The 71296-nt window shown below is 40.1% G+C and overlaps 1 protein-coding gene across 3 annotated transcripts; it reads right to left on the bottom strand.

Moving 5' to 3' along the window:
* Nucleotides 1-10622: 10622 nt before the first annotated feature.
* LOC133913404 (ABC transporter B family member 9-like) lies at nt 10623-30273 on the bottom strand. 3 transcript variants are annotated; one of them, XM_062356561.1, is made up of 13 exons: nt 29879-30273; nt 24274-24328; nt 23895-24070; nt 22941-23162; nt 22608-22846; nt 21779-22304; nt 21414-21687; nt 20290-20953; nt 19320-19548; nt 18975-19241; nt 18633-18896; nt 18468-18549; nt 10623-10994 (listed from the first exon to the last, which is right to left on the bottom strand). In XM_062356561.1, exons 1-13 carry the CDS (start codon nt 30149-30151, stop codon nt 10753-10755), a joined length of 3513 nt encoding a protein of 1170 aa, XP_062212545.1. In that variant the 5' UTR covers nt 30152-30273; the 3' UTR covers nt 10623-10752. The 3 variants fall into 3 exon arrangements, 2 of the variants coding, with proteins under 2 accessions (XP_062212545.1, XP_062212534.1); XR_009909025.1 differs by lacking the exon at nt 10623-10994 and adding an exon at nt 15974-16658 and having other exon boundaries at nt 16728-18549; XM_062356550.1 differs by lacking the exon at nt 10623-10994 and having other exon boundaries at nt 15972-18549.
* Between the last annotated feature and the right edge of the window lie 41023 nt (nt 30274-71296).

The following is a 71296-nucleotide window of genomic DNA, read 5'->3' as shown; positions in this document are numbered from 1 at the left end:
GAGAGAAGGAGAAGACGAGAGAGGCATGGGTTAGAGTTTGGCTTTTTTTTCCTTTTCTATTTCCTTTCTAAATTCTATTCTATTTCTAATTCTATGCTAAGGCAAAACCAAAACAACCAAAACCAAACAAATAAACCCTAAATGCCTAACTCCAGCATGAATGCATTCAAACAAGTAATAACCTAATTCAAATTTGAATTTGAATTTAGAAAATAGGATTTTTACTATTTTATTTTTTTAACCTATAATCTATTCTTGGAAAATTTAAGAAATTTAAGAAATCTGAAAATCATGGTGTGTCAGAATCTATGCTTTGCGTCTGTTGGTCACCCGCAATCCAACGGAGCGGTCAAGCTGATCAATGGAAGTGTGTCTGCCTCTTCGGCCAAATGGTTGGTTGGGCTACCAAAGAGTAAGTGGGTCGAAGAGCAACCGAAGGTCCTATGGTCTCTTCGCACAACTACCGCCTGATCAACAGGGTCCACTCCATTTCGCTTGTTGTTCAGGGACAAAGCTATTACTCCGGAGGAAGCAAAGACTCAATCTTTGCGAACACTTTCTACCACCCCAGGCAAAGAGTCCTTTTTGAAAGACTTAATGGAAGAAACCCATCTATTGGTAGTAGCAAACCTTGTGAAGTACAAGCATGACACCAAGTGATGGGCACATAAGAAAATCAGGAACAAGATATACCAACCCAAAGACCTTGTCCTTCATCAGAGGCTAAACCATGAGACAATTGGTGTTGAGACCAATCCTACAAAACGGACCCATCTCCTCTATGTGATGAGCCCAGAAAACAATCCTAACACATAGTGACTTCATTAATAATAATCATTACAATATCCATACCTTAATTGATAAATCGTCTTATAAAAAGAAACCTTCTAGGGTCGAAGCACCAAATAAAACTACAGTGGATCCTAAGTGTAATGTTCATCTTTGCTGATAGATCCACAGGCAATCGACAGAGAACACCTCCCTAGAGTACACCTCCTTCCATGATGTCTTCAAACTTTTCCCAACTGAGTGTTTGGTTATAGCAAGTCTGAGCACATATCATACTCAACAAGTTGTGAGGAAATAATATGCATATGAAGGCTTGACAATGATATGGCAATATGGTTCTTTTGCATAAAATAGCATTAAGTAAAAACATTTGAAAAGTAGTAATAATTAAGTAAATAACTGTAAATAACCAGTCACCTCAAGATTCCATCCATCTTGACTTAACCAACCTTCCAACATCTCAACCAAGGTTCCCACTACCGTGGTTGAACATGCCTCAATCATAGTTCCCACTACCATGATTGACCAAACCAACCAAAATATCAAGTTCTAATCATGCGAGGTTTTTCCATGTCACTCTTAACCGTGAGCACGGCTAAACATTTAATTTTAAACTCTGTAGAGGTTGTACACTTTACCTACAAGTCATGACTATCCATTATGCCCATGCTAATCAAAACTTACATACTTTCGAGGTGTGCAACCCGTTACAAAGCCTTTACAATGCCACTCTCAACATGTGTCTACTCGCTAAGGTTTCACCACCGTGTGAGTACACCCTCCACTCCGAAAGCCACCTCTTGTGCCAATGGAACACCCTGGAAGTACACCCTTCTGTTCCACACAACCGATGGTCTACACAATGCTGAGAGTATGCAAATTTATTACCTAGGCATGTCCCATACCGGGCTTGTGGTTGCACTGTTTATAGAAAAAGATCACTCCATGAACCGGTCCTTAGATTTGAGCAAGACTACCACATCCCAACTGTACAACCTATACCAGTCTCATCATACCATATTCTTAAATCACTATACCATATTACTACAAAAATTATACCATCATCTTTTATCATTATTCCATAATACCATTATCATATTCATTGAACCAATATCATGATCATCATCCCAAAGCAAGGCTAAGCATTATCTACCTTTTCATAACCCAAAACCATAACATGGTGACAAGGACAATAAGCAAAAACTAGGGTAAAGCCAAACTCTTGGGTTTCTTGACAAAATTATTAGCGTGCAAGTTTGTAAAACAAAGCATTTTAAAAATTAGGATAAATATGTTCAAGAACACAACTTATCTTCACTTGACTCAGTTGGGTCTTTGTCACACCCAGTTTTAACGGATAAAATCAGATACGACTTATGTGTGCCCAGGATGTTCAACATACATAAGGACATAACAGGTGAAGTAACAAAAGTATTACTTTTATTAAATAAATGTTAACTCTTACAACAATTGACATATATTGTTTTCTATATAGATATCTGCAGCGGAACAAAAGCAGTGCTACCTAACAATACCGTAGGTAACCGACCGGGGGACACGTGCCTAGAACGTCACAACCTCACCTTGATAGTCTTCAACATCTTGACTCACTGAACAACACCACACATGTCGTATGGCATAGGGAAAATAGCAAGCGTGAGCACATGACGCGCACAACAAGTGTGGGAAAGATAGTGCTATGCAGGCTTACAGTAAGAATAGGCTAACACATGGTATATTTGCGTAAATCCGAGTAATGAAAAGATTTTTGGACTCAAAAGCATTAAACAATTATTAATGTGAGTAACCCAATTATTCCAACCATTTACCAAAACCCGGGTTAGCTACCCTGCTAACCACAACCATCCAGTATCACCAAAACCATAACCAAACCCACATCTATAACCAACTAATCATGTGAGGATCCAAGTCTCCCATAATCGCGGGCACAGATGTTATAACAGTTTTTACACTCTGCAGAGGTTATTCATCTTTCCCCATGAGTCAGTGAATTCTATGTTGTCGTGTTCGTGAAACACTTAACACACACCAGTGATATGCCGCCAAGAAATCACTGAATGATATTTTACACTAACCAGAGTTTAATCCAGTATGCATCTGGCTACTAGGTTTCATTGTCAGGGTTTATGCGAGTCTAACTCCTACTCAGAAGCCCCTTTTATGCACACTGGATAGACTTTAACTAGTATGTCATGCCTTACCCATATCAGCCTCCGTTGGTACGTTACTTCTTATGTTGTCACTCCACAAACCGGTCATTACTCTGGTTACTTGAGCAAACACTAAACCAATAACATAACCTTGACAACCACCAAAACCACTTTGCTTAAGGCCTAAGGTTCCATGTTGCTAGACCATTAACACATTAATGACCATTATTGCATAAGTTCATTAATCAAGTATATGACACTTCCCAACGTCCTAAAAGCATGGCTAAGCAAATTTACCCAAGAGACTCATATCAACTACCCCTTAGGCTTCAAGGAATGTAATGGAAGAACTAGGTAAATCCTAACATAGGTGACTACCCATCAAGTTGATAGACATTGCATGCAGTATTGTAAAATAAAACGGTTCAAGATGATCAAGGAAACTTGCCTTTTACCCAATGCTGCTCAGTGTTTACGAAACCTTGGTCTTGAAGTCCCTCGAACTGCTCCAGAACGTTATCGACTAATCGCAAGAACTACCAACAAACAGCACAAAAGAAAACACTAAGAACAACATACCAAACATCATTAAAACACTTTAAAAATACTATGGTTGGATAGGTATGATTTTAGAAACATTTAGACGCAGGAATCGCCTAAATCAGAGTTAAGATGAAAAGAGAACAACTTTTGAGAGATGGATTAGACTGAAAAGGAAATGCTGATTTACTGAAACTATCTTCCTTTGAGAAAAGACTTTATTGTACAATCACTGTATCTGGCTTGACAAAATCATTGCGCAAGATTCAAGAAGTGTAGGGTAGACCAGAGTCCACTGACTAGGCTAAGGAGAATGATGTGGTGCTGACTTGGCTTGTTATGCAAGTACCGTCTTGGATTAAAGAAGGGGTACGCTGAGGTCTTGTCTCGACCACGTATCATGGATTAAAAAGGCTAGAGGTTGCGCTTCTAGGTTAAGGATACTACTGGTGACTCTGCGTAGTGGTGGTGACTTGGGTTTCGTCGGAGATGGCGATCGGGCACGTGGCCACTGGCATCGATGTTGGGCTTTAATGGTGTTTCAGTGAAACAAGGGAAGCATGGCGTAGAACACAGAAATACTAACTCAATAGTATGGTTGGTTTTGGAAGGGGTCATCCGAGGTAGCGGCAAAACAGCGATGACTGCTGCTAGGTTTAGTGGTGACCGCGAATTGTCGCAGCAACGAAGATGCTCACATTTCCTAAGATTTTCTATGAAATTTAAGAAACCATCTGAATAGATACGTTCATATATCCCAGGAACACAATACTACGATATGGGTTTCGGTAGATCATCTACTGAGAGGAAGAACGATCAGCGGAGATGAGATGGATGATGGTTGCGACATGCTGTGGTTGGCAATCGCGTTACGGTCGTGTCGCTGCACAAACGAGGATGGGCTCCTAGGGTCACGTAGAAGACTCGATGGGACACACCGTGACATAGTTGGTGCATCCATACGACTTTCGGATTGATGGGGAACGCGAATGCAAATCCGGTGCACACGCAGAACGCGTCCAGAAACCGGACAGCAGGCATTTTGACCTTGATTCCAGTGGTTTGGCTGCTATAGTGGCCGACTTGGTTGGTGAGGGCGTGAGAAACATCATGGGTCATGCACTGGTGAAAGGGCATGGTGAACAGTGCACTAGTTGGCTAGGAACATCGATGCCAATCAGTGATGGCGCGGCTGTCCGCGACGACGACTATTGTGGCGGTGTAGATCGAACTTTGGCTGGGACTAGGTCTTGGCTAGGGACTTATTATGATGGTAAAACAGTAATAAGGGAGGATAATAAGGGGGTCCTCACCTTGCTTCGATGGCCGAGGAAGGAGGATTCACGGAGAAGACGATGTAGCGCATCACGGGCGGTAGCGGCAGCGGCTCCAGCGAACAGTGGCGCACAAACATGGAAGCAGCGGTGTCTAGGGCTTGAGGGCATGGAATAGGGGTAGGAGAGGGCTTGCAACTCCTATTTATAGTGCTAGGGGCGGCTGGTTGAGGTGGAGTCTAAGTCGAACACGAATCGGATTCGAGTTTGAGTCGGTTAGCATTTTCTTTTTTGTAGCTTTCTATTCCAAGGATGATATCTCCATCGTCCTGACTCTAAATTGGACGTTTCTAGTACTCAAAATGATCTACAACTTTGGTATTCATTGGAACTTCTAAAAAAGCCATCTTGATTTTCAAAAATGCACCACAAGATAAACTATTTGAACTCAGACTTATCTGCGCAGTACTGATTTCGGGGGCCATAACTCTTAGCTCTATTATCCAAAAGGGCACTTCCATAGGTTCAAATCGAAACTCTCGACGATACCTACAACTTTGTTATTGTCAAGATTTGCATTTGAGACTGTTTTGAACTCCGAAACTTTATGGGAAGATGAGGCTGTCCAAGACTCCGTGAAAATTTGCAGATTTCGTAAATCCTTTTTGTTGGGCCTTCTAGATGACTTGTGTGCTGGCCAAGGGCTTGGACTTGGGTATAATTGAGTCTAATAGAACCTTAGGCATATCTAGGATTTTAGAAAAGAAACTTTTGTAGAGAAATTTGAATAGGATTTGAATTTAAATTGAGCTTGGAGTGAATTTAAGAGAAACGAAAAAATGAGGTTGAACAACAAAGGGAGCTGGTAAGGAATTTGAATTTAGATTTGGGTAGAATTTGAGAAAGATGAGAGATTGGCTTCAAACAAGGATTTGGATAAGATTTGGATTGAACTAGAGAATGATCAGGTATGATCAAGGATTGAATAGATGATGAATTCAAATATTTTGAATTTCAACTATTAAGATCCTTAACTAGTTTACTACAAAGTTTATAAAAACCTTTCCAAAATATTTTTCACTCAAAAAACCAAAGAGAAAGAAAAAGAAAAAGAACTCCAATGCATTTACCTGGCTCCTAACAAAACTCAGTATGCAATGCACATAAAATAATAACTTATATTGATTGATTGTTTATGAATATATGTTTTAAACCTATTCTACTGGTGAATCTATTCAATAATCTTGAAAAAATTTAGAAATTTGAGAAATCTGAAAATCAAGGTGTTACAGTCTTCAAACTATTCATCTTGAAGTCCTTATAGCTCCTCTGGCACGTTGGCGCCTACTTGCGAGCATAAACAAAAAGGCAATACATAAACACTAAGATCTAAAAAGAATCAAATAGCACACAACAAACATCACACACATAAGATCACGCTTTTTTGACACTTTGGCAAAAGAACAGGTCAAATCGTATTTACGATTGACAAGCTACGGCTTCTGAAGGATTAAAATAGGATAAAAAGATTATCTACATATGACATTTATGTTGCAAGGAATTTTCCAGGATTTTTCTGCATTTTTTGGAATTTATCTGAATTACAAAACTATATAAATCACTAAATAGAATTAAATAACATTATAAAAAACATGATTAATCATTATTAAAACTATTTTATAATTATTTTTATACTAGAAAAAATATTTATTGGAACTATTAATCTAAGGACAATATTAAAAAAACTTAAGAAACATTTATTCACTAAACAAAAATACTATATAAACTAGTAACTGTTTTTCCAAAATTATTAGAATTATTTCAACTAAAGAAAATATTTAGAATGTATAAGCTATTTCCTTTACTGAGGAAAACATTATAAATCGATTATCAACTATTTAATAATTAACAAAGTAATTACTATTCACAAAATATTAACTTAATTATTCTTCTACTAGAAAATCTATTTATTGCGTTGTTTTCATCAAATATGACGTCAACATTCTTTTCTAAATGCAAAGGAAAACAAATGTTCACTGGATATGAGACGTGGGCTGCCACATAGGCACGAATAACTGAGGTGGCATTGCCACGTGAGCACCAGAGGCTTGTATGGCTCTAAGGTTGCTGGTGAGGTGGCAGACGATGTGGCTAGTTTGATTGGGATGTCACATGGGCAACCCGGTTGACGTGTCGCTGAGGTGGAGGCTGAAGTGGCGAATGACTAGGATTAATATTGGCCATGGAATCAAGATCGAACAGAGGGTACCTATATATACTCAAAAGGCGGTGAGAGACTGGGGTCAGCACTCTGCTAGCTTTGGATAAAACTCGATCCCAAGTTTGAAAACCGAATTGGACACGATTTGATGGAATTTTGGTGGGGGAGATAGGGCTGAGTTTGTTTGAAGTTTGAAGATGATCTTTCCATTCTTATCTGACCTGAATTGGGCTTACCAATCTCGTAGGAGGTTCGGTCTCTGCTATTTTTGTAGCAGGATCGAGATGTTTGCTCGCTTTTTATTAGGTCTATTAGTAGAGTTCTAGTTTTTGATTCATCCTCGAACTAATTCTAATTCACCTTAGAAATGATTCTCTGGTGAATAAGAAGATCCTGTTGTAAAATCGTTTGGCTAGCCATTTATATTCTGGTTCCTGAAAAAAAGGATGGTGGTTGAAATAACCATTATACCCCTATCTATCTGTGCTCACTTGCATGTGATATGTATTTCAATCCTACTTGTTTTGTTTTAATTTTTTCGTACAGTAAAATCTGAAATCATATTGCAATAATAAACAACATTAGATTAGAAATCGCTTGCATATGAACTTCAAAACAGCAAGACAACAAACATTTCACTGCAGTATATATTAACAATGACATTAGGTACTTTATCTAACTCAATGCACCGCAGCTCAGGTATTAATTTGTACATAACCATTGCAATTATCAAATTAAATACACTAGTAGTAGTTAAAATAATAATAATTTTGGTACACTGACAATGTTTGCATCTATACACAGGCACCATTGCAAATATCACTAAAATCATCACAGACAACCATTGCACAATAGATTAGGGACAGTCTATTGCAATTAGCACTAAAATTGCAGCGATTATCACTTAAATCGTCACAGGCTCATCACGAAGAAAGGGAGCTTCTCTTCTCAATACCCTGTTGCAAAAATCATCACGGTTCATCACTTGTCTTCTCAAAAATCGAGCGGCAAGAGGCAGGCTGACATCAGCACGGGCGGAGGAGGGAGGAGTTGAGCTTTTTGAGGAGGGCGGCAAGATGTGATGGGATGCCAAGTGGAGGGCACCGGGATGGTGAGCGGAGGGCTTTCAGTGGTGGAGGGGTGGTGACCGGAGGAGGGAGTCGAGCACTGGCACAAAGGTGGCGAGCAGCGGTGAGGAACTGCGTGTCCCGAGAGCTGCCATTGAGGGGGTCAGAGCGACGCTTGCGGATGAGCAGTCATTTGGTGGGGGCACTGGTTTGGGTGGTTTTGGCCAATGGCAAAAGCGAGTAAATACCTACAACTTGGTGGGGAGGTATGAAAGAGAGAGGGTGGATTCACTGGGGGAGCATGGTTTTTGCAGATTCGCCGGCCCTTCACAAAAACGCAAACTGCTTCCCTCCGATACGCCCACAGAGCCCGTTGAAATTAACTGTTTGGATGTGATTCACTGGATTCGTTCATGAATCGAACGGGGCCTTAATGTAAAAGCAGTTTCCATAGAAGCTACACTCTTTTCCTTGCAGGGGAAACCCACTTCAAGGAACAAGGTTTTTAGCGAGGTAGTCTCCTTGTGTAATCCCATATGAATGAAGAAAACATATTCCCCCACATGCTGCATTACTTCACGCGAACGACAAAGCAACGACGACGTCTAAGGACTTCGCTGTGACCGAAATTTGAAGACTCCCCACCTCAAAAATGGGATAAAGTCCAATGACTCTCGAAGGCTAATGTCTAAGGACTAGCCTACGACGAAGCAAGGGCAATGTCTAAGGACTCCCATGTGGCCGAAGTCTGAGGACCCACCACCTCGGAAATGGGATAAAGTCCAAGGACTCCCGAAGGCCGATGTCTAAGGACTAACCTACGACGAAGCAAGGGTGACATCTAAGGACTCCCCTGTGGCCGAAGTCTGAGGACTCGCCTCCTCAGAAATGGGATAAAGTCCAAGGACTCCCAAAGGCTGATGTCTAAGGACTAAACTACGATGAAGTAAGGGCGATGTCTAAGGACTAGCCTACAATGAAGCAAGGGCGACATCTAAGGACTCCTCTATGGCTGAAGTTCGAGGACTCGCCACCTCGGAAACGAGATAAAGTCTAAGGACTCCTAAAGGCCGATGTGTAGGATTAATTACCCTCTAATAAGGCAATTAGAGGGAGTGAATGATTGCAGAAATCAAATTCAAGGATTAATTCACCCAAATTGAAAATCGATTTAAGCTTGGCATTCCACTCGAAACAGATTGTACATACTCTAGTAAAAAATAATATAGAGAAAGATCCGCTAGTCCGATTGCCCTAAAATTTGGATAGGTGAAACTAAATTAAAATACGAAACTAACCCAATAAAAATCAAGTCAATCTGATGTATGGATCAAGAATTATACCTAGTCAAATGAGATTGTATCAATCAGAATTGAGTAGATCGAAACCTAGTCAAGTTGACCAAAAAGCTACTCGAGATCAAACTAAAACCACACGAATTTTTCTCAAATCAAACACTAGATATTCTAGTAAGGTTTTGGATGGATTAAACCAAGATGAAACTTGATAGAAACATGAAATTAATAAAAAACCAAACCAAGTACGCATAATATAGAACAGAAAGAAAATTACGAATTAGCAACTCATCAACTTACGAAGCTAGATTTTCATTACATAGATGAGTTTACAAGATGCCTCTCCAAAGCATCCAACAAAGATTTCCATAAAATCTCAAACCCTAGATAGATCTACTCAATAGATAAAAAGTCTAAATCTGATCTCACTATTGGCGCACCTTACCTGACCGAGACCCTATCAATATATAGCCCTCCATGTTCATCAGGATCAAGCATCGTTGTTGCTCCAATAGGTGTCATGATTGGCTTGTTGTTTTTCATCTCAAAATATTGTAGTAGCTCTTGTGTATACTTACTTTGATGAAAAAAAAAACCTTCTTTGATTTGTTTGACTTGAAGACGCAAAAAGTATATTAGTTTCACTCATTATACTCATCTCAAATTTCCTACTCATCGTTTCTGAAAACTAGGACCAAAGCATAAGAAGAATAACCAAAGATGATATCATCTACATAAATCTGAACAAATAGTTGATCATTACCATGCTTGGGCACAAACAACGTCTTGTCCACTTTTTTCATTACAAAACCCTTTTCAAGCAATAAAGTTTTAAGCCTATCATACCTGCTCTAGAGGCTTGTTTTAAATCATACAAAGCTTTAGAAAACGTATATACATGATTTGGATATTTAGGATTTTTAAAACTAGGCGGTTGCTTAACAGAAATCTCTTCATTAATGTAGCCATTCAGAAAAGCACTATGACATCCATTTGATATAATCTAGAACATTTAGATGCAGGAAACGTTAAAACAATTCTAATGGCTTCTAGTCTAGTAACTGGAGCAAAAGTTTCCTCAAAATTTAGCCCTTCTACCTGTTTAAACCCTAAGCTACAAGTCTAGCTTTGTTTCTCACAACAACATTATCCTCTGTTTATTATTGAAAACCCATCTAGTTCTAATAAGGGTATGACCCGGACAAGGTGCGACTAGCTTCCAGACATTGTTGCATTTAAAATTTTCAAGTTCCTGATGCATGGTATTGATAAAAGATACGTCATTTAATGCATGTGAAATATCTTTGGGTTCAAAAGAAGCAACAAATGCCGAATGAGCATGAGAATTAGAATCAAGAAACCTAAACTGTGTGACACATTCATGCAAATATCCAATCATCCAATCAGGTGATGACTCCGCTGAATGTGCAAAGGAGCATTGACTCTAAAAGCAATCTCTTCTTCTCCTTCAAAATGCACAGATGATGTAGTAATTTGAGGATGTCCAACTATAGCCAAAGTAGTCGAAGGTACCAAATAATCTTCAACTGATTGTGCCATCAGAATTAAAATCTCTTCCTCATCCTCCTCATCATCATCCACAAAAATGCTCTCAGACTCCCCATGAATATATGTACCTGTACCTGCATCACTTGATCTAGTTCCAGGACTAGCCTCATCAAAAGTAACCTCACAGGTTTCAACAATTTTGTTAGTCTCTAGAATAAGCATACGATAGCCACAAGTATGAGCAGGATATCCAAGAAAAATACCATCAGTTGAACTAAACTCAAACTTATTCAAATTTCAAGATTTCATGTCCTAAAATGAGACACACAATGCCTATGCTCAAACCACAGCTTATATGAAGTTTTACCCAATTTAGCAATCAAGAAAACACAGTTTGAAACATAATACTTGGACTTCAAATGGTCGAAGAAGGTTATCTCGCTAACCTTGAGATCAAATCCACTCTCCTCAATGAAATTAAGGAAGCTCAACGGAACAACAAAGGAATGGCCCTAATTCATGATAAAATAAAAGAGGGCAAGGCCAAGTGTTTCTCGGTGGACGATCAAGGTGTGATGTGGTTTGGAAAGAGAATAGTAGTTCCTATGGTTGATGAATTGAGAAGAAAGATATTGGATGAAGCTCATAATGCATTGATATCCATCCATACTGGAAGCATGAAGATGTATCAAGATCTCAAGCAGAAGTTTTGGTGGATGTGTATGAAGCGCGAAATTACTCATTATGTGGCCGAGTGTAATTTCTGTCAAAGAGTGAAAGTCAAACATCTCAAACCGGTCGGTACACTTCAACCCTTGCCTATTCCCTCATGGAACTGGGAAGAAATTAGCATGGATTTTATCACCTGACTTCCCAACACTTCTCAAGGTTATGACACCATTTGGGTAATCGTAGACCGATTGACAAAATCGGCATATTTCCTTCTTGTCAAAACCAGATTTGCCATCAAACGATATGTAGAGCTATATCCCTCTCGAGTTATTTGCCTCCATGGTGTTCACAAAAAGATCATTTCGAATCAAGGCTCTCAATTTACCTCTCATTTTTAAAGAGTCTCCATGAAGCTATGGGAACCAAGCTCCTTCGCAGCACTACCTACCATCCTCACACCGAAGGACAGACCGAATGAGTGAATCAAATCCTAGATGATATGCTGAGGGCATGTGTCCTCACCTATGGGAAAAAGTGGGAGGTTTATTTCCTATTTGCGCAATTCTCCTACAACAATAGTTTTCAGTCAAGCATCTGAATGTCTCAATTTGAGGCACTGTATAGAAAAAGATGTCAAACACCTCTCAATTTGTCAGGATCCAGCGAACGAACTTTCTTTGGCCCAGACTTAGTCATGGACGTCTAAGAGCATGTGAGAATGATTTGCAAGAATTTACTTGCAACCCAATCAAGGCAAAAGAGCTATGCAAACTCAGAAGGCGTGAACTCAAGTTTGAGGTTGGAGATTTTCAAAGGCACTCAACATTTTCGAATGAAGGGTAAGCTAGCCCCCTTGCTTTGTTGGCCCTTTTCAAATCCTTGCAAGATGGGGGAACATGGCTTATCAGCTGGATTTGCAACCCTCTCTTTTGACCGTTCACAGTGTCTTTCATGTCTCACAATTGAAGAAATTCCTTCAAGTTCCAACCGAAGTGATTGAGTGGGCAAACCAAGACTTACAACATACCACAATACCCGAAGTCACTCCATCAAATTGGTAAAGGCACAATGGAGTAACCACAAGGAGAATGAAGTTACATGGGAGTGAGAAGACTGAATCCGCTCCGAATATCTCGACTTATTTACAAACTATGAGTGTGGTTCCATCTTTGCGTAGCTTAGACATCTCACATGATCGTAGTTGCATCATCTTAATATTTGAGAATCTTCCCAAAGGAACACGCTTAGAAAAATATCGGTCGGAGCAAAATACCCCTCCTTGTAGTCTCTGTTCAACTAGGGTAGTCTACCCGCTAAGCTCACGATCTGACCATGAGAGGCCACCAGAGCCAAATCATATCTATTTGAATAGCGGTCTAACCGCCATACCCGCGGTCCAACTGCCATTGTGCCACGGTTTGACCGGGCTTAGCCACGATCCAAACCGCCAGCACACAGAAAGTCCAATTTGGTGACTTTTTTTGCTTCTGATGTTCGAGGAACCTGACAAACCCTATTTTTCCACCTACGAAGAAATCACTCCCACTTCAAATCAATCCCTTAGGGCGTCTTCTTACCAAGTGGTGACCATTTCTCACTTGTGGCGATGTTTGACCCATCGCCCTCTCCCTTGAAGTTTGCCAAATCTTGGGTCAAGATTCTTTTTAAAGGGGGAGATTTGCCACACCCAAAAAACCCTAACCTAGTCATCGATCAGACATATGCATCATCACATCATGTTTCATGCTTTTGATTTTGTTTTAAGTATTCAAAACTTTTCAAAATGGTACATCGATAAGTGACTCACTTTTCCACCATAAACCTATGAGTGGGAATTACCTTTGGAATAGTTTAGATAGCCCAAAACCATCTAGGAAGGAAGGCAAAAAGAATTTGTAGAAAAAGGGAAATGAGGAAGCACTTTCTACATGTGGGCCCAGCCCACGGTCTGGCCGCCAGGGCTCAGAACATCACTTAAAGCCCCATCGACCACTTTCTTCTCTCTCTCTCTCTCCCTCATTTCCTTCTTCCACCCAAAACTGAGAGAGAGGGGGGACCACCACCTCGACCACCACGATGGCCGGAGATCGATGGAGACGACCTCCCCGAGCTTCACCAAGCCTCCCTGAGCTCCTCCCCACTATCATCTTCACCAGAGAAGCTTCTCACACGTCTTCTTCCACCTCAAGGCCAAGTTTCACCCCAAAGCCCGATCTCCAAATTGAAGACTCTCCGGAGCCAGCCAACCCTCTAGGAAGCTTCCCTACACCAAGGTGATACTTCTCCGACCATTTCCCCATCATCCCCAAGCTCAAATCGATCCCCATAAGCTCAGACTTGAGCTTCACTCTTAGCCATGGATGTCATCCATGGGATCCTAGAGTTTGGCCCCATGAATATCGCCCAAACAACCCAAAATAAACTCCCCTAGCCTTGTAGAGTGTTTTGGTACCACCCTTGGTTGAAGGCATCGCTGGGGCCTTCACCAGAGACCTTCTTGAGGTGCTATCGATTAGGCCCAGTGATCTGACAACCATATGGGACGGTCTAACTGCCAAGCTGGAACTTGGCCAGTTAGAATCAAGTTCAGACTTCATAGTTAGGAGTCAGACAACCATGGGTCTAGTATGACCACCGTAGCTACTCAGTACCGAATTCTTCTCTGTTTGACCCCCATGGTCTGATCGCCACCATACCCCAACCGGACCACCAGCTACTTAGAAGTCAGTAAGCTTAAGTTGTCTTATGCGATGTTAAACCTCTTCTAGTCCAATCGATCAAGCGTTCATTTACAAATGTTTTCATGACATGACACATTGCACCTCGTTCACGATCATGCATCATAAGCATATTTCTTAGCTTATTCTTTTATTTATTTGATGTGTTATTCCATTGCTTAGAGAGTGATGTCGACGGTTCCAGAGGTTGAGGTCGATACCGAATTGGAGGTGTACACGAGCGAAGCACCGAAAAACCAAGGCAAGCATCTATCATATTGCACCCTTATTTTACAATGGTCATCTGTATGAACTTTCTATTATTGTATGGGATAGTTGCATTAAGTAAGTTTCAAGTCATGAAGGTCAAATGGGTAGATCCTATTTTGTTGCATTACCTTCCTTGTGATTGATGTTACCATTTCCTTGTAACCATGGGTAATGATTAGACTCATGTCCAATGATCAATCAATGCTCATCTATGCTTTGCATATCTGTAGAAGTTGAGCGGTGGATGTCGCCATTGTTTGTGAGTTGTAGGGTTGTAATACAAACTCTATGATAAAAGTTAAGTCAATGTGGTAAGTGGTGTTGGTTTACGAGACTTGAGCAGGTGGTAGGGACAAATGAGAAAGGAGTCTCAGATGTTGTAGCCCCGCTTGAGTTGATTAAGGATTAACCAGATGTTTTCCTATGCCCAACACATACCATACTTACCACATATCCGTGTATGGGACAGATGTGTTGAATATCATATATGTGTGCATTGACTAACTGTGGCCCTACAGTGTATCAAGAAAAATGATGAGATGGAGAAGTTTATATTGGAATGGCGAGGACCCTAAGGGTGTCCAATAGGGAAGAGCCCCATCGAAAATTAGGTATCCTCGATAGCGTAGGAACAAGCCGATCTGATGTAGCACATATGAGAAAGGTTGTCACGAGGGCTGAGGGGATGGACTCGTGTCATGTGGGTAAAGTTATACCCGTTGTAAGGTGTAAGATCAATTTAAATTGCCGCGCTCTCGATCATGAGCATGCTTGGTGTCCTGACATTTTGTTGTAGAGTCACGTGATGATCTTGAGATGATGGTCAGGCTCATCGAGGATGAGTATGAGAGGGAAAGGTTGTTGTGATTCCATCAAGTTCATCACCCGTTTAAGTTTACTCATTAAGTTATGGGTAGTATTTGAGAAAGAATAGGGTCGTGTCAGTTGAGTCATGTAAGGCTTCATACTTAGGTGCATACACATTAAGATGATTTAAATTGCATTTGAGCAAATGTATCAGATTATAGCTTAGTTTCTTTGCCACCATCCAAAAGCATTATCCTTCAAGTCGGGAATATATATACACATATGTGTAAGTCTTGCAAGTAACTTCGTATTCATGGTGCTATTGTTGAGTTTTTGTTGTAGCTGAGTACGAGCTGGTGTTTGACTACTTTTACCCTGCAGATCCCGATGATGGGCAAGACTAAAGATAGCAACACGAGACTAACCCCAGTGAGGCCTAAGGGCAAAAGTATCATTGGCTACTTTTTTTATTTTGTTGCACATTTTTTTCGCTGTGTAGTAGATGAATGTTGTACTATAATGAACTCGTTACAGTTTCTAGTCGTCGTTCCAATTCAAGTTTGTTGATAATTGACATAACTGTTCGCTCGAATAATTTGTATCGAACCATGTTGTAATATAATTTACACTTGTTGTACCTTATTGTGATGAACGTGTTGTAAAAGTACATGTGTGATCATGGCACGCACGTACCAGGAATACCGGGATTGCATTTGTTTTAATCGAATGGTTGTGCAATAGGTGGTTTAGATGTGTGTTAGCACATGACACGTCGGTTATCGGGCTTGTGCTACCCTCATTTTTATAGCCAGTCGGCATGTTCAATTAAGCCAAATGCTATTTGTACGGCTTTCACAGTCAACGTCATATCTGAGGGAAACTCAAAGTCATTATGGGATAGTTCACTGTAATGGGCACAACCGAGTGCCCTCAGGGTGCTGAAGATGGTGCACAGGCAATCCTAGTACAAAAGTCGTCGAAGGCCAGGGTACCCGACCTCAGAGTGGACGCAACGACTCAAAGCCACCCAAGCCCCCTTGAAGATCTATGTCAATAGAGGGGCAGGGGCCAGGAACTAGCCCTAACTCATGCATAATGGAAGCCACCTCTGAGGAGGTTGCCTCGAGCCTCCTTCTCATTGACAAGAGCCTTCATCGCCTCTGCGAGGGTGGCCTTCTCGTTTGTGAGGACCTTCGTCACCTCTTCAAGAGTGGCCTTCAATCTCTTCACCTCCCCCTCATGCTATCGCTTTTGCGAATGTGACTCCTCAAGTTGAGTGCTCGCATTGTGGACCACCTTCTGAGCACTGCACGCCAACAAGACATCCTACAGATAGTAAAAACATTAAGGGGGGACTTCGAGCCAAATTCTAGAATGCATAGAAAAAACACATACCTTCACATGACCAGCGATGATGTGTTCGAGGAGGAGAGCGGGAGAAAGGTCGACAACTGAAGCCTCAACGCATGCAGAGGGAACATGTCCTACAAAGGATGACAAGGTCATACGAGAACAAGGGTATGACCTCCCTGTGTGGAGGGATCGAAGGGCTAGGGTAGGTAAATAGTCCTTTGCTCTTGCCAAGGCCAACCTGGGGAGGCATCCAAGGAGGGGGACTCTCTGTCGACAATTATGAAGAAAATTAGCAGATTGAGGCCAACAAAACATATAGGACGAAGAATGCTTTAGCGAATAGAAACCTGAGGTCTCATTTACACTAGAATGATCGATGATGCTCGTTATCAAAGCCAGAGACAAGCCTTTGGAAGACATCGGGCACATTGAATCTCTTTATCTCCTTGTTGGGATACAGTGACGAAGGTTCGCATAGTAGAGGGGGGGGAGCATTGCCTACCGGAGGAGGTGGTGCCGCATGCGCCGTCGAGTCGGCAACCCCGACCTTATCCTCCTCGGATGAGGTGGAGGGATCTTTCAGGGCATCTCCTCCTCCAGAGGTCGGCGCCTTGGGGTTGGGGCTTTCCCCAAGGCTCTCGGTAGCTTTGATGCTTTCGGCACATTTGGACCCTTCGAAGTAGGGGCCAACAAGGATCTGGACCCATCTCGGTTAGCCCTAGAGGCTTAATCGAAAGGCTCATCGGTGCTAAGGACCTTCGTCTTCCTTCGCTTTGCGGCCTTAAGGGGCGGCGGTCAAGGCCTGTAATTGAGTCGTCTATAAAGGTCCATCCCATTGTGCTAGGCAATCGAGTAGGGGCCGATCAGACGGTCCGTGCTGTGAACTCGTTGTTGCTTATGGACAGGCTAGGAATTAACTTCAAGTAGAACCCTGAGTACACCCTTTTACATATTATCCAATCCATGTGGATAATGAACAAAACCCTTTTAGATCTATCCTTTCAAATTACCACACCCACGTTGGGTACATCCAAACTATTCGCATACATCACATGAAATTTTATAGACAGAAACGAATGGTGCGTGCTGTGGAGTCGTTGTTGCTTATGGACAGGCTAGGAATTAACTTCAAGTAGAACCCTGAGTACACCCTTTTACATATTATCCAATCCACGTGAGGGTTATGTCAGTTTTGAATAATGTCTAGGCTTCCATCAGGTCACCCAGAACTAGAGCTGAGCTCAACAAGGGAAGCGTAGGTTCCATCCTTTATCCGCATCAACTCTTCATGCCTGCCTTTCTCGACTACTGCACCGTTCTTCAGGACGGTGATGATATCCGCACCTCTGATTGTTGACAACCGATGGGCCACCACCACGGTGGTCCTACCAACCATCACCTGGTCTAGCGCCTCTTGCACCACTCGCTCTGACTCCGCATCTAGCGCGCTTGTTGCCTCATCCAACAGTAACACCTTAGGGTTCTTTATGATGGCCCTTGCGATGGCGACACGCTGCTTCTGCCCGCCTGACAATTGGATCCCTCTTTCGCCGACGATGGTGTTGTATCCGTCAGGCAGGGCACAGATGAACTGATGCGCATTGGCTGCTTCAGCAGCAGCAATGATCTCTTCTTCAGATGCCTCCCCTTGCTTCCCATAAGCTACGTTGGTGCGGATGGTGTCATTGAACAACACTGGCTCTTGGGCAACTAGCCCGATTTGCTGCCGAAGCCAACTTATCTTCAGCGCCTCAAGTTCCACATCATCAAAAAGGATCTTACCGGAATCTGAATCATAGAACCTCTCAAGGAGAGCGATCACAGTTGATTTGCCACTTCCGCTCTCTCCAACTAACGCAACAGTCTGCAAGGATAATGTCACCAAAATTAAGTTCTGCATCAGCTAGAAATGTGTAAATGACTTCATAATTCTGATAAAAGAACAACCTTTCCAGAAGGAATGCTCAACGACAGATGCTTGAAGATTTGAACATTTGGTCGCAACGGGTACTTGAAGCACACATTCTGGAAATCAATGTCACCCCTCACACTTGCGATGGTCACACCCTCCTGGCTGCTGTAATCAATCTTGGATTTCCGGTCAAGAATTTCAAAGATAGAGACGGCCGCATCATTAGCCTTATTGCTGTCCACACCTACTGCACTTGTTCGCGAGATTCCACTAGTTGCCAAAACTAATACGAAGAAGACCTGACAACCACCGGATCAGGTAAACAGGACATGTAAAATGATCAATTCTATGCAAAATGGATAAGAATGTGTTCGCACCCTAAACACTTCAGGAAATGTCGCCGTTCCTTGCTGAACAAACTTAGCACCGACATAGAAACAGAGAGCATACGTAAAGTAGAATGCAAGGAATGAGAAGCCAAAACCCAAGCCACTGATAACACCTTCCCTTATTCCTTGCCTTATTGGAGATTCACACATCTTCTCATATGTTTCCATCACCTTCTTCTCAGCACAAAATGATGACACAGTTCTGATGCCACCAACTGCATCAGTTGCTACTTGACTTGCTTCTTCATACTTCAACTGCATCCCACCAAACTTATTAAACATAAATACTAGCCAAATGATAAGTGCTTATATAGAACAGGTCATTGCACGTACCTTTGCATTTTTATTGAGACCTTTCAGGAACTTGATTTGAGCATAGCCTTGAAAACCCACCAAAGGAACCACCACTGTGATAATCATTGCCAGCTTCCAGTTTGCCACCATTGCTATTGTGAAGCCTGATATCACAGTTGATATAGTCTGGACATTAAGTGCTAAATTGTCACCAACGAGTCGCTTCACATTCAGAGCATCAGTCGATAGCCTTGCACCAATTGATCCACTGAAACAAAATTGAAACTTTGGTATGAGTTCTGTATAAATATAGCGCTAGTTGACAGTTATAGTGCTAACTAGCATACATAAATGTTCATCGAAACACATTTATATTTTTCTTAGTGTCCAAAACAGCAAAACAAAATGCATACATGATGGTTGGGTAAAGGTTTTTAGCACCACAAGACTAGTAAGCCAAGAATGTATGTTTTACAGTCGGGCCAACACATTTATGATTTTCATAATGCTAAGAAACTTAATCTAGGAAGATGGTTTATAAGATTTTTGTATTGTGTCGTGAGTAAAGATCCATGAGAGATTGGGGGAGTATTAGAGGTGAGAGAGGGGAGGTGCGGCTGTTGGGAGGCAAGGAGGCTTGAGAGCTTTAGGGTTTTACCCCTTTAATCTTTCTTGCCCTTTATATAGAGAGAAGACAACTTTGGCACCTAAGAAATTTAGTGCAATCTGGAAAGTTCTGGAAGCTCCTAATCTATTTAGCGGCCAAGTAATCATGTGGGCCCATTGGACGCTTATTGGGCCACGGACCACATCTGGGCCATGACACATTGCTAGATTGAGAAAATAATTGCCGAAGTTCTTATTCGATTACTTTAGTAGAGTAATAAACAGGATACTGATTTCATAATCGTAAATCTTGAAAATGACAAACTGGAGAAGTATTTCTTAGGATAATAAGAAAACATATTCTTGCTAAACATCATGATGCGGAAAAAGAATAAGCACACACCTCGAGTGTTCAGGTTTATCGAACCAGTTGATCTCTTGGCGCATTACACTTTGGAATGTCATTGACCGTATGCGCTCCACAAGCTTCCCGCCTGCTAATCCGAACAGGAAATACTCTATTGGAATCAGAACTAATGCACAAGCCCCCAGCACAACAAACATGCTTGCCCAGAATCTGGAGTCCTTCAGTAGTACTTCTGGTGGCTCATAAAACACTTCTATCGCAGTTGAAATCAATATGCCATATATAGGAAAAATAAGACCATGCATTGCAGCAGTTATAGAACCAAGTGCAAGAACAAAAGCCTCTGGTTTGTTCAGACGGAAGAGTCTACCAATTGGAGCTTTCTTCCGGGCACTAGTCACTTCGTCTGTAGTCTCCTCCTTTATGTCCAGAGCTTCACTAAATTCCATTGGATCAGGTAGGCCAAGCGGAGCAGGGAGAGAGTGCCTACCACTATGCTCGAAAGAGGAGCCTTCACTAGTTGATCTCCTAGAGATACTTTGGCTCCTCGGCTTGGTATTTATAGATCTGGAGCCAAAACTGTTTGTTACTATCATATCAGGGTCGACAGTAGAATACTGTGTCTCTTGATGAGTCTGTTGTAGGTGAATCAGCTGAGAGTAGGCACCTTCAGGTATCTTCATCAGTTCTGCATGTGAACCTGCTCAGAATTCACGTAAACAACTGGCAAGTTATCTACCAAAGCTTGCAGATCAAATATCTTGTTGAACAAAGAGGAGTTGCACTTTATTCACATAAAAAAGGACTAACATTTTCAGAGTACTCATAAGGATTTATTATGGCTGTTACAGAATTAGCAATAGACTGTGACCTATCTGTAAATTAGTGGTCAGAAACATCTTCAGTTTGGTGTCTTGCTGGAAATTTTAATTTATCTAGATAATCTGTGTTCACAATACTACAAAAATGTAGAAGTGACTTATGTACAGTATGGAGTCTGTCGCATAAACAGTACACTGCGGGACCTACAGCTTTACTGAATATGGACACAACATATTACTAGTGCCATGCAAAAAGGAACTATGAACTTTCTCGAGGTTATAGGCAAAGATATCCATTTTCTGGATTTTTAGCTAATCTCAAGTTTTCACATGGTATACCTTGTTCCACCATCTTCCCATGCTGTAAGACCGATATCACATCAGCATTCTTTACTGTGCTTAGGCGATGAGCAACAATAATTGTAGTCCTTTGTAACATAACCCTATTCAAAGCTTCTTGAACTACCCTCTCAGATTCCATATCCAGCGCACTAGTTGCTTCATCAAGTAGCAAGATCCTAGGGTTCTTTACAATTGCTCTAGCAATTGCTATTCTTTGCTTCTGCCCTCCAGATAGTTGAGTTCCACGTTCCCCAACCATTGTCTCAAGACCCTGGAATGTTACATGCATATTCATTAATAATTTGTATGATAGTAAGTTAGCAACCAAATTAGCACTATGGCCATTTTAAATTTATTTGTACATTTGGTAACTTATCAATGAATTTTGATGCATTCGCAAGCTCAACTGCTTCCTTGATCTTTTCAAGGGTTAGATCTTCCTTCCCATAGGCAATATTTTCCCTGATTGTAGTTGAGAACAACACTGGTTCTTGGCTGACAAGACCAATCTTTCCTCTGATCCATCCAAGATTCATTCTTTTAATGTCAACTCCATCAATCAAGACTTCCCCAGCATGCGGATCATAAAACCTCTCCATCAAACTGATCACGGTCGACTTCCCACTGCCGCTCTCTCCAACTAGGGCCATAGTTGTACCACTTGGTACTCGCAATGAGAATCCATCAAATACCAAATGTTCAGGCCTGGTAGGATAGCTGAAGTACACATCCTTGAGTTCAACATCACCCTTGATGTCCTCCAGTATGATACCTGTGGCATCATGTATATCAATATCTGGTTGCCGTTCAATTGTCTTGAACATTCTATATGCTGCTCCTTGACCTTCTGCGAAAGCAGTTACTGATGGTGTTGCCTGACCTAAGGACCTGCAGAAGAGAAGTATGTAACTGAAATAAGCAAATCAATGGTCCCCAAAAAAAAGAGATGGAAAGACCCTATTGAAATCTAAGTGATTTAAACTCTGTTGGGAAGATTATTTGATATTGCAAGTCATGGCGAATGTTGTCCAGCGAAGTGAAAACAGTATACTTTGCATTTTAACAGACACAGTTAGACACAGTCACAGTGAAGGCATGAAGCACATCCACGCAGAAACATTGCTCGTTTATCATCGATGTTATTACTCATTTAAGAATATTCCAGTGATCTTACTAGTGTACGAAACTTACATTGCGCCGATCATGACAGCCATTATAACCGAAATAACCATGCCACCATTGTATCCGCGCTTGACTATCAATCTAGATCCATACCAAACTGCCAACCCATAACTGCAAAACAACACTGCCATTACAGAACCCAATCCAAGTCCACTTACAGCACCTTCTTGTAGAGCAGATTCACATGCTTTTCTTATGAATGTGTTATATGTCATTATAGCCTGCTTCTCGCCACTGAACGAAACAACCTTCAAAGCATGAGCAGATAAACCAGAACATCATGAAGTTACAATATAACAGGCAAAGATGAGTAACCACAAACAAGTGCCGAGTAGCACTAACCGTTCTAATGGCCCCAAGAGTTTGTTCAACAATGTTTCCAGCCTCACCATATTTTGATTGCATGCGGGTGGAGAGTCTTGTCATCAACCTTGACACAATTGCACCGGCAACAGCAATTGGAGGAATGCATGAGAGCATAACAAGAGCCAAGAGCCATCCTCTCACAAATGCAATAATGAAGCCACCAACAAAAGTAGAAAGGAGTTGTATGGACTTCCCAACCTAAGAGAATTCATGTGCAGAAACACAACAAAGAATTGAGTGCATTTTTTTTCCTTTTTTAAGAAGGTTAATGTACAAAGTTTGCAATCAATTTCATGTTATCCACATTGATTGAACTAATCTCCACTCAAGCTTTGACAACTCTATCAAATTTTTATCTGATAATATCACGATAAATCAAATTCCTCCATTATTAATACTAATCCAGGTGAAGACAGTATGAAGTCTACTTGCGGTTAACACAGATTATGTTTTATTTTACTAGCAATATGTGCCCGTGTACAGCTTTTAGACATACTGCTTACAACTTACTAAATTAGAATTCAAACTCAATTTGTGTACTAGCCTATGAGGCAAATTTGTATTGTCGATTTGACACATAAATGGAGCTATTAACCCAAACCAAGTATGCTGTTCACAATAGAAAACTAACTACATCAAACCTTTCTTCTACCAACTAAAACAAGAACATTTATATTTTTTCACTTATCATCTTATTGATCATTTATAGGGAGAGTATTTTTGTTTCCGTTCAGGTGGTTAGGTAGGTACACAAGTGCATGTATCAGTTGTACATGGAAGTTTTATGTCAGGAAATACACAAGCTTTTCCACATTGGCCTTTGGCCATTACAAGCTTTACCATACTGGTCGTAGATATCCATTTCATTAGCAGCTTAGAAACATAGATTATTTGCTTGCAATTCACTTCTTACAATGTCAAACAGAATACCTTTTCTCCAATGGCATCTTGAATGAGGAATGTGTCTCCTGTCATCCTCTCAACCACTTGCCCAGTGCTCAATTCCATGTCAAAAAATGCAATATCCTGTCTCAGAATAGCTTTGAGATACAAGGCTCTGATTCGTGCCCCCTGTCTTTCTCCAGTAATTGTCCAACATGATACCTCTAGCAAAACATCAAACAACTAAATTGAGGAAGGTTTGATCCTGGTAATACTCTTTCTTTAAAAGAAAATCCAGAAAACAGTACTTCAGTATAAGTACTCATTTTCAATTAGTAGATGAATTCCCGAATTAAAAGATAAAGAAAAAAATCTGTCAAGAAACAGATATAATATCTTAATTTTGTTGAATAGGAAATTCACTTACGAAGTGTTGAAGCGAGTCCTGCTCCAATGGCAAGATAGACAAAGTTCATGATCACCTGAAAAAATAAGAAATGTGACCTTGGTTAGAGATCAAAAAGATGACAAAGCCACTTCCGTGCCAAAACAAGCACCGATAATTAAGCCTCTGTCCCATATACTGCTGTACATACATATTCTTCTAATAAGACCTATACGTACATATTCTTCTAATAAGATCTGTATAATTATGTATACCATAGCACTATTATAGGGATACCCCCACCTTTTTCCCTTGAAGGAAAAAAAGAGTATTATTATTGCTTTCGTGCATTTTCCAACCTTAAGAAAGCCTTTTAAAATTTATATGATTTAGTTCTCAATCACTGAATACTACAGTAGCAAAGCCAGCACCGTTTACCTGTGGCCAATTCAGCTTCAACAAATAGCACCACACACAGCAAAAAGCAAGGACGAAGCTAGAGCTGAAACGGGGGATGCACCGCTTTGCCCCGCTACGCGATACTGATACACCTATTTTTATACGGTAATATGGTATTTTCTAAAAATAATACACCGATAAGACGAGTATATATATTTATATACATAAATAGAAAAAGGTGCAAAAATGAGATAGGGGTGATATGAGCTTACCTTGATATATGAAACTATATATTTATTGACTCCTTGCATCTTTAAGGTTGCTGCCATCCAGCCATGAGGTCATCGATGAATTTTTCAACTCCTCACATAACACAATACGTGCAAATTAACGAAGTGGCACACCCTAAACCCCAGAAGTAGAGCCAGGGCTCAAGCACCCTGGGCTGGTGCCCAGGCTCCACAGAGGGCTGCAGAATTATGGGCTTTAAGGGCATATTTGGTTGGTGCCCTGAGCCAACTTGCCTGGCTGGATGCTTGCCGTTGGTTAGCGCCCTGACGAGCTGCCTGACTCAGGCGACTAAAAACGGATGTCTGACTCCAGCGCTAGCAGCTGCCTGCATTTGTTCACTTGAGTTATTTGCTAAGACTATATTAATCATTTTCTCTTTATTTCGTTCTATTTCTGGTTCTCTTCTCTGTTTTTATTCACTTTATTTTCATCCATTTTCAACAGCTTCTCTTCGAGAGAAATCGTGAAGGGAAAGGGGAAATAATTCCGTTTTGAAGGGAATGAACTTGAGAATCTTTTCGTAACGAAAACCGTGAAGAGAAACTATTAGAGCACTGAAACGAAAAAAAATCCTATCATAAAAGAATTCTGACCTCTAGAAGAAAACTGTTAAAAATAGTCTAACGACAATCAATGCTCCGATGCACTATTGTCCATACGCACCAGACCAATTAGCATTCAGGCTTTAGCACTCAGCCCCCGCGCTCTATTTTTTTTGGTCAAAAGAAGACTACTAATACAACCACCAATCAGTCATTCCAGTATCGAGTATGTCATTTTTTTTGTTTGTTTTTTTTCACTTCTCACTTAATATGTAGTTTAAAAAACTTCTTGCTGTGATATTTGTGACAGATTTTTCTTCTTCTTCTTTTGCCATATGATGTATTTGTAATTAATAGATCGACCTCTTTTAAGGAAAAATCAGTAGGCAGATGGGCATAAGATGTGGAATGAGCCGGTGATAAATTTACTTTTTATTAGATGAAGTACATGATTTCCTCTGTTAATATTATGTGTATTAACACTTCAGGCAACCTCAGGCTCAGTACATTGTACACCAACCAAACATATATATCTAAGGCTTGCCTGGTCAGGCAAAAAGCATCAAAATCTCAGTCTACTATCAAGCATCACTTTTTCTTAGGCACATCACTCAGGGCTCCAACAAAACAAGCCCTAAATCCTAAATCCTAGCTGTCACATTGCCCTAGATGGTTCGGAGTCATCCATGCTTGGTTTGGTAGATTCGTGCACTCAGATCCATCTTATTTCCATCCTCCGTATTGAGTTATATGCACTGATCAGTTGACCTCAAAAATCTAAATTAATAAAAAAAGATAAACAATTCACGTATACTTCAAACACCCCGCGGTGCATTGGATTGGATGGATAGGCCAGCGAACGATGTTGACAGGCCGTGCAGTCTTCGATGTTGGGCCTTTGCCAAGATATAGCCCAAGATGCAGCAGTCTACTATCAGCAAGAAAAGAAAATATAAGATTGGGCTTGAGAGTCTGTCTAACGTAGGGAGTTTACCATGAGAAGCGGCATGAGGATTTGAGATACAAAATCGCAAGAAAATGATTTGTTAAGCCGGCAAGAAAGTGTCATTTCACAACTTATCCTGATTTTATTGAGATAATCATGCTAACTTTAGACGTTCAGTGTTGTAAGATATATTCATGCGAAATATTGGTGCGACACTTTTTTTTGAAAAAATTTATGTGGTCTGGAAGAAACTTAAGCTATCTATTTTTTGATTGGATGATCTAGATTGGTTAGAATACTATATATTATTTAGAGGTAGTATGAGTAGTATATAAGAGGAGTTTATATAGTATAAGGATATTTTTGAAAAAAAGAAATAGCATGGTAATTATATCGTGCAAATTTATAGATTTAATGTTTAGATTGGTCTGAATACTGATTATTTGGTTGAACAATTATTTGGAGATTAGGTATAAAAAAAAACTACAGTGCCCTTCAATGGTATGATGGGTAAATATTAACATTATTGTCGTAATTACATAAATATTCAATCACGTGGACGGTCAGATTAAATTTATGCTACCTTCTACCTACAGGTAGTATGGAATACCGTAAAAAGGCTCTTTTTTTTAGATCTGCACTTTCACCTTGTGCTCGAGCTCAAAACAATTTATGTCCACCTGGACCCGGAAAATCGAAGTTGGCCTAAAGCTCAAAACAATTCATCAAAGTTTTGACGGGAGGGGATGCATATGTGGTGAATAGAGCATAGTTACTTAGGGTGTGTTTGGTTGATGAAATGAATCGATATATGTATGAGTTGGTGTAGGATTTTTACATGTTCCGGTGTTTGATTCGTTGAATCGCATCATTCCGTTTGAGATGAGATAGTTCAGATTCTTAAATATACGAGAAGATGTTGTACCGAGCTGTGTAGCAAATCAGGCGAATAACCCTGTACAGGTTCTGTCAACTCCGTTAATTAGCACAGTTTGTTGATAATAACTTAGTGATGATTAATGATTATTCGTGGTTATTAAGAATTTTTAGTTAAACATTAGTTGTAATTAGATGTTATTAATCATAACTAATTATTATTGTGGTTATTAAGAATTAATAATGATTAGTACTAATTAGCATAATTGTTGATAATAACAAATATAAAAATTATTATTATTTAAATAATTAAGTTATATATGAATATAATATATGGCCTTTAAGCAACTAAATACATTCTCGTATCATCCAATACATCAAACTAAATGTATTCTTATACCTTCATGTATATCTAACTAAATAATCTACTTGTACTATCTTATCTAAAATCATCCCGTCTATTCAGGACTATCCCATCCCAAATTTTCTTTTGGACGGTGTAAATCTGCACTCCCTCCGGTCCACAGGGCTCCCCCCCCCCCCCCCCCCCGCGTCAAAAACCCAAGTGCCACGACACTTAAAAAGACTTTTTCCCCCTGTGAATGCCCGAAATACTCCTACTTACAAGTGAAAATCGTTTTTTTGCCTCCAAGAAATCATCATCGCGAAATATCTCAAATTGGATAAACAAAAGACTCCTGGGAGATCTGATTGGAGATGTTATCTGGGAATACCATATTGCAGCAATGGACGGATCGAATCATCCTGCCGCACGGGGGAGGTCGCGGCATATTTGCCGGCTCGCCGTCACCTTCGCGGCTAAGGCGAGCCGCCGACAACAGCAAAGCCATGTCCGAACTCAGGAAGCAAAGAAGCAGAGCAAACAAAGGGGAGAGAATCCAGATCTTGATGATTGGTTTTGGCCGAAATATCTTATGGGCCAAATCTTTTGTTCATTGCAATTATTAAAGCGACATGCAGTAATCGGGGAACAAAAAGCACCCCACATCGTTCATCTGAAAAAAACATATCGTCACATTATTTGCCTACCAAATATTCCAATTCGATGATTGAACGAAAATGAACGAGAATTTGCCCCTTCGTACTAAGCAATTAAAAGAGAGACAGGTTGAATTATCCTTGATTTTTCCTCAAAGAAAGTATTGTCCTCTGTTGACGATTTCAGCTAATAATATATGATAGTGTTTTTAATAAGATTATTATTTTCAGTCGTTGATAATATAAATATGTCATGCTAAATTTCAGAAAATTACACAAGAATATGTTTTTATCGGTAGTCAGAGCCAGCTCTAGAGGGGGGCAAACGGGGTGGCCGCCTCAACCCCCAAAACTCAGGGCCCCTCCATATTCCAAAATCTAGAGACCTCCTCTTATATATGTATACTATTTGTGACCCAACAAAGCATAACAATCTAAATTCCAATCGACTGGCAGCCACAATTACATGATTGTGCATGGGCTTTAGTCTTTGGCTGTCCCAAAAGAAGCAGCTTTGTTGTTTTGGTTCCTTCGCAGCAAGTTAGCAGCATACCAAATTAGTAATCCTCTCGTGCGTAGAGACGTCGATGAAATCGTTTCCTCTCGTGTAGTCCTGTCTTCTTTGTTTGACGGTAATCGGATTCAGCAACGGACATAGCGACGTCAGTGACTCAACATAAGTCATAAAGGCCCTAATCGGTAACTTGGCGACTTGGTGATCGGCGTTTATCATTTGTAGACCCCAATTCACCTATTTACATCCCATCTTTTTCTCCTAATATTTATATTGCTTATCGAATCTTATTTATTGTGTATGTGATTGTGACTTCAGTTGAAAGAAACTTTATAAAGTTAAAATTATTGAAGAACTATTTGAGATCCATAATGTCTTAAGAAAGATTAAATAATTTGACAATTTTATGTATTGAGAAAAAAAATTTAGATGAGATTGATGTTGATATCATCATCAATGGCTTCGCATCTAGAAGTTATTGAAGAGTTTTTTTAAGATGATCTCTAGAAAGTGTTTGAAGTGAGTGTTATTTTTTATATACACCAAATATTATCTTTAAAATTTATATATTAATTAATTTTTAATGTTTCAATTTAATGGAGACCTATTTTTAGTTTCGTCCTGGTCACGAAAATATTAGAACCGGTCCTGTTGGCAGTTTAACTTTAGATTACTTGAATTCTCATCTTGGGGGCTCGGACGCAGCAACTGTAAAAGCCTATTTGAATGTGCAACATAGAAAATGCGTAGGAATCATAATGTTTTCTCTAAATTTGTAGAATATTTTTCTCCAATCAGGGTTTTATTAATTCCAGCTTCTATTTTGACTTTCTCCCCTCACTGCTATAAAAGATGGAGTAGTGAGTGGTGGCCCGATCTCCCATCCCCTCTCGTTAATAATTATGTGCCGAAATTTAACTAGCTAGTTTGAAAAAGATATTGTTGCACTAACAGGATTATTATGCACTACTCTGTATTAAAAAAAAAAGAGAGGAAGAGGAGGAAGAAAGGAAGAAAGAAGCGCGGTTCTGCAGGTCATGGTACCACGACGCGGTGGCGCGCGTGCACGCACGCACGTACCTTGATGACCCTGTGGAGGACGCCGGAGGATGCGGTGGAGCCGAAGGCGTCGATGACGTCGCCGAAGATGAAGGTCATGAGCGGCTGCGCCATCCCGTTGGCTACCGCCGCCGCGGCGCCCACGGCCATCAGCGCGGCGTCCATCCTGTCCGCGAACGCGAACAGCCGGTGTAGCGGCACGCGCTCCACCACGGCCGCCGGCTTCTCAGCTCCCTCCTCCCCTGCTCCCCCTTCTACATCATCGGCGCCGCTCCTCTCCTGGCCGCTAGCCATGATCGGTCAAGTCAACCAGCTCTCTCTCTCTCTCTCCGGCCTCTTCCTTTGATTTCTTGGTTCCCGAGAGAGTTTTTGTTAGTTAATTAGTTGCTTCCTGATCGAGGATGCTAGAGCTTCTTGCCATGTGGAAGCGCTAGTTTTGCATTTTGGGTGGGCGGTTGCGTTTGACGCGGCATATAAAAAGGTCACGAGTATCGTATGTACGTGCTTGGGCTGCAAGCATGCATGACGTCGAGGAGATTCTGCCCGTTGTTCGCGGTAGAATTGGTAGTGTTACCAACAGTTCATTAATTCCCCTTCTGACAGCTAGCGATGCATGCTTAGACGGAAATTGAAGAATAATTTATTGATGATTGACACATACGTCATAAATACATATTGTTTTAAAAAAAATTGATCAAATTTTGAAAATTTTAATTAATAATAGCTTTTAAAATATTTAGTTTAGAAACCTTAAAATCGTATATGTATATTTGTTTTGATTTTTTTCACAATATTACAAATTTAATGGATTTTATAAATATATTCTAATAGAAAATAATGGTTAAAGCTATGCATTAGAGACCGTGTCTTATTCAAAATCACTACTAAAAAACTATTTTTAGAGACGGGTCATAACCTATTTGCACAGGCGTTTAGCCAACCCATTTATGATCGAAGGCTTGTGAAAATAAAAGCGCAAAAGAGATCGCCTGTGGAAAACTATTATCACAGGCGGTTCACTTAATAAACCGCATATGATAATCGATTTACACAAGCTATTTCCACAGGCGGTTCTCTTAAGTAACCGCCTATGTAAATTGATTATCACATGTGGTTTCTTAAGTGAACCGTATGTGATAATAGTATTTCACAGATGGTCTCTTTTGCAACCGCCTGTAGATATGTAGATTTCCACATGCGGGCGACATAAGGACCCGCCTATGGTATGTATTTTGTTAAAAAATAATAAAGAGCATACATTTTATTCTCTCTAGATTTCAACACATTTTCAAGACGGATTCCAACATCACAGATTTCAACAGCATTTGAATCACCACAAGTCTAATAGTTAACACAAATACAAAATTATTCACAAGTACAATATTTTTACATCACAAATCAATTTACATCACATGCCAAATATTCAACAGAAGTATTCTTTCATCTCCCACTCACAAAGCCTCGGATGGCTAGCCAATTCGCCTCCGAGATTGAAGAATCTGCTACTCTTGTGGATGACTTCGTGTATAATGAACCGACACATATCATGTTGGACGTTTTGGATATCTTCTTCTTTGAGAGAGGTGTGGGTAGGTTCGATCATCCGTGCCTGAAATGAAAACACAACTTAAAGAGCTAAAACACTACTGAAAACGGAAACAAAATCAAATAAGAATGTGCAAGCGCAATGATAACTTACGTCCTCGGAGTTCGTTGTGTACCTCCCGTTTATCCTAAGAAACTGGCAAACATAATATCCACAAAGAACAGTGTCAAAACCTTACTTTTGGCACTTCAAATAAAAACGCAACGTATTCGTTAGTTCAATAAAATTCTTCGTCATGAATAGTGAGATACAAGCATTAGAGGTGTGTAATTACCAGAAAATATGTACGAACCGCCATCGCATCCGACTTGGCCGCATCATGTATCCCATCTTTTATTACGTACCACTTGTAGGCCCTATTCAAATGCCAATAAGTAATTATCAATTCATAAATAATTTATAAATATTTTTTGTATGGTGATTTTCTTTATCTCTGTATAACGTCGATGAGATCTTGGTACGATTTTTGGGGGAGATCGGCTGAGTCAAGGACTAACGAGTCTGCTCGACTTCGGCATCAGTATTATACAAATAAAGTGATCGCTATGTTAGGTTCTTGATCGACCAATTAAATTGAATACTTATGTTAGGTTCTAGACGTATTACACTTACTTAAAATTGTAGGGAGCCATGATGTTGTCCTTGTCTTGCATTTCTAGCATAGCCCTTCCTACGTAGGTTGACATGTCAAGCCTGCATGATTTAATCATTTCTCTTATGACCCTTGCTTTCTCCTTGTTACTCTTTCCCTTAATTCGGGGGTCATCTGTCCTCAACTTTACGATCAAGTTGGGCTGGGAAATTCGTTGCGGATCAAGGAATCCGACCGGTACATTCAACTTTTCCGCATCGTTAAATTACATTCTACATAACAAGTCACTAGTCATTAGCTTCCATAGCATATATTGGTAGATATATAAACATAGTGATAGATTGTATACACTTATAGGCACCACACACTTATGAGATTGATATCTAGTTTCTCGTGGCAGAACAAAGCATGTATGTCCTTCAAATCCAGCATGAGATAGGAGTCTCTGCTTAGAAAAACGTTAGCGGGGACAAAAGCAGTGATTATGGAGAACCCCACGCGACATGCCCTTATGTATCATTCGTGGAATATCCTCATCTTCCATGAATCTTTTTGGAGTTGAAACAATGGCATAAATGGCTTGCCATTCTCATATTGCTCAGGAACATCCAATGTAGACAAGAAATCCCACTGACGGGTACTTAATGTTTTGCCGGTCTCTTTCGCGAGATTGCCCTTCACTGGAGATTCCAGAGCAGATGATCCCTTTGCTTTGGAGGACAGAAGCCACCTCTTCACCGGAGATGTTAGAGTCTTTTTATATGGGGTAACTATGATAGGGACTCTTCGATGCTCAGGTGAAGGTTCTGAAGGTACAGACGTGGGAGGTAGAGGTGCCGGAGTCACGTAAGGTTGTAACGTCCCGAGTCAGAAAACGGCTTAGGCCCACTCACACGTTAGGTGGACCACACCTACATACTACCCACTTGTGCTTTCGTCCTCGCTTCGCACAAAATGGTTGCAACCCGTGGTAAATATGTTTTCCAAGCCAAGTATTTAACTTGGTTCAAACCTATTTCAACTCACGGTATGGGATTATTCCCGAATTGCTACAGTACCCGAGCCATTTCCTTTTCTCTGCCGCACACACGATCTCCCACTGGACCACAAATGCCCAACCGGCTTGCTTGCACAGCCTAGCTGCCACAAGCACAGCCCAGCTGCCATCTCTTGGCCCAGCACCCCCCCCCCCACAAGGCCCACCGACCACACAAAGGCCCAGCCGGCTGCTCCCAGCAAGCCCAGCTGCCACCCTCGACATCGCGCAGCTACAGTAGCCTCCGTGCTACAGTAACTCGCGACATTTTCCATCCTCTTAATTTTTCTGGGATCTCACAAAGGTAAAGCAGGATGCGAAGATGCCTGAGGCGGAGATAATGGGGGCTGGGGCAAAGGTGCCTAAGGTGGAGAGGCTTAGCTCTGGGGTAGAGGTGCCCGAGGCAGAGATGTTGGGCACGGGGGCGGCCGTGATGCTGTTGATTGTGACTTCCGACGGCTGAAGATGATATCTCGTCTAGGCCACAAAATGAAGTTGCCAACAGCCTCATCGAGAATCTCGATACCCTCAGGTGTGCTGATGTCTAGCTTGTACTTCATGAAAAGTAGTTGTACCGAGTCCACTTGTACCTTGGCGTAACCGATCGGAATGTCTTGATTGTGAAACGCATGGTCTGGAATGGCCTGGTCCATGACAGCCTCGATAGTGAAGTCTTTCTTGCTGACCGGAACATGTAGTATGCAAGGGGTAGCCTCTGTGATATCATCCACAGGATATCTCAGGTTATCGGCCTGCATAGACCCAACGCTGCTCCGAAAGCCTGGGCTGGTTGGTTGCTCTATCATCAATAATGCTGCCCTTTCCTTCTTTTTTTCATTCCACATTTTCATAAATTGGACCTTAACCTATTCTTGTATCTCTTCCTCTAGGGTCTTCTTATATCTTTTATGGGTCTTGTACTAGCCCACGACGTCTGAGAACCCATGCTTCCAGCCCACTTTTGATCCGATGCCTCGAGTGCAACCCGGGTGTTTCTTGTTCCTCAGGGCCTTGGTAAGCAGGTCATTCTCCTTGTCGGGTTCTAGAGACCTTCATTAGCAATCTCTTGAATGGTCTGGGTGACTTCCATGGTCTCAGGGCTTTTGAAGGCTAAGTCCCCCGATTCGGTTCGTTCTGACCAAGCGTAGATCCAGTTCCTGCTTCGCTCGTCACAATTTTTCAAAGGGTTGGGTTTTCCAGCCCAGGTAGCCTCTTCTTCTTGTCTCCTCCATTCAGAAATTTTGGGGGTGTACCCGAACAAGCCCAGGTGATGTTGCTACTTGTTCTTCTTAGCAAGGTGCTTAAAAGATTCACCCAGTTTGATGGCCTCATGTGTGATCTTCTGCCTAACAAACTCTGCTCATTGGTCTGACGTAATCTTTCTGTATTTATTAAAGGGTACAAAGTTCTTCTTCACGAAGTCCCTATTCAGCTCACTCTTCCAGCCCCAGAAGCTCTTTCCTATAGTTTTCAATGCATTCTGTTTGGCGGCTTCCTCTGTTCCCGAGGGAAACCGGATGGTTCTCTGCAATGTTGCCCACCAGAACTCATTCATCTCTTCTAGTAGCAAGAAGTATATTTTTATATTGACATGTCATAGAGAAACCAAGAAGTATACAGAAGTTGAGAGATAAATCCGTACCAACTGTTCCTAACCATATCTATTCCTATTAAAATTGCGTAGTACAAAACGAAAGAGAAAACACGGGTAAAAATCATGCGTGCTTGTGGTCCGAAATGGCGCAACAAATTATGTTTTGTTTCTGCATTTCTCTCTTGAAATGGATATGCATATATGCCAGGCTTTTCGTAACGTATCAACTGTCTTTAATTTGTTTCTCTCTAAAATGCAACAATCATTCCTGTTCACTTTTTTAAAAGAAGAAAAAGAAGTGCTAAAATGCAAGTAGTATGATGGAAGCTTCTTGGGAGCTTCCTGTCTCACCATTTTTCTCCAGAACCGAAAGATCCAGCTGTGCAGTTGTACCGCTATTGTCTGGATCTCGCGGTGCAGCCACATCGCGCATGATCCATGAGTATCACTAAACAATGCGCATAATTAACAGATGATATCAACTAATCATCTCACGATCGTCAAACGCTAGGCCCTGACATTATCACTTATCAGTCTAGTGATGATGCCCCGTGCATGCTTGCAGAAGCAAGCCACTCATCACTTTTTTAAAACTCCAATACAACACACATAAACGCGCATATTCGCACCACCACAATTACATACCTACATAACACCAACTAAAGTCAGAAAATACGAAGCTTATGATTAATGAAATCATCGTAATCACCTCACTATCGATGAATACATCGTCTACCACTAAAATAAAATTTAACCTTAATAAGTCATATATAAAACAAACATAAGGTTTAATTCGTAGTAAGTACGGGATACAGTCGCCTTCATCAACTATCCAGGCTTTCTCACGCCACTCATCACTTGCTTTCGATTATTAGCAGCACCAATATAATCGACCAATCGATTTTTAAATATCGTTCCGGAGTAGATTCCTTTTTATCTAACTGTACTAATATAATCGATCAATTTTAGTTCATGTGGTTGATTCTTCATTTTTCTATGTGGAATTTCCCCCCTGCTTTTTTTATTTGGAAGCAACAATACATAGTTTTGAACACACGCATTTTGAAAAACAGCTAACTAAAAAGTAAAATATCTAAAAATGGTTCTCTTAAAAGGACTCCCAGAATATACCACATTTTCAATTGGAGTCTTGGTAAATTGCAAAGGATGTTTCCACGAGGAACTATAGCACATTCTGAATATTGAGTAAAAGTAAACAAGTTTCGTAAAAAAAAAAGTAAAATATACAAACTTTATGTGGTGGTTGTGTTCAAAGATAAGGGGTAAAATGTGGCTTTTCGAAGTGAAGATTAGTCATGTAAAGCAATCTTATGTGTTGAGTGATGAGGTTTGCATTTACGTAAACCATTCTCTTCAGGTGGAAATGAGATCGCCATTAGGGGATACGTGCAAAAAAGATAGAGCAAAGACATAGGTGAAGGATGATGCCAGTGTGAAAAGGTGCAGTGCTAGGAGTTGTGAAAATGGCAATTTGGAGGAGAAAACGGTGGCGATTGGCGACAGTGATGCAGCTGAAATGGATGGGAAGAGGGACATGTCTCCACAGTGGAACACAAGAAAGGTTATTCTTCCCATGAGCTTGGAAAGACCGTAACTGTTGAGTCTACTGATCTAGCTTCTTCCACTAACAAGAATGCTCGGAGGCCTACTGCTTAAGAAAAGGTTTTTTTTTTCAAAACTGTTAGAAATTGTTAGTTGTATACACATACACACACACATTTTTTTTTTCAATATTCAGAATGTGCTATAGTTCCTTGAGTCTCAATATTCAGAATATACCATATCTAAAGGGTGCCATATCTTTTACGAAAAGGCATGTTTCCATGAGGAAATGTTTTCGGTTTCACAGCTTCCACCATGTCAACCAAAAGATGTCTAACAACAGCAATAATCTCCTTATGTTCTTGCTAGCTACTATTTCCTTTTCCTAACGCACTTGCTTTTTGCTGTTAGAACTCAGCGTTTTATTTGGGTTTCAGTTTCAGAGATCGAAACACTTGTGCTATCAGGCAAGTGTTTATGGTTGTTTAATCTTCAAAAAAATATGGGTTCTACTCACCACTCCGGCGACGTCAGCGTGGTCCTCCTTTGCGGCTCCTCCTCAGTGGCTCGGGCAGTGGTGCCTCAGACTCCTCGGCGGCAGCGGTGGCTCGGCGGCTCATCCTTGGTGGCGGCGGCTCCTCTTCGGAGTGGTACTGCTCGGTGCGATCCTCCTCCGTGGGGGACGGGGCGTGGGGTGGCCCCACCTCGTCGGGGGCGGCAGCGTCGTGGGGTGGCCCTCCTTGTGGGGGAGGGAGAGCGGGCGACGGGCGGCAGACGGAGAGAGAGGGCGCGGCGGAAAGGGAGAGGGCGCAGTCTAACAACGCGAGTAAATTTTTTCAATTGGTTAGGGTTTTCGGAGCCTCACGTGGATATATATAGAGAAATTATTTCCACAGGCGGTTTATCTAAGGAACCGCTTTTGGAAATAATTTTCACAGGCGGTTTCATAGGTAAACCGCCTGCAGAAAAGTATTTCCACATGCTGTTTCTTAGATTAACCACCTGTGAAAACGTATCAGTGCTTATTTTTTCCCTAAAACCGGCCCTGATTATTATTTTTAAATATTCTTCTATTACATATTAAGCTTCTTAAATTAAAGCTTATAAATTAAAATATTATTACTCCATACATACCCTCGATATAAATTAAATCATATTCTTACATCATGCATACAAGTCCTCGATACAATTTGCATAACACGACACTATTTGCCTTGAACTGTTTTCCCTACACCATTAAGGCACATGTAGGACATCACAGATCTATCGAGGGTTGCTTCTACAAGTTTGATCTTTTCTGAATCTCTAAAAGGCAGCCTGTCGTCCAATTGATTGTATTCTTCCTCATCCTCCATATTCTCAACTACGATAATTCTTTGTTTTCTAGCAACAACTACGTGCTTCTTTTCATTCGCGGGGTCGATTATATAGAAAACATGTGCAACGTGATTAGCGAGTACCCACAGGTCATTTTTGTGGCCTACAATGCTGAGGTCGATAGTTGTAAACCCGTAGTTGTCCACCGCCACGCCATTTGGGTGTTTGACCTATTTGCACCGAAAGACAAGGATCTGTAGGTTCACTCCATAATTGAGTTCCCAGATTTCATCTATGAACCCATAGTAGGTGATCTTTTGCCTTGTTGTGTCATAGGCTTCTATTCGAACGTCACTTTTTCGGGTCATGCTCTTCTTGTCCTTTGATGGGTCACAAGCCAATATATTCACACTTTTTTATCTACAAATTCATCATTTGGAAGGTTTTGGTTCTTGAACTATGTGGTGAAGCGACGCTTGTACTCTTTCAAGATCCAATCATATGAGCGGCCTTAATTTTCTGTGTAAAGCTCATTCAGGTATTGCTTGATGTACGACCCCACTATCTGGAGCTGCTACAAGATGGTGAAATGTGCTTCTTCCACTACTTTGTAATCATAATCGATGAATCTTTTCTTTCCTTTGGTCCCTCTCCCAGACAACCTCCCTTCATGTCGAGATACAGGTACACCAATCGGTTTAGCATCTTTTATGTAATCGATGCAACACCCAACGATTTCTTCGGTACTGTAGCCCTCGATCATGGAACCCTCTGAGTGAGCACGATTCCGTACATAGCCCTTTAGAATGCCCATGTACCGCTCAAACACATATATCTGATGTAAGAATACATGGTCCAGTGTAATTATCTCATTCACGATGTGAACCAAGAGGTGTACCATGACATCGAAAAAGGATGGAGGGTGGCACATCTCAAGTTGGCACAGAGTCTCTACCAAGTAACAATGTAGAGCACCTAGTTTTTCATCATCGATCACCTTCTGAGCAATTGCGTTAAAGAAGTGACACAACCGTGTGATGATCACATTTATGTATCCTGGCTTGATACCCCTGATTGCAATAGGGAGTATCTGTGTCATCATCACATGACAATCGTAAGACTTCATGCCGATTACCTTCAAATCTTTCATCAAGACTAGTTTCTTGATGTTGGATGAGTAACTAGTAGGGACTCTCACCCAATGTAAGCACTTGCACAGTGCCTTTTTCTCCTCAGGTGTCAGAGAGTAGCTAGTCGGGGGAGATAATGTTTCCCATTTGATTTGTCTTCAAGGTGTAGCTCTGACCTGATTCCAAAATGCACCAAGTCCTTACGTGACTTGATTCCATCCTTTGTCTTGCCTGGTATGTCCAGTAAGAGGCCAAGGATGCTATCACACACATTCTTCTCAACGTGCATGACATCGATGTTGTGGCGAACATCTAAGTCCTTGCAGTAGGGCAAATACTTAAAGAAAATCAGCATCTTCTTCCACAGCATGCCAGTCGATGTCTCACTTTTCTTCCTCTTTTTACCCTTCGGCGGCTTCCCAAAAACAACCTTGATGCTCCTGACCATTTCAAACACTAGTGCCCCACTGCGAGGGTTTAGGCTAGTACCTTGCTCATTTGTGTTGTCAAAATATTTCTTCATCTTACGGTATCTGTGAGTTCTAAGTAAGAACCATTGGTGTCACGTGTACACTACCTTCTGTGAGTACGGAAGGTACACAGACGCGATTTCATGCAAGTACACAACACATCCTTGCTTCCCTTTAACTTGTCCTGATTGGGAAAAAAGGGCGGGATAATCACTGATGGTAACGAAAATCATGGCTTTCAGTGTGAAGTACTGTCGTCGGAACTCATCCCACACCTGGACCCCATTGTTCCACAGTTTCACCATATCTTTCATCTGTGGTTCCAGAAACACATCTATATCGTTGCCAGGTTGTTTCGGTCCTTGAATAAGAATGGACAGTATAAGGTACTTACGCTTTATGCATAGCTATGGAGGAAGGTTGTAGATGACTAGAACCACTGGCCAAGTGTTATGTGAGGTTCTCATGTCACCGAAAGGATTCATTCCATCGGTACTCAACGCGAACCTTACATTCCTTGGTTCTTCAACAAAATTTGGATACATGGCATCGAACTTTCTCCATTGGCTAGCATCAGCGGGGTGTCGAAGCTTAGTTCCATCCTTCTTGCGCTTATCGAAATGCCAACGCATCAGTTCAGAGTCCCTAGGGTTCGAGTACAAACGCTGCAAGCGGGAGATCACTAGCAGGTACCACATCACCATGGCAGAACTTTTTCTCTTCTTCTCCATGTTGGAAAAAGTGTCTTCTCCGTCACGACCAGTAGTAATCTTCTTCTTCTTCTTCTTCTTTGTGTTGGCAGAAGCATCTTCGTCCTCACAATTATCATTCTTCTTGTACCAACTCGCATTGCACACTGGGCATCTATCCAAGGCTTTGTACTCTTTACGGTAAAGGATACAGTGGTTCGGACACATGTGTATTTTTTGCACATCCAATGACAACGGACATATAAGCTTCTTTGCCTGATAAGTGGTGGTGGGCAAGGAGTTAGGCTTTGGAAGCACGTTTGCCAAGAGGCTCAACAGATCCGAGAAACTCTTATCGGACCATTCATTGCTGGCCTTCAACCTTAGAATTTCAAGCACCGAATGCAACACCGTAAACTCCTTATCACAGCCCTTCGATTCCTCATACAAAAGTTCATTCGATGCCTTCTGTAACATCTTGAAATTATCTAAACCTCACGTGTCCCTTAAAACATGCAGTTCTGCATGGCACAACATTTCCTCCATAACAAAATCGGTATCATCATCCACCATAACATCAGTGTCGCCTTCAACTCCCTCATCATCACCATCCACTTGATCAACAGTGATGTCGTCATTTGATTCGCTTGTACGTTGTTCGCCGTGATTGTACCAACATGTGTAATCCTCGATAAAACCTCTCAAGATCAAGTGTGATTTGATTATGCTTGATTGGACCCATAATTTTTGGTTCTTGCAGTCAGAACATGGACAATATATTTCCTTTGTCTTCTTAGTCAAAGCATCTTTATGAGCGGCTTCAATAAAAGCAGAAAGTCATTTGATATATTTTTCTCCATGTCTTGGCGCATAGTACATCCATGCTCTGCCCATCTTTAACTTCAACCACAGAATTAGATACATAAATTAATTAATTAATAATAAGATCAATTTTAATAAAAGATTTTAAAAAAATATAGAAAAAATTCGGTATGTTATGATTATAGTAGTCTACGTAATTGAATCTACATTAGCGTAAATTTATGGCTCAAAACAATATGGATTCATTACTTTATCTCCCTCTACATCTAGATCTAGATCCAAAAAAAATTCCATTCATGATGAAACCTCCTAGAGGCTTAAAAAACATCAAATTGAAGCTACAATTTTGAAATATAATGCTAGAATCATATGAATCTACACAATGGAATCAACATTTTCACAAATTTTAGCTAATTTAAGGATCTAAATGGCTAGAACCATGAGTACTCTATAATATTTTCAAACCCTAAATAAGCCATAAATCTAAATCTATACTTCAAAAAGATGCTACCTAGTGATAAGACACTCTTACCTTAGATGTCTCCTCCAAGGAATTCAAAAGCAAAACCTTCCCCCTTTGTTTTCAAAATTCGTGTCCGCCACTTGAGCTGCACTGTTCGAGCAACAGTGAGCTCAGTCTGAATCGAGCTCCCCACAGGTAGGCACTATTTATAGGATATTTCCACAGGTGGTTCCTAATGTGAACTGTTTATGAAAACTTGTTTCCACAGGCGGTTCCTTATGTGAACTGCCTGTGGAAATAGCTTCATTTCTACAGGCGGTTCACATAAGAAACCGCTTGTAAAAACGGATATTTCCACAGACGGTTTCATATGTGAACCGTCTCTAGAAACGTAGCTATTTCCATAGGCGGTTCACATAAGGAACTGCCTGTGGAAACAAGTTTTCACAAGCGGTCCATAACCTCACGGGGCCCGAGCCGAGTACTCAGGCAGTTTGTCCTATGAACCGCCTGTAGAAATGAACAGTAGGTGTCTCAAAAATAGTTTTTTAGTAGCGAATGACATGTATTTATGACTGGAGAGATCAACTACTAATCATTGTTTGTTAATAACCCTTATCATTATTAGTTATTGAATTGATAGTGAACAAACAACAACAATGATAGTCGGGGTTTATCATTATCGGTTCCAAAACTTGCAGTGATATCCTTATCATTGTATATTCATGCAGAACTAACACTAATAACTCAAGTATCATTGGGATCAACACCAATGCACACCAAAATTAATATAAAAAAAGCCGATAGGTGGCTAGGAGCCACAGGAGGAGCATGGTGGCAGTCGTCGGGGCTCAGGAGGAGCATGTTGTTCAATGTTTCTAGGAGAAAAGGCAAAATGCGATAGGCGCACAGGTGCATAGCAATAACCGATTGGGATAATGACCATATATTATCCCAATCGGTGTGTACACCAACCAACTGGGATAATATCTTTTCAACTGACTAGGATAATCTGGAGGCTCATGGAGTGGAAAATTGACTGGGATAAGTTTTTTACAATCGGTTTTTATGGCATCTCATTTAAAAATTAACTAGAATTAACATATTGTAATAGTGAAGGATCGATTTTCATTAAGTCCATGATACAATCTCACCATCAGTTGCACGTACGTAACAATGATCAAGTCTATGCTACAGAACTTTGGTCTAATAAGAACCTTGACTAATTAGAGGGCCACTCCAATTAGAATGCTAATTTGCTAGGCTAATTATCTAACTACCGTAAACTAGACAATTAAACTATATTGCTTCAAGTTAGCAGTGATACTTCACCGTTTATGACTCTCAACTCAAAATTATGAGATTGTATACAACTGAGGGCAACTCTAGGGTCCTATTTATAGTCAAGATGTGCCTTGGGTGTGCTCCACTAATCTATACACGAAATCTATTGAAGGAAGCAAAATACAACTTATTTTCCATTTCCATGTCTGTTAGGGTTTTCCTTTTTTTGCGGCTATCACTTCAGAGAATGATATCTCCCATGTGTGGACCCAAATTAGATGAATTTAGACTTTACATTGTAGCTCTCAAAAAGACCTACAAGTTTGTTCATTATCACTTTCCTTGGAAATGTTGTCTTGATTCTAAAAATGTGATGCAAGATAATTTATTCTGTTTTGGACTCTTTTGTGAAGTACACATTTTTTGGGTAATAGCTCCTAGCTCCGAAGTCTAAAATATGTCTTCCATATATACAAATCGAAGCTCTTGAGGATACCTATAAATTTTGTATTATAAAATTTTCTATTTGAGTATTGGCCTCTAAATTGACCAACAATGAAAGATGTTGATGTCCTAGACTCCTGAAATAATTCCAGATTTCAGGATGCTTTTGGATGAGCCTTCTAGAAGACTTGTATGCCAAGGCTTGGGCTTGGGCCTTGCATATTGGGTCTCTTGGGCCATCGTGGGATGCTTTAGATTTGATGGGGTGGGGTCTAACCTGTCTTAGATGGACATTTGGGCCTCGTGTCAGCACTTGTCATATTTTACCATTTTGAGCCACTTTTTTGTGCATTTCTACAAATCAAGTTCTAATGACATTATATCACAAAAAATCATCAATATTAGTGACAGTAATATATTATCATGGTGGTAATTCAGTCATATATTAAAAGAAGTTCATGCTAAAATGGTACAATAACTGGTGACAACAGCCATCATCGCTCCTTGCATCGTGTGGTTGTTGTCACCTACCTTGTCCTTCGACCGTGATTAAGAGCACGCTGGAAACAACTAGCGAGTGGATCTCTTCGTTAAGCTTGGCTTCATTAAGGAGGAGCCACTATTTGACGATAGTAAACCCAATGGCTAGGAGGACTCAAACCCTAAGGAGGAGTCTGAGTTTGCGGAAGACAAGGAATCCCAACCTGAGCCTAAGCTGGAGGAAGAGGAAAAGTCACGCTATAGCAGCGATAACGACGAAGAGGTAGCGAATTTGGGTGATGATGAGGTCACCAATGAGTGCAGTGGTGACTCTAACGATGAGGAGCTTAAGGAGGAGGGTGATGGTGAGGAGTGCTTTGACGAGAAGGAGGGTGGCAATGACGATGACGTTGATGACGATGAGGAGCTTGATGAGGAGGAGACCGACGAGGAGGAGGAGCCCAAGGGAGACAATGATGACGATGATGAGGACGAGGAGGTCTCTGAGGAGGAGGCATCGAGGAGGTGCCCAACATCTCACATTGGTCCTAGCTGCTATTGACCAACAACGATGATGACACCCCTTCCTCGACGAAGAGGAAGCTACAGTAGATATTAGTGCATGAAGTTTTTATCAAAATGGGTTCCAAAATTTTGGATTTTATGAATGTTTGCAACAGAGCGAACTACACCCAAACTGCATCGAATGGTCCTCCTAGGTGTCGTAGGTCATGTTGCCGTTAATTTCCATTCATTTTTCTTTGGTGTTATTTTTTGTGAAAACAGGTCTCAAAGAGGTGAATTTTATGAAAGTTTGCACCAAAGCAAAATGCACCCAAACCGCACTGGATTGCTCCAGTGCAAACTTTCATGAAATCCACCTCTACTCCACCACTTGCAAATGGTTGGAGGATGAATATATTGTATGGATAAAGTTATACACATTTGCAGAAGGTTAATCTATTCAAATAGGTGTGTATGCAGTAAATGGACATGGGAAGCTTTGGACACACTTTGATTATACTTGGGAGTGTGAGTAATCATTGATGGGTGAGTGTGTCGCTTGTGTGCCCGTGTGTTGTTAAATATGGTTGTGTGTCGTGATCTGGTTGGTACTGTGTGTCCACGAGTGTTAAAGACAAGTATTGAGGAGAATGAAATAGCTTCTCCTAAGTTCAAACCCCCTAAATATGACTTAATAGGTTGAGTAGATAGATACATGCTTTTAACTAGATGATACACTTAATCAATTGTATGAAAACCAACTTTATGCTTAAATTAAAGCTATGATGTACTGCCTCAATCCTTGTTAATCCCTTAATCATCTATTAAATGATTGAGTAGTATTAGGGCATGTTGAGTACCTTCCGTACTCACTTTTTCTTACTAATGAGATGAGGAGCCTAAGTTCATCTTCGCCAAGGATGGTGATGAAGAGTAGTAGTGGTTGCGTCCTCTCCCAAGTGCTTGTGACATTAGGCTGTTAAGTTAGTTCCTGTTGTATTTGGTTTGGCCGGTCTGCCATGGATGTAATGAATCCTAATGTATTGGCAGATTTATGATGTGATAGTAATCAATGTATGATTTGTTGGTGATATGCCCTAGAGGCAATCGTAGAGATGATTATATCATGTCTATATTTATGTACTTTTGAATAATGTGTTATTCAGTTTCTTGAATAATTATTATTTACATTAATTGCCAAGTATGTGACTTGTTTCTAAAGCTCTTTGTTTTACTGTGATATCATTCTAAATGATCCGTAGTCTTATATCATTATGTGGGACCATAATGATTCATAGACTACCAAATGTATTGATTGATGGTCATATTTCACATATCATAGATATAGAGATATCAAATTAATAATGTGAACACATGTTAGAGAACGTAGTGTTGGATAGACCCACCTTGAGATACTGTTAGGATTGTTATTTGATGTGCCATCAGTTGTAATATAAAATGGTGTACATGCATAATCCTTAGACTTGAGATCATCATTGATTCCCACAATATGTAATAACATACTTGAAGGTTTATCTAGCCCCTAAGTGCAGTTTTAGTAATTAATAATAATACATATGGACTAACAATTATATTGAAAATTATTAGTAGGTTGTTCCATAGGTGATGTATGGAAGATTGAGCATGGATTCATTAAAGAATGTCATGTGATTAAGAGAGATGCATTAAGATGAATGAGCTCTAGGTGAGGCTCGGTTAAGTGATGATAATACCTATGAACTAACAATTATGTTAAGAATTGTTAGTAGGTTGTTCCATAGAAAATGTATAAGTGATAAAGCATGGACTCATTGAGGAATGCTATGAGATCAATTAAATGCATCAATACCATTGATGTCTAGATGGTGCTCATGAGATAAAGGAGAAACTCGAGAAGATTGATAATAAACATGAATGCTAAGTTACTTGTGGAGATCAAGTAACTAAATGTATGAGATTATCAATTGAGTTTTATAGACTAATCCATATGCTATATGCTTGAGAGTGAGTGGGGTTAGATTCCATATTGATATTGACAATGAGAGGGAAGGCCAAGTTATTTGTGAAAATCAAATGACTTAAGGTATAAAATTGTCAATTAGGTTTTATGGACTAACATATATGCTTTGCACTTGAGACTGAGTTAGGGTTAGGTTCCATAAGAAGATATGAGTTAAATTGAAATATTAAATATACCAAGTTGAAAGAGCAAGATCAAGACAAGCTTAGTAGACAACTTATATACTTGATACTTGTGGTTCACTCCTTGGTGGTGAACTAAATGAATGACGCGAAGAGTGAGGTCTCATATGCTTGGTGCATGAGAAGCTGTTAAGAGAGCTTCATTAAGCTTCTGAAGATTGATTGAAGATCTAGATGAAAGCAAGGATGACCATCGTCATCAAGAGAAGAGGAGTTGATGATGAGCCTTGAAGAGCTACGAGAAGCGCCGGGGTGCTCGATTGTTGTGTCGAGTGCTCAAACCATGTGCTTAGTGTGGGATGGGTTTGCGTTGAGAGTTCTTTTTAGGAGTTCGGAGTATCTAAAAGGTATTTTAGATTTAACCCTTTGTTTTTGTCGGCCTTAGTGATGAAAAGTGGTTATGGCTAAGTCTAAGTGGTATTTTGGCATGTTCCATATGATACTTGGTTTAATCTTAGGGGATTAAGCTTTCTACAATAGGTGGAATTGTTTGAATCGGATTTTGGAGTGTTCCTAGTTTTGATCCACTGTGTTTGAGATCATAATTCAGTATAAATGTGTAGTCCTCTGAATAATCTTTCCATAGAGTCTGAGATCACCGAAATCGTACATTGGGTTCAAAAATTATCGTTGTTTTTCAAAAGGTCAGCTATGCTGATTTCGGAAGTTCCAATGTGATTTCGGATATTCCTATGTATCGGAAGTTTTAATGTTTTGGAACCTCTGATTCGGAAACATGGGGTTCTCGGGTTTGAGTTGGTTTTTAGATTGGATGTTCTGATGTGTTGTTTTTATCAGATCTAGCCATTGGGATTCGAAGGATCGGATGTTCCGATATAGGGATCGGTAGTTCTGATCAGTGCAGAGTCTGTCCAATGGCTAGTTTTTTAGAGTGGAGTATAAATATCCATTTGCCTCCTTGCATGGGGACAAGTCTTGGAAGGAGTTTGAAGGTGTTTTTCTTATGCTTACAAAGGCCTGAGAGGTGTGGAAACTTGATGTTCTACCTTTGAGTGCTCTCTTTCTCTCAAAGATTGCTTTGTGATATCTAAGGACTTTGTGGCTTAGTGAGTAGAGAAAGAGAAGTGTGAGAGGCGTGGTGCTTTGGTAGCTCACGATTGGCACATTAGTTGTATGTGTTTGAGCACTCTGTGTTGACCGCGCTCGAATCCGGGAGTTTGTTACTCTTGGAGATCACCGTCTCCTAGATGGCTCGGTGGTGGATTATCAGCGATCTCCTCAAGTGAAGATTGTGAGGAGACATAGAAGTGGTAGCGAAATTCACTATCTATGGAGTGGAGAAAGAGTTGATCATAGTGGAGACGAGGAGTGCATGTGTGTAACCTCGTGAGAAAAAGGGTTGAAAGACACTCGACTCAAATGTGACCGAGATTTCTCAACGGAGATGTAGAATATTGGTGGATATCCTAACTTCGGTAACAAATCATTTGTCTCCGTATTTTTTTACTCTTGTGCATTACTTTGATATTCCTGCTTGTATGCTTATATATATGTACATTGAGTTAAATTCACGATATTCTATCTAGTTGTTTTACCTGCATGGGAACATCAAATAAACAGTTTGGAACATCCGATTAGAGTTTCTTGCATATCTTGTTAGATTTGAATAACCTTTGTCTCTCTAGAGTTGTAACCTTAATATTTATTTAGGGTGATTGTGCATTAGTTGAGCCTAGCATATTTAGATTTTTCACTTGTGAAAAATTTGTTAGTCTATTGTTGCTGCAAGTTTAGGTCAACTATCAAAATGGGGCAAAGTTTTGCAAAAATACCTATTCACCCTCCCCTCTAGGAGACATTATTATCCTTTCAATACTTAGGAGCTACCAAACGCTATTTCGTTACTAGGTATTCATAAAGGTAGATTTCGGGTTTTTCATGAAACATGGTGTGGTGGTATGAGCGATCAAGATAGAATTTGTTACTTCTATATAACGGAGAGATATCTCTGGGCCTCTCAATGTAGTTGAATTAGAAAGTGCATGGCTATGCCAATGTGATTAAAGAATTAATCATGAGTTGTGTAATCCATTACATAATTGAGTGAATGGTCGAGCTATCACAAAGATGACACATGTCTGCTAGGGATCGTTGTTGATTTTGGTTCAAAAAGAGGTTTCTAAGTCGTAGCCTTTTTTACATGAACCTAACAGGTCACACACTTAATGGGTTAAAATAAGACATGTGGATTGGATCCTTAAGAGGGTTTAAAAGGATTGTGATCCATGAGGGGCTAGAGTCCTAATAGGATTCCAACATGGGAGCTCATCATGGGATCTAGGGGAGGCATGGGGAGGGGTGTGTACAGTTGAGCCACTCTGAAATCTTAGCCACGCCCTCTCCACCCAACCTCTCGAAACCCTAGTTGTATGTGCGGTGCGAACACACCGGCGTTCGACGTTCCACCCAATGACACGTGGATACCGTAAAGGTGCTGCTGTTTTTGCTGCGTTACTCGGTTCGTCGTCGCTCCCAACTGGACTATCACGACTAGTCAAAACCCTCTCGACTAGGTAGTTGAAACGCTCCCGACCCGGAAGTTGATCCTGACTAGGAAGTATATTGTCTATGACAACCCTGCTGAGTTTGTCTGCTTCCTTCGCATCGACGTACATGACGTTAAACTAGTCTGCTCCAACTCTTCTTTTGCTGCATTGCGTGTCAAGTGGTAAAGATCTATGATTCCCTACTCACATGATTTTCTGGTTGAACGTGATAGAAAATATTGTTTTGCGCTATCGTAGCCTACCCGTTCCCTAACATGACTGTGATGTCATTTCTATCGTAATCTATATGCATTAGCTATTGATCAAGAGAACTCGAGATTGGGGTCCTGCACACTGCTGCCATGTGCACCGTATATTTGTGGTCATTTCTCCGGCAGCACAAGATGAATAGGTACCTCCACAAATGGATCTACTGGTCTAAAATTTTCATTTAGGTTAAATTAAGCTCCAAAAGGGAAGTTGTGCTGCGTCATTTTGATCGTAGAAAATACAACGACCCATTTGCCATCTGGTGCAGATCGGTCGTATATACTAGTAGCGTTGAACGAGGCATGGCACTGTACTATATAAATTGTACACGTACAGTCGCTGACTAACTATATATAATTGTTTTTCTAGGACTGGTCGACTATAATTGTTGGGCAAGAAATGCATGCGAATACGTGTGCAATTGATCGATGCGGATGGCATGCGGTTCTCACCCGACAACGATGGCACTATACGACGTCAATGGGTTGGCAACTGGTGCTTGCTTGGCACGCACGCACTCCGCACCCGCATCCATGCATTCAGTTACCATCGCGTCACCACCTAGCAGACAAGAATTTCAGGTTCAAAACTTCAAATAGCTCTTGCTACAGACAACGCCCTTCCGGGAATCGTATACACAGCGCGCGGGGTGATGCACGGGTGCCGCCCCGTGATCATTAAGTGCGTGCCTTGTGGGCCAGTGTGGGCTATTTCTTCTTTACACCGAGCCAATATCTGGTTCTTTTATTTCAGGTGTAGGCTCATTAGTCGACCTTTTTTATTTTTATTTTCTAAATAAAAAATTATAAATATATCTGTTTATTTTTAAATTTTGCTAGATGGCAGAACATGTCACCCTTACGACGGCTGGTATATCTATGTGACCTGCCACGGTGAACAAGTCTCGATACTTGTTGCTCTTTGGAAGAGTGATATGTATCTATCGTCTTTTCAATAGGCGACATGTAATTGAATTTATTTAATTTTTTAATGAAATTAGGAATAATTATGAAATAGAAATTACTGAATTTTTAAAAGTAGAAGCCGGTAATTTGATCCGCAAAGGCAAACATCTACGATTGATACAAAGATCGTGATACATGGTTGTAATATTACAATTCTGAGGATAGAACCTGGATTCTACTACGTGAAATACATGGTTGTAATATTACAATTCTGAGGATAGAACCTGGATTCTACTACGTGAACTAGGGGATGGAACATGGATTGCATGGATCCTCTGTCGCGATGCTAACGGAGGACAGAAGTTGGAAAAATGAAGTGTAGGATGCTAACATAGTAGAATAAGATGCTAAAATATCTTATAGAAGCAATATAGTCACTAAAGTACTTCATTTTCAAAATAAGGTCTGCAAGATTTTTTTTATATATTTTAAATCAAAAAATTGCAAATTTATGCATATGTTTTAAAAATTTGCCTAGGCATGTATTTTAGTATGTTATGTGCCTAGGTATAACTGCAGTTCACATTGCGCCTACCCTTAGCGAGCCCGTTGTTTTCTCCCCGCGTGCCAAGCGTCCGTAACCATTCCTTTTTTTCATCTTCCGTAACCGTCCCCTTTTTATCTTTTCCCATTTCGTGCTTGTCCATTTCACTCTCACCAACTCCATCGTCCTCATCATCGCCGAACTGATTTTTCGCTTCTCGCCATTGCAAGCCGCCGCCCAACTCATAGTGCTACTGCCTCCTTGTTGCCCTCTCCGTCTCCCATCGGATCTATTTCTTGCACACTGGAATTCGGCTGTCGGGATTCGCGTGGGTTCGTGGGATTCTGTGGCGGGAGTTAGCGCCGATAGCGACATCATCTTCTCCACAGCCGCTGCCACCGTTGTCTTCACGCACGGGTGCTTCTCATCGACGCCATCAACCGGTGAAGGCACCCGCAACCCTCGATGTGTTCATTCGTTGTGATTTTGTTGAAGGACCTAGGTTTTTTGGGAGTGAGTGTGTTTAGATATGTTTAGCGTCGACATTCGATATTTTTGCACCCGATTAATGATAGATTTTGTGCAGTATTTGAAGGCTATTTTTGCGAAATCGATGTGGGTTTGCGATGTAAAATTAGAGGTAGTTGCATTTTGATTTTTTAGGTTTAGGTATTACTGGAGAATTTGGAGTCAAAATTGTATGTATGAGCAAGCACAAAGCATTAGTTAGAAGGGAGATCTCAGTGCAATTGTTTTGTAGGTCGTAATTCCATATGGATTTTTTTTAATTGAGTTACTATTGCTAGCCGTTGTTGATGGATGTGATCTATTTGTCATGATGAATTGTAACTCTAGTTGCGACATGCTATGTGATGATTGGTATTTTAACATGCGATTTATTTTTTGTCTTGCTGTTATTTTGTTCTGCGTGCATGTATTAATTTGACATTTTATCTTGTGTATTAACCTAACTAGTTACTAGATTTATTGTTGTTACTTGTATGATGATTTTGATATGGTAACTGATATGAGATACATGTAGTACTCAGTGTGTTATCAGTGTAGCTACTGTGGTAGCTCTTAAATCTTTTGTGAAATTACTGGCTGGTTATCATGGCATGGTAACTAATATATCACTCATGTGGTAATTGATATGATATATCTGTAGTAACTAAGGTGGATACTATTGTATATGTATGTGTGGTATTTTTTTTTTGTTATTTGAATAGTAATTGTTGCAGTAGCAGTAACTACTGGATTATATATCAGTTTTACTTTGAGTCTAATTGATTTCTTGCATTTTTATTATAGTATGGATCCATCAACTGATGTAGGGACTGGAGGCGCATCAACAACATCTGGTGATGCCGGTTCTATGCAGGGACCTATGCTTCATTCTTCTCCGCACCTACAACGTCATTAAACTATTGTGGAGGGACCTCCTAGGGGAAACTCCAGGAAGAGGGTGGCATATCGGAAGCTAGTTTTAAGAGCTAATTCTTATTTTGATTTTATCGAGACACCGCCAGTAGTGAAGAAGCAGCGTTTCAAGCTCGACATCATACTCCTAGCACCTGCCATTCCATGGCAGCTGATATCGTCACGGCTGGTGGTCTTGTTGCTACATATTAGGATTAGGTTATTTCATTTATATTTCTTTTACTGCTCAAATTATATTATTGTTGTTAATGGTTGGTCTCTATGGCATTGCAACTGATACGAGATACATTTAGTAATTGATATAGCATATGTGTAGTAACTATGGTAGATCTTAATTTTTTTGTTTCTAGTAGTAGATCATGACATGTAACTGATATGTCAGTATGGTGTTAATGTCCATGATATATGTGTAGTAATTATGTTGTAGACATGATATATGTGTAGTAACTATTGTTGCTCTTTGATCTTTTTTTATTAATGTTATATGTCATGACATGGCAACTGATATGTCACTATGGTGGTCATTGACATGGCATATGTGTAGAAATTATGGTGTGAACTCTTGTTATTTCTAGGTGTAGTAATTCTTCGTTAATGCAATTGTAATTGTTGCAGTAGCCAAGTAGTAATTGTGACGTAGATGACCTTACAGTTACTGATACACTAACCTTTTTGTAACTGCTATGCCATGTAAGTTTTGTAACCCTTATTTTTGTTCTTCTGAACAAGGCAATGATTTGGTGAAGCCTAAATGTTCACTCATATGCAGATGGTCGCCCTCCATATTCTCAAGCTCTGTTAAAGATCTTTCTGAAGGTCAGCGAGCAAGGATCAAGAACATGGGTTTTAGGGGTTTGGTACAATTCTTGTCTACAAGCTTGGAGAGTAGGGATATTCTCACTTGGCTGATGGACAAACTAAATTCGGGTACAATGACTCTAGAGCTTGGTGGAGGCAAAGAGCTTAGAGTCACAAAGTATGTTGTGAGGTGTGTTCTTGGCTTGCCTTCTGAAGGTGGAGACCCTCCACATTTCCGTGAGCATGAAGGTAAGGTTGCTCGGGAGTAGCTAAGGGAGGCCCTATTTCAAGACCGGAGTAGGAAGCTTCTACCATCTGAACTTGAAAAGATGATCAATAATTTCTGGAAAGCAGGAGATGGGAGAATCGATGGTGATATGGCTGTCAGATTGTTCTTTGCAGTAGCATTCAATAGTTTGTTGTTCCCAAACACTGATGCATATCTCAAGCTGCATATGTGAAGTGGTCAGAGGATTTGGACATCATCCCTAGAATTAATTGGTGCAAAGCAGTAATTGACAACTTTTGTGACTGTGCTCGGCAGTGTAAGATACATAGGATCAAGAAGTCTTCTCCGCTGCTTCTTGGTTGCGGCATATTTTTAACTGTGAGTCATTTTACTTCCCATCCATTATTTTTGTTTCTGAGTATGTACTTTTTTCTTGTTATAAAATTGGATTAGTAACTGGTAGGAATCAGCTAACATTACTGATTTTATTGTGTCTAATTGATTACAATCCTAATTATTGTACTCTTTCCCCAGATATTCTACCTTGACAACCTACAGACTGGAGTTGCCATTGATCCATTTATGACCCCCCGCTGTACATTGTTTGATAGCAAGGCGATTGATAATCTTGCTCAGAGTGACGTTCGGTTGGACGGAACAGTTGATAACCGATATTGGTGTTTTAATGTTTGTAATGTATTTTGGATTTTTTTTTTTTTGCATCATGCTATTTTGAACCTAGCCAAGTAGTAATTTGTATAGTTCAGGTTGTAATTGTAGTTTTTTTTATGATGTCTCATTTATTTTTCTTTCTTTTCTTTTTTTTGCACCTGAAGAGTTTATTTATGCTACAGTGGGTTTGTCGTTGCCGTTGGTCCAGCTGATGCCCCTGCACATGTTGAGCAGCCTGCAAGCACCTAGGAGTCTGTGCAAGGCCGACAAGGTATTCCATGTCATGCTTTTGTGTACCCAAGATTATAGGCGACGTTCAGGCCCTTGTTAGCGGAGGTTGTGAGCAAGGGGAAGCGTAGACGAATGAGCAGATTCTGAAGGATTTTGATGCAAATGCCGAGAAGGCACAAGGCTACACAAGGAGGGCCAACAAAATAATGGATTATGCGTACAATGTTGCTTGCAACAGTATACGTATGCTGCTAGAGGAGGCCCGCGCAAAGAAGGCTAAAGTCATGGGCCAAGCCAAAAAAAGGGTTAGGAATTGTGGCATGTCCAAGGGTGGTCAGCGGCATCCTCAGGAGGTGCCATCCCCAGTTGATGAAGGTGGTGGTGGGGAAGAAGAAATGGATGTGCATGTGGATGAGGAGAGGTTACCCTCACCACCTTTGTTGGTCCTTCAAATGTTCCACATGATAACATGTCTCATCAATCGCCACCTGAGGATGTTGAGTGGTCACCACCAGCAAATGATACATGGTGCGATATCTCTAGTTCAGATAGTAATATTATCTGGCCTCCTATTTACTTTTATTTTACTATTTTATCTTCTGTTCTTTTTTTTTGCTAGAGATGTATACGATGATTTTTCCTTTACCTTATGCAACTCTTAGTCATGTTGTAACTACTCTTAGTTGCATGATGCAAATTGATTTGATTTTATGTTTCATGTTGCAATTGTACTGCATGATCATGTAGTGACTAAATTAATCATTTTTTATACTTCACATGCAGATACTACTTCTAGTGTATATTGTTTGCATTGGTTATTATATTGCCTCAACTTTATATATAATCGCATCGAGATTTTGGACTCAAATGATTATATCCTGAAGAACACAGAAAAGAATGAGTGGCACAAATTGATCAAAATAAAGATTCCACTAATATATGATGCATTCATGGAGGTCACGGTGTAGAAGAAGATGCCTGAAATCAGGAGATTTAAAGCTCCTTTCATTGACTGCCCGATACAAGTGCTTAACGATGATTGCACCTTCTTTATTTGGAAGTTACTGGAGTTTTGGGACAGACAGGGGTTAAAAACTCAAATAGATCCAGTTAGTTATTTCTTTTAGTTCCTGTTGATGTCTGTTCTTTTTCTAGTAATACGTATTTGTTCTTTTGCTTTTTTTTAAAGATGAAGGGAAGCGTGTACAGGGCCGAGCTGCTGCACTACATGCTCTACAACCCCATGAACCAAAACCATGATCTAGCTCACTCGCTTGATAGGTTCAAGATAGGAGGATGGCGGCCGGAGATCTGAAGATGATTTAACTCTTGATAACTGATACATTGTGTTGGTAGTAATTGATATATTGTGTTGGTAGTATCAGATATACTGTATTGGTATACTGTGCTGATAGTAAGATGATTTTGAATGTAACTGGTGTACTGTATTGATAGTAACTAAAATATTATGTTGGTAGTAACTGGTACACTATTATACTATGTTGGCAGCAACTGATATACCATGTTAGTAGCAACTGATGAATTGTGTTAGTAGTAATGGTACACTATATTTGTAGTAAATGGTACACTATATTTGTAGTAACTGGTACACTGTTAGTTGCAACTTGTATACTGTGTTGGTAGTAACTAGTATACTGTGTTTGTAGTAACTCATATATTATGTTGGAAGTAATTGATATACTATGTTGGTAGTAACAACATTGACTTGCATGTTGTAACTGCCCTGCCCTAAATTTTTTCAAAATTATGAATGTTTTTTATTGTAATCGGTGTACTATCCCGTTAGTAACTGATCTCACTCTGCATACCAACCGGGTAAGGCTTCAAAGTCGGCTATTTTTTAACGTAACTAGTATACTGTGTTGGTAGTAACTGATTTAACACTTGATAGCAACTTAGTAGCTAGAACACATGATCATAATGTGCATGCCCCTCAATGGTAATCGAAGTAGTCATGCAATGGTAACTCTTAGTACTATGTATACCGGTTATAATCCTACAAGTTATGTTGCAACTGAAACATGAAAGAATAAATAGAACCAGTAATCTATAAATTATGATAGTAGTAACTAACACAATGCTTTGATCGCAATAGTGTATAACTTACAATCTCACTTTTTTCACTAAGGTCCTAATCGTCTTGGCTTTCGGCTTTCGTCCTATTACATTTCATATTCTTCCTCATTCTCACTAGCATTTTCAAACTCATCTTTGAGCTATTGGTTCACTCTTGGCCTTCGTCACTTCCTTGTGCCACCACGAGCTTTGCCTCCCCTCCCAATGCGCCCATTTTTTGCAGCCCGGCTTTGATTTGGATTTAATTCACATGTAGTTTGGTAGTGCCCCTGCAGCCCACAATGTTGACACCTGACAACTCAAGTTGATTGTGATTCATATGCGGCTTTCCTTTTATATGTGCTTGTATGACGCTGCAGAGGTTCTTGGCTTGCCTTGCCTTGCTTGCTAGGATTCCTTCCTTTAGTTTTTGACCCCAGTGGTGTAGTTGTAGATATGGCTATTTCTGCTGTAGGGACCAGGTCTGTACATTGCTCATCCTCTGCAGTTGGTTGTGCTTTGTCATGTGGTATAGTCTCAACGATCCTCCTAAGGCTTTTAGCTCCTTTCATTATCTCTTCAAATGCATAATCAGATTTGCTCCCTACCCTTGCGAGCCCCATAACCACCAGGATCAGCTTTGTCAACCACATCTGGTTTGCATTACCTTTAGCGCCAACCTAGACCACATCATGCCTATCCTATTCAACTTCTGACCTTGCATCCCTGGTGTACCTCTTTAGTATGTATTTAGCAAGTATCTCTTTTAGCCGAAGCTATGTGAAGACCTTTAGTATGTGCATGCATAATAGACCTGCATTGCAAGCAGTAACTAGTAAGACTAATCAGTAGTAACTAAAATACTATCTTGTAAATAACTATGGGTAGTAATGAGTGTGACTGCACAATAGTAACTATAACACTATCTCGTAAGTAATTGTGGATAGTAACCAGTTTGACTACAGAGTAGTAACTGAGATTGTATCTGGTAAGTAACTAACTTGCATCCTAATGTGTGAGACGATATGATTAGTAAGCTCACCTGTGTGTTCCTACTGTTTGCACTCGCAGCTAAATTCGCCTGCTCTCACATCTGCATGCACCTTGAACGCATGTTGTGACCAAGAGAAGTCACCTTTCCCTTTTGCATGCTTGACGAGATACCCGTTCTCCTTTTCATAATCAACATCCATTCGGAATGCTGTGCTTTTTATCCATGCTCTCTTGTACTCTTGATATACCTTCCTAGTGTACATCCGCTTTAATTGCTCATCATACAACACTAGGCAAGGCCTGATATTTTTCACATGTTTTTTTCAAAAATAAGTTAGATTTTGAGATCAGATGCTGCAGTAGTGGAAAATGTATTGTAGATGATATCACAACTAACATTCGAATCTAAGAAATAACTAACCTACATGCTAGGAAGTAACCAGTATACAGAAAAATACTAGTGGAAATCCACTAGTGATGAGTGCACTAGTTGAGTAGTAATTCATATACATTGTAAGCAGTAACTAGTGTTAAACAAAACTTATTTTATCACCTGAGAGTAGTGGGTCTCCCCTGCTTCCATGTGGTTGACATGTTAAATGGCTTCAAGCATCTTCTTAGCAAACATGTGCAGCGATGTCATTTTGTTCACAAATCCGTCCTTTAGTACTATGTTGGTACTTTTACTCCTTTGTTTGGACATCATTCTCCCGCAGTAGAGGCTCTTGAAGTGTCTTGTCGAAAACCTCTGGTATTGCTAATTTCATTGTTGGATCCTCATCTACAAAATAGCATTTTGTTGTAATCAGAGTTGCAACTTTGGCGTCAGGAGTCATAATCGCATAGGAGGGGGGAGACGGAAATGCACCTGTTAGCAACACATGGGGTTGATGTCCATGCATGCAGTTCCTGAATGTTGTGAAGAGCCAAACAAAAGAATCTGTTGACTCATCATGTATGAGCGCTTTCCTGAAGATAATATTTTGCAGCTGATGGTTTGATCCAACAAATTGCCAGCAGCATGTTTTTGTTGTTTGTTCTGTGCGTTGTGTCAAATGTGATGACATCTCTGAAATCTTTGGAGTCAGCCAGTTGGCTTGCGTGGCTCCAGAAGATGTTCTGAATGACTTTGGCCTTGGGGTGAACCATTACATCCCAATAGATATACTTGTTATTTGTTTTGCATTCGTTGAAGAAGGCAATGTTGTTGTTTTCTGGTTGTAAAAAGTTAAGTGTTAGCACTGCAAATCCATTATAGTAGTAAATGGTGTTAAGATAAAATTGCAACTACAATGATAATCATTGTTTTTCTTGACGATAATCATTGTTTTTCTTGAGAATAATCAAAACAGTAATATGATAGTAACCTATAACCAGTTGGAACAGTAACTATTAAACAAAGGAATCTCAAATATGATGGTAAGCATATGTCCAGGACAGTAACCACATATATGATGTAGGAATAATTTCTAGCAATCTACCTGTTCTTTAGATCCCTCTTAGTAAACGGCTAGTTTTGGCGACCTTCGTGTAATTCTAACATCACATGCGTCGCTGTCTGGTGCTTCACTCCATTCCACACCATGGTATTCATTAGGTTCAATGGTGCAAGGTCTTTCCTCTTATGTGCATGCATATAGCGTGTCATTCGTAGCGTGGGGAATAGTGGATGGTTGTGTTCCAGAACAACATAATCTATATATCATAATTTTTCATTCTCGTTCAGCTTCACTTTTACCTCAGCTTTGCAACCACATCGCATTGATGTCTTTTCAGTTTGACGGTCCTCATCTTCTTCATAATCTTCACTTTCTTGGGTACCATAATGTCCTTGCCCACTACATACGTAAAAGCGTACTTGATTTCGTGTCTGACACTTATGGACATTAAACCCAGCCATGATTGCATAGTCAGAGTAGAAGTTGTATGCATCTTTTGGATCATCAAATATTAGTCCCTCTTTCGGCACAAACTCATCCAGCACCAATGAGTCCTAGACTGTCACAAGGAATAGTAATCAAGAGTCATAACAAGATCACATGATTTAGCGTAATTCATATATAAACACAATAATAATTAATTCAAGTTCTTTTTCATGGTCTAGATAGACAAAACTGACATTTTCTCCCCTAATCATAATTGGGTGAAATAATAGATAATAACTTGGGTGTAATCAACATGTATGGTTACATGCTATAGCAATCGCAACTAAGGTGTGTTCGAAACAGTAACTAGCAAGTACAGTAATCGCAATCGATCCAAGTTTTTTTAGGCAACAAGTGTAATCAAGATTGCAACCAGTAAGTATTAGCAATAGTAACTAGAATGTATTGAACATGCACGATTACATGTTATAGCAATCGAACCAGGGAGTATTCAAAACAATAACTAGAAAGTACAGTAATGTCAATTGAGTATTAGCAATAGTAACTAGGATGTATTGAACATGCATGATACACATTATAGAAATCGCAACCATGCTGTGTTCGAAACAGTAACCAACAATTACAGTAATCGCAATTGATCCTAGTTTTTTTAGGCAACAAGTGTAACCAGTCAAAACTACCATATGCACGCAATCGTAACACACTATGGGGGACCTCGTAATGAATTGCAACCCGTGTGTATTAGCAATAGTAACTACAAAGCACAAGAGATAGCAACCAGAGATTTACATGGATATATGTCTTATCCACCGCAGGTGTCACCATGGCACTTGGAGAAATTGCAAGTAGGGGCATCATTAGCGATTTATGGAGAAAAGGGTCTATGGTTTGGAGGTGAGGATGTGGAGGTGGTACCGATGTGATCAGCATAGAGGAAGTTGTTGCTGATCTTGCTGGATTCATGGTTGTCAGTGCTGTAGCAGTTGCGATCGGTGATGGATCTGGCGCGGAACCCCTGAAATCGATCAAATCTAGGGGAATCGATGGTGCTGGTGCAGGCGGAGTCTTGAAACCTGCCATGGTACGAGGCCGCGGTGCCATAGTTACGATGGGGTGGCGTCGAATTCAGTGAATTCCCCACAGCCATCAAGGTGAAATCGTCATTCCGAGGTGATCCTATCCATGCTTTTTGTAGGGAGCTGCGTGAGGAAGCCGGATCATAGTCCAGATCGATGGGGCGCGGTCAGGGATCAGAGTCAGTTGTTGGCTCTGGGCGCGGTAGGAAGGTGGGCTCGGATTGTAGTCACGCGGGGATTGGTGGGGCATCGTCAGGGATGGTGCGCGAGATCGGTGGGGCGCGCGAGATGAAGCCACGTCTATCGGATGGAGGAGGCACGCGGACCGTGGCTCGGTCAGGTGCCACGGCGCAGCGACAGTTTATATATATATATATATATATATATATATATATATATATATCTTGTGCAATGTCTTCCACATATGAATACCATCAACACCATGGTATGTTCTATTTCCTTTTATTTTGGTTTTTATTTCCTTCTACAATTTTTTTTATTTTTACATTCTTTTTCATATTCCTTTTTTTATCATAATTGTTGACCTTTGTTCTTATAGAATATTTTATTTCCTTTGAGTGGAACCAGGGAACAATTAATCCTTCTACATGTAACTTCATATCGTTATTTTTGGAACTTTTAATCTTCTACTATTGAAACTTTTTTATCTTCACTGTTTCTTCTTCACTATTATTTTGATTTTAGTTTTCTTCACTACAGCATGAATCATCATATTTTTGTTTCTTTCTTTCATATTCTTTGACCTTTTGATTTTTCCTTTTCTTATTAGTCTTAAATTTCGTTTGTATTCTATTGAGATTTATGGATGTTTCCTCTGTAGTTTTGAACTTAATCAACAAATTATATAAACTTTTTGTCGGCAACCTCTGGAACTTATGGAACTTTTGTCAATTTTCTTTGGAACTTATTCATCTAGTTACATTAAGTTTGGTCCTTAATCTTTGGAGCTGATTCAACAAATTATGAAAATATTTATGTATGCTTTAGAACTTTTGTTAGTAATCTTTGGAACTTATTCAGCTAATTGCATGAACTTTGGTTTGTAACATTTGGAACTTTCGATATTAGCCTTTGGAACTTATTCAGCTAATTACAGAATCTTTGGTCCGTAACCTCTGGAATTTATTCAATCAATTACCGAAACTTATTTGGCACCATTTGCAACTTTTGTTAGTAACCTTTGGAACTTATTTAGCCGATTCCAGGAGCTTTGGTGATAACCTTTAGAACTTATTCAATCAATTATGAGAATTTTTTTGGTAACCTTTTGAACTTATTCAATCAATTATGTGAACTTTTGTAAGTAACCCCTGGAACTTAGCTTTTGATAGTAACCCTTGGAGGAACTTATCATATTATTTTTTTCTACAGCCTTTGAAAATCTAACTAGTTATCAACACTTATCTATCCTTTGCAACTTGCTCAATCAATTATGGGACAATCAATAAAATGTGAAATTATGATAAAACTTATTGATGAATAGGAAGCAAAAATTAAAAAAAAAGATAGGAAGAAAGGAACCACAGATGTACCATACCTGAGCGGTTGAACATGTGCTAGTGGGCTGAACAAGCACATAAAGAAATAGGCCCACCAAGGAAGCACAACAGAGCAAAGCATGGAGCCTAGGAAAAGGCGCGGCGAATAAAAATCGCAGCAGGCATGGGGCTTTTTATTTATATATTTCATATTAAAAAAATGAAATATGTATCCGTTTCAATTTTTTTTTACAAAAATAGGCACTCGTCAGCCGTTGAACGGGCTATCCGTACTTATCGTCTGTTGGAATAGGCGATTTATGCTTATTAACCGTACACTGAGCTATTTATTTAAAAATCACAAAAATATCAGGTTCCAATACTCACAAACCTTCAAAATACTATATAAATAATCATAAAAAATTATGAAAAAAATATGATAGTGTATAAAATACTACTATCTAGCTATCTAAAAATTTTTGGACAAAAATATTACATGTAAGATGAGAAACAAAAAGATAAATTTCAGCAATTGTACAAGAAATTGTTTGAGTTGAAATTTTGTGGAGAGCTAAATGATATGCTGAAAATTGTTTTTTTTTCTCATTGTATAAGTAATTGTTTGAGTTGAATTTGTTTGGAGTGCTTGATGATAGCATTCTCTATACCAATTTTTTTATAATTTTTCATGACTATTTAGATATGGTTTTGAAGGTTTGAGAGCATCAAAACACGATATTTTTATGATTTTTAAATATAGTGCCGAGTGTACGATTAATAAGTATATATTGCCTGGTAAATGGGTGATAAGTATAGATCACCATTCATCATGCGACAAGCACCTAATTTTAAAATTTTTTAAAATAAACACATATTTATATTATTTTTAAAAATAAAAAATTTCGCGCGGCATCCACCGCCTTCCTATCCTTTGCGGTTCTATTTTGGGTTAGACTGAAACATGCACCTGAACACCCAAGCCCATCCGATGTAGATAAGGCCCAATCCATGTTTCTGACTGAGAGACGGTGTTTAAAGGGCACTTTTTAGTGGCCATAGCTAGCATTGTGGTGTATTTTTTGACGCTAGGCTTTGAGATCTCAAGAAGCTAGTATTGAACAATCATTTGCTATGTGTAATAATTTAAAAAGAAAAGGAAAAATGGTTTGCTTTTGCTATGACCGAGTCCGACACGACCTCGTGAGAAGAGAAAGACAGGCAGGTGGGCCCAGAAAGAACAAACAAAGCGGCAGTGCACACGCGAAAGAAAGCGAACAGGTCCATGGTGGCACGTCAGGCTTTTCGCTTTCCAGCACGGTCGGAGCCATCCCGGCCAACCGAGCAAGGTTTACAAATTTATCTGGCGAATAAAAATCGAGACTTGGCTGTTACCAAAAACTACGGTTATCCTGATAATCACTCGAAATTCGATGAAAATTCATACAAATTTAATTAGACAAATTTGCAAATCGGTGCTAAAACCTGGCCGAATTGGACCGCCGGTTACCGAACGAATTGGATAAGTAACCGAGCGGTTTTTACGATTTATTAACCGATTTTGACGATAACCGAACTAGCTGAAATTTGAGCATTTTTTGACGGTAACCGATCAAATTTTAACGGTTACCGAACACATTATTTGAATTACCATGAAGTTCAAAGAAAATAAAAAAAAATCATTAAAAATAACAAAAAAGCTAGAAAAACTAGAAACAAATATAGCCTGAGATTTACTATGTTTTGTTTAATCATACTATCTACTTCTTACATATATCATATATAGGGGGAAAATTTGTAAAAAAATGAGGAAATTTTTTTGGCATGACCTTTGCTATATTTTGGACATTTTCAAGAAAACAAATAGGTACTAATAGCAATACGAGCATGACTATATAATTGTTTCATCGAATATATACTGTAATATAAGTAGCACCTCAAATTAATAAATTTATCGAATTATCCATATAGAAGCTAGAAACACAATCACATGTCTTCCATCAGTACTTACGAAAGTGATGATCGATGCTTAAATGTAGTTTGTATAGTATCAATGCTACATGTAACCTACGAGATGGAAAAAATTAGTACAATACCATGGTATGCAGATAAAGTAGTTGCAGAAAGTAAATTATTATCACCTTCAGTACCACCAGCTTCTAACGTGAGGATTAAATTCGGCTATATAGTACTCCTCGACAGATATGAGCATTATCCGTTGTGTAAATAACAATTCTTCCTTAAACTCTGCCCAACTTTACCTCTTCCAGGTAGAAGTGATTGACCATTGTCCTTATAATATGGCATAAAACTCAGGATCTTGCCACTCATAGACCCACTGAATAGGAGGCTCTGACTGAGCATCAGGGACAAGATAGTTGTACAGATATGATCCATAACTACTCTTAATGCCATAGTTGCTGAAATAGCTCACACTATCTTTTGGTCTATTATGGCCACCCCGTATGACATGCCTTTGTGAGGATGGAACACCATGGTCCTCGTCCTATATGGTATGTGTAAACTAACTCTTATCGGTGAATTACGCGGGAGCAACGACAGAGGATGGGCGTGGAGAAGCACCGCCTTCCTGACCGTCATCGTCATTGCTATTTGTCTTTGAGCCACTGTTATTAAACTCTTGGTAAGTTAGGCTCTTTAAGGCACTATCCGTGCTCTCATTGCTTTGCACTTATCTTTTGCCCTTACCCTTAATCTTCTTGCTCTTCTTTGAATGCGCAAATTGCTTCTTCCTCTTTCCCATGTGTGTGTTACTTATCACTTTAGCAGCTCATTGTGATAGTGTATATTGCAAATCATGTGGGTTCACTATATCTGTCGCTAGATGTCATCCATTGCATGAACCTATCCTTTTGGCATAGAAAGCTTTCAACAAATAAATAGTTTGTGTCAAATATTGTGGTATTTCACCTCACTAACTCTCCACCAATTGCAGTCTTCATCATTTCATGGAGCTTTAAATGATTGTATAGCCATCGCAATATGGACCTTGCACTTAAAATGGCAATGTCGTGATCTCTAAATTCACCAATTGATTTCGACATTAAATTTATCGTATACGCCATACAAGGCTGCCACATGATAGTAGGATACTCCCTTCTGAGAACTTGACATACCTTCTTATAGTTGGATCTGTTATCAATCACGATCTGCATAATATTTTGTGGCCCATATCATTGACCACTGATCTTATCTCCTGCATAAACGAATCAACCAAATAAATATACAACAATTGCAATACTAAGTTAACAAAACATCACAATAATGTACCTTATTCAGAAACTTGGCATCTTGGTTGTAACCAGTCACATCTACAGACTTGTGAAAAAATATACAACTATTACAATATAAAAAGAAATTAATAATACTCATGTGCTTCGGTCTAGTCCACGAATCACACATGATGGTCAAACCATACTCTGGCCATTATAGCTTCCTCTTGTCAAATATCTTCTTCAATACACTCTCATTCTCATCCAGGTACTTACCATCTATATCCCGTCCAGTTAGAGACGGGACACCCTCTCCTGCTATACAACAGATGATCATAAGTCAAAAAGAAAGAAATATGACAACAATAAATTTCATTACAAACTTTATCACTCACCCTATTTATGTGTTTCTTTCATTATAGCCACAAAGAATGCGTCATCTGCCCTTCTACTAGGAATACCTGAAGTGTGAAAAAATTTGGACCATGCCAAACCAATAGCTACCTTTGCATTCTTTCTCTTCGCACTTCATAACCAAGTGTCAATCCTCTGCTGCATAGGGGCTTTTGCTATAGCAATATTGTAATCCCTGACACTTGGTAGTGGCTATGCTCTCCTAAGCATCCTCTTTAACACATTGCCTCCTCTGGAACTTTCACTACCACCTCCATGCTTGTAGGACTCACCTACCCTCCTCCTGAACTCTTCCTCCTCCATAGACCGAGCCTTAGCACACTGCACTTGTTCCTCTTCCGTCTCCTAATTATTGCTTATCAAACCTACCTGAACTCTTGCTAACTCTGACCTCCGAAGCTTCTCCTCAGACATTCCCTTCCTCTTATCTCTTGCCCTATCTAGCTCACGCCTAAAGTAATCACGCACATCTACAGGCACCCTATCCAATGTATATCATTCGATTCGCGCCCTGCCAAATGTTCTTTCAACCTTGTGGTACCACCGCCTTTCTTTTCCTTATCACAATAATTACACCTAAACCCCAGTGCCAAATTGTCCCTGTGCTGCCACACCACATCTCTATACACCATCGATTACTGCACAACAACATATATCATCTTATTACTCCACAAATTCCAACAACGAGTAAACATTGAGCCAAACTCTTTTAGTTGTGTTTTCATTTCAGGCACGGATGATCGAACGTATGAACACCTGTCTCACAGACAAAGATATCCAAAATGTGCAACGCGACATGTGCCAGTTCATTATGCATGAAGTCATCCACAAGAATGGCAGATTCTTTGATCCCGGAGGCGAATTGGCTAGCCATCCGAAACTTCATGAGTGGGATAAAAAGACTCTTAGCAATGTTGGCTTGTGATGTAAATTGACTTTTGATGTAAAAATATTGTACTTGTATTAAATATTTGACTTGTGTTAGATTCAAATGTCGTTGAAATCTGTGATGTTTAAAATGTGTCTTGAAAATGTGTTGAAATCTGGAGAGAATACAAATATATGCTCATTATTTTTTTAATAAAATCTATTTTCACAGGCAGTACCTTAAAATAAACCGTCTATAGGAATCTATGTATGTAACACTCTGGGTAATTAGATTACCCGAAACTCCATGTTTCTATTGTACTTGTCCCATGATCAGTAGCAAGTACACACGGTTATAACAGTGATATCACATCCATACATTTTACAAGGTGAATATGTTTAATTGGGTTAAATTTACAACATTAGGATCAATCGGTCTACAATATAAAAGAGTATGTAGCAGAAAAATATAACAAGATAGATTCAAATATCCAACGGGTGTATCTCAAACCCGCCCACAGGCAACCGACTTGATGTTGAATCCTAGAAAGACCTGATATAATCATTTTCCTGATTTCCTGACATTATTCTGAATAACCAACTTTAGGAGGCAAGTTCTATGTATTGCAATGATATAATAAATAAAGATTGAATTGAAGGATGGCCAACATATATAATTTTTGCATAAATGCCGTGACAATTTGGAAGATACTCATAATAATAGATTTGCAACGTAATTTTAAAGAGCATAAAGAAAATAACAAAGAAAATAAATGAACAACAACAACTTTATGTCTACCACAGACCATAAAGATTGTTTCTCCATATAAACATACACAATACTTACACTAGTGCCTACAAGTAAAACTCAACATCCCAAAATAAATAATCTAAATCATGTAGCCTTTCCTAAGGGGCTCTTGACCGCGAGCTCGGCTATTCGAATAGATTTATTACTCTGCAGAGGATGTACACTTTACCCACACGATATGAACTTCCCTTTAGTGGTACCCATCGATACCATACACTCTACACGTTGGGTGTACATAGGGCGTCATGACAAAGTCGTTACACCATTTAATCCTAACCCTTGATCCTCCCGATTAATATTATTCCCTCCTTTACTTTTGAAACTAAGTACCCCAGAGACGGTCCCACTAGTCTAGAGGGTATTAATCGTTGTGTCGGTAAACTTTGGTCCCACGCATATAGCCATGGGAGTCCCTTCGGATACACCCACCTTATGGATTACCCGCACATACACACCAAACTCCCAAGAAGCAAGGGTAGAATTATCCGGGTTAATAAGCTAGGGCCGTCATCCATACCGGCACATATAACTGTACTGATCCCTTAGTTCTGGGTACAAGGTATCGGTCCTCATACAACATGAGCAGGTCTCCACCTATACATTCTTTTGTGAGACGACGCTCACCTTCTGACACACATTGACATAAACCTGCCCGAATTTGAACAACAACCCAAGTTTCTCAAAACAACGACTTAACTATTTTTAACAAATCTTTTCATATCCCAAGTGATAGTGTGGCAACCAAATAAATTACCGTAGACAGCAGAGCTAAGCATTTCTATCGCACCTTAGTACGGTTCTACCCAAATGACATTATCATGTCAACCCACAGCCTAAGGTAACAATGATAAGGTTAACAAGTTCAAGGAGAGTTGACATATTGACTTAATTAGGTCATGACTACTATCTTAATCATCAGTTTTATAAATCATCTACGCATGCAATAGATTTTCATAATCAATACATAAAATAAATTTGAACACTGGGTCCAAAATGATCAAGGGATTGCTTGCCTCTCACCTTTGCGATATTTCGGCTCTCTGTTATTCATCGTTGATCGCACTCACGTTACACGCCAAATATTCGATCGATAAATACCAGAAGCACACATAAATCCGTCCAATAAAATTCATAGCAATGAACACAAACTATTTCTACATGAAAATGAAGAACATGATTTTAGATGAATTTTTCAATAAGAATCGTGTTAATCGGAGTATGAGTGAAATGTATTTTTCTTGTGTAAGGTTACACCAACAAAGATTGTTAGAAGTTAACAATGTGAGACCAAAACATGTGCTAAAACAATGACTAAACTCATTTAACATGCTGGACAACATTTTTCCTATAAAATACTCTATTTATAAATATCATTAGAATTGGATTCACAAATTTTAGACATCCAAGATTTAAATGATGAATTAAACAAGATTGAGCACATTTAAATCATCACAAAACTTAATTTGAAATTTTTACAAGCACTTGCATTTTATACTTTAGTTCTTGACATGATAAATTTAATAAAAGTGGTTTCACATTTTTAGGATCTTGTATTAATTATCTACGATTTAAGTAAGCTGAAATATAATTAATTAATTAATTGTCAGAAAGTATTGCATGTGTTCTAACATTTTTAACATGTAGAGTATGACAAAACGAAACTAATAAACTTGGTTTCATATTTTTCAGAATCGTATTTATTTTACTATGAATTATACCAATTCCTAGTTATTTTGATCAAATGATGAACAGTACACAGAAGCTAGACGGACTGGGGGCAGCGGTTGGACCGTGGGGTTTGCTGGAGGCATCGCCGGCGGCGGTTCCAGCGACGGCTCGGCCATTGGAGGGTACCAAGATGTTCAGTGCACCATAGGGATCCTCGTGAAGTGACACGTACGGCTCGAAGGTGGCCGGAGCAAGCTCGACAATGGAAATGGTGACGGCAGCGCGCGGTGTGAAGTCTGCATGAAGCATGCAGGTCAGTGCACTCATGTGTGGTTGTTTGGGTTCTCAAATGTATACATGAGCATGCATAGATGCTCCTAGGGTGCACTAGACTCGAGGGTCTACTGGAAGCTCACCAAGTCAGGAGATCGACGACGATGGAGTTCATGGACGGCGATGGCGGTCCTCCCAGATCCCCGGCCCTTGGTGTATGCCAAGTAAAATGGGTGGCTCAGCGAACATCAGTAGGGTGCATGGATCGATAGGACGTCGCAGATTCGAGTCGTGGAGCACCTCGACTCGGGTCGCAAATGACAGCGCACACCAGCCGCGGCGGCTGCACGTGCACGAGCACGGACTGGAGGGCGTGGGCGCAAGCTCCATCTCGAGCTCGGTCTAAACTGGGGTAGGGAGATGGTGGTGGCTTGCTTCAACCAACGGTCGATGGTGTCAGAGAGATATTGCTCGCGGCAGCAGCGATGGCCGGAGTTTGGAATGATGAGATGATAGTCGGGTGCTCGGCCACGGGCGGCATAGCAGAGACGGCGACGCGCAGCAGGACGACGCGGTAGCATGGCGTCGCGAGACTTCAGCGCGATGCAGCAGAGGATGAAGAATCGTGGTGATGACGCGCATCAGTGGTGAGGAGCATCGTGTGGTTGAGAGAGAGGGAGATGAGAGACGTTCCTGGCATTGGATGGAAGAGGCTGCTGCTGTTCTCTGTGTTGTGCTCTCAGTGAAGACCACAGAAGGAGAGAGAGCAGTTAGAGAGAGAAGAGTGCAACAAACAACAAGAGGGAGGAGATAGAACTGAGTGAGCAATGAGGAAGGGCTGCTCGGGAGGGAGATGAAGTGCCGCTGTGAATAGAAAAGGAGGAGCAGAGAGGGAGCTCCTGCTGTTGCTGCTTGTATGCATGAGGGTGAGGGGATGAGCCAAGACACAGAGGATATAAGGACGAGAAGGACAAGCGCATGGGAGGCGGTATGGTCATGATCCTTGGTTGAGACGAACATAGGAGGGGAAGAGAGCAAGGCATGGCGCTCGTCCTTAGCTGACGGTGAGCTCAGGAGCGGTGTGGTGAGGGGAACACAGCCGAAGCTTCCTGAGCATGGCTGTTGGTTGATTTGAGCTGGCCAAAAGAGAGGAAATGGGCTAGGAAGAGAGAATGTGGCCCTCAAGGTATGCATCTATTTTTAGCTAATAAAATTTTGATTTTTGAAACCTACCCAGATGCGCTCTAAAAATTCTACCAAAATTTACCAAAATACTGCATACCATAAGGTGTATCTGGTTAAATTTTTATAACTTTTGGCTAAGCCGATTTTTCTCAAAATTCAAAACAAGATGTTATGCATATAAAACATAATTTTGATGCACAGAAAAACTCAAGAAAATAAAAGAAATAAAATATCATAAATACATTAACACCAAAGAAATCAACCATCACAGATTGAACACACCAAACGAATTCTGAAAGAATCAAATTTATACTCTAAAATTTTAAAGAAACTCGATCTCTTGAAAATTAAACCCGTAGTCTCGCATCAACAATGATTAATTATCTCAAGAACTACAGCCTATGATTTTGGGATGTTACAATGTATCTACAGGCAGACGCTAAAGTGCGCCACCTGTAAAAATCATTTCCTCAGACGGTTCACTTAAGGAACCGTCTGCGGAAATCATTTTCCACAGGTGGCTCCCTAAGAGTACCGCCTGTGTTAAGGAGTCACATGTGGAAAACGATTTTCGCAGGTGATTTCTTAAGTGAACTGTCTGTGAAAATAGATTTTCACAGACGGTGTATTTTGTACCTATGAAAATCGTTCATTTCCACAGTTCTTAGATCACAGACGGTTACGCTAAACACCTGTGAAAACTAGTTACGAACCGCCTCTAGAAATAGTTTCTGTAGTAGTCAGGTCCAGTTTCTGCATGCCACCAAAACATTCCACACAACCAATTTCGAGCTAGTCAGGTTCCGCCTAAAAGAGATATTTGTGGGGAATGACTCAATTTCCTTAGGTACTGAAGCTTGTTTATTTCACATGATGTTATATAACAAAGAAAATTGGACTCGTAGTGACGAGTTGCCTAACCAAATATCATCCCATAACCTAATTTCAGAGCTATCCTTTCTGTTAAAAGTATCATATCAGAATAGGATACTTTTCACTTTCATTAGACCGGCCCAGAAGTGCGAGTTATCTGATTTTTCTTCAACTTGCGAAATTATTTTTATCCATATGTATTTGTTTGAAGCAGTTCTTACCAAGTCCCCTCTTCCATTAGTAACTTGTATAACCACTTATATAGGAGAGAGGTATTTTGGATATTCAGGTTATTTATCCCTAATCCGCACAGGTCTTTGGGTTTACATAGGTCTTTCTATTTTTCCATATGGTGCTTCTTCTTGTGGCTGTCGCTTTGCCAATAAAACTATAATTGAAAATAATCAATCTTTTTTAGAACCTACATGAGATTTGAAAGAAGGAAATCATATAGGTGGGAAGGCTACTAAGAACTAAATCTAGAAGTACCAGTCTAACACCCGAGGTTAAATACTTGGCCTTCTAGCTACTTAGTTTTTTCTTTATTCTTTCCTCCACTCCTTTCCAATCTAAGTTTCTTATTTTTTGATAGTGAATTAGGATTCCTAAATACCGAATAGGTAACTCACCCACTACACATCAATTTTTTTTTAATATTGATCAACCTTGTCTTGAGTTGCTCCAAAGCAAAATATTTCATTTTTATGAAAGTTTATCTTTAACCCTAAAAGTTGCTTGAATGCACAAAGCAATAACTTCATGTTCTTGGCCTTTTCCAAGTCATCATCCATGAATA

The sequence above is a fragment of the Phragmites australis genome, chromosome 1, assembly GCF_958298935.1.
Source record: "Phragmites australis chromosome 1, lpPhrAust1.1, whole genome shotgun sequence".
NCBI lineage: Eukaryota > Viridiplantae > Streptophyta > Magnoliopsida > Poales > Poaceae > Phragmites > Phragmites australis.
Note: the sequence above shows the minus strand (reverse complement) of the source record. Positions and strands in the feature narration are given on the sequence as shown.

Excerpts from the sequence above, each read along its gene's own strand:
- LOC133913404 (XM_062356550.1), bottom strand. The coding sequence starts at position 30,151 with ATGGCTAGCGGCCAGGAGAGGAGCGGCGCCGATGATGTAGAAGGGGGA. Across the intron at positions 24,329-29,878 it reads TCCTCCACAGGGTCATCAAG|GTGATCATGAACTTTGTCTA; the intron begins GTACGTGCGTGC and ends TTATTTTTTCAG. Across the intron at positions 21,688-21,778 it reads TCATTGATAAGTTACCAAAT|GGTCTTGAGACAATGGTTGG; the intron begins GTACAAATAAAT and ends GTAACATTCCAG.